At 47.8% G+C, this 68,578-nt stretch overlaps 6 protein-coding genes across 7 annotated transcripts; 3 read left to right on the top strand and 3 right to left on the bottom strand.

Moving 5' to 3' along the window:
• The first annotated feature begins 18,926 nt into the window (after positions 1–18,926).
• On the top strand, positions 18,927–25,281 carry rogdi (rogdi atypical leucine zipper). Its single transcript, XM_030089674.1, has 11 exons — positions 18,927–19,076; positions 20,598–20,669; positions 21,023–21,105; positions 21,732–21,786; positions 22,115–22,195; positions 22,670–22,765; positions 22,862–22,960; positions 23,061–23,174; positions 23,266–23,315; positions 23,470–23,596; positions 23,677–25,281. Exons 1-11 carry the CDS (start codon positions 19,002–19,004, stop codon positions 23,716–23,718), a joined length of 894 nt encoding a protein of 297 aa, XP_029945534.1. The 5' UTR covers positions 18,927–19,001; the 3' UTR covers positions 23,719–25,281.
• Positions 25,282–26,080: 799 nt separating this feature from the next.
• Positions 26,081–28,668, bottom strand: smim22 (small integral membrane protein 22). The gene is made up of 4 exons (XM_030089675.1): positions 28,613–28,668; positions 27,477–27,630; positions 26,984–27,051; positions 26,081–26,342 (listed from the first exon to the last, which is right to left on the bottom strand). Exons 2-4 carry the CDS (start codon positions 27,604–27,606, stop codon positions 26,298–26,300), a joined length of 243 nt encoding a protein of 80 aa, XP_029945535.1. The 5' UTR covers positions 27,607–27,630; positions 28,613–28,668; the 3' UTR covers positions 26,081–26,297.
• Positions 28,669–33,831: 5,163 nt separating this feature from the next.
• Positions 33,832–39,998, top strand: cog1 (component of oligomeric golgi complex 1). Of its 2 annotated transcripts, XM_030089673.1 has the most exons (16): positions 33,832–34,181; positions 34,706–34,953; positions 35,027–35,208; positions 35,279–35,455; positions 35,527–35,683; positions 35,877–36,087; positions 36,163–36,511; positions 36,585–37,039; positions 37,186–37,332; positions 37,408–37,569; positions 37,652–37,776; positions 37,861–37,969; positions 38,073–38,182; positions 38,352–38,433; positions 38,524–38,545; positions 39,388–39,506. In XM_030089673.1, exons 1-15 carry the CDS (start codon positions 33,870–33,872, stop codon positions 38,530–38,532), a joined length of 2,835 nt encoding a protein of 944 aa, XP_029945533.1. In that variant the 5' UTR covers positions 33,832–33,869; the 3' UTR covers positions 38,533–38,545; positions 39,388–39,506. The 2 variants fall into 2 exon arrangements, with proteins under 2 accessions (XP_029945533.1, XP_029945531.1); XM_030089671.1 differs by lacking the exon at positions 38,524–38,545 and having other exon boundaries at positions 39,388–39,998.
• Positions 39,999–40,110: 112 nt separating this feature from the next.
• rgs9a (regulator of G protein signaling 9a) lies at positions 40,111–51,239 on the bottom strand. The gene is made up of 17 exons (XM_030089676.1): positions 51,119–51,239; positions 49,467–49,563; positions 47,308–47,358; positions 47,072–47,178; positions 46,851–46,902; positions 46,671–46,729; positions 46,507–46,583; positions 46,331–46,412; positions 46,155–46,214; positions 45,942–45,971; positions 45,789–45,850; positions 45,395–45,508; positions 45,197–45,312; positions 44,868–44,955; positions 42,210–42,348; positions 42,047–42,129; positions 40,111–40,705 (listed from the first exon to the last, which is right to left on the bottom strand). Exons 1-17 carry the CDS (start codon positions 51,185–51,187, stop codon positions 40,549–40,551), a joined length of 1,443 nt encoding a protein of 480 aa, XP_029945536.1. The 5' UTR covers positions 51,188–51,239; the 3' UTR covers positions 40,111–40,548.
• Positions 51,240–52,706: 1,467 nt separating this feature from the next.
• gps1 (G protein pathway suppressor 1) lies at positions 52,707–56,565 on the top strand. Its single transcript, XM_030090373.1, has 14 exons — positions 52,707–52,851; positions 53,827–53,919; positions 53,996–54,177; positions 54,251–54,415; positions 54,584–54,719; positions 54,801–54,878; positions 54,959–55,019; positions 55,102–55,187; positions 55,258–55,352; positions 55,443–55,548; positions 55,629–55,709; positions 55,844–55,981; positions 56,067–56,201; positions 56,287–56,565. Exons 1-14 carry the CDS (start codon positions 52,819–52,821, stop codon positions 56,359–56,361), a joined length of 1,464 nt encoding a protein of 487 aa, XP_029946233.1. The 5' UTR covers positions 52,707–52,818; the 3' UTR covers positions 56,362–56,565.
• A 1,092-nt stretch (positions 56,566–57,657) lies between these two features.
• On the bottom strand, positions 57,658–60,725 carry LOC115387503 (fructose-bisphosphate aldolase A-like). The gene is made up of 8 exons (XM_030090227.1): positions 60,613–60,725; positions 59,360–59,476; positions 58,987–59,253; positions 58,734–58,894; positions 58,542–58,625; positions 58,278–58,452; positions 58,004–58,203; positions 57,658–57,924 (listed from the first exon to the last, which is right to left on the bottom strand). Exons 2-8 carry the CDS (start codon positions 59,469–59,471, stop codon positions 57,829–57,831), a joined length of 1,095 nt encoding a protein of 364 aa, XP_029946087.1. The 5' UTR covers positions 59,472–59,476; positions 60,613–60,725; the 3' UTR covers positions 57,658–57,828.
• Positions 60,726–68,578: the final 7,853 nt, after the last annotated feature.

The raw sequence follows: 68,578 nt of genomic DNA, 5'->3' as shown, positions 1-68,578 counted from the left end.
CGGCTTTTCTGTCTCTACCGGCTCTTCTGTCTCTACCGGCTCTTCCGTCTCTACCGGCTTTTCTGTCTCCACCGGCTCTTCTGTCTCTACCGGTTCGACTGTCTCTACCGGCTCTTCTGTCTCTACCGGCTCTTCTGTCTCCACCGGCTTTTCTGTCTCTACCGGCTCTTCTGTCTCCACCGGCTCTTCTGTCTCCACCGGCTCTTCTGTCTCCACCGGCTCTTCTGTCTCTACCGGTTCGACTGTCTCCACTGGCTCTTCTGTCTCCACCGGCTTTTCTGTCTCCACCGGCTCTTCTGTCTCCACCGGCTCTTCTGTCTCCACCGGCTTTTCTGTCTCTACCGGCTCTTCTGTCTCTACCGGCTCTTCCGTCTCTACCGGCTTTTCTGTCTCCACCGGCTCTTCTGTCTCTACCGGTTCGACTGTCTCTACCGGCTCTTCTGTCTCTACCGGCTCTTCTGTCTCCACCGGCTTTTCTGTCTCTACCGGCTCTTCTGTCTCCACCGGCTCTTCTGTCTCCACCGGCTCTTCTGTCTCCACCGGCTCTTCTGTCTCTACCGGTTCGACTGTCTCCACTGGCTCTTCTGTCTCCACCGGCTTTTCTGTCTCCACCGGCTCCATAGTCTCTACTGTCTCCACCGGCTCTTCTGTCTCTACCGGTTCGACTGTCTCCACCGGCTCTTCTGTCTCCACCGGCTTTTCTGTCTCCACCGGCTCTTCTGTCTCCACCGGCTCTTCTGTCTCTACCGGTTCGACTGTCTCCACTGGCTCTTCTGTCTCCACCGGCTCTTCTGTCTCCACCGGCTCTTCTGTCTCCACCGGCTTTTCTGTCTCCACCGGCTCTTCTGTCTCCACCGGCTCTTCTGTCTCCACCGGCTTTTCTGTCTCTACCGGCTCTTCTGTCTCTACCGGCTCTTCCGTCTCTACCGGCTTTTCTGTCTCCACCGGCTCTTCTGTCTCTACCGGTTCGACTGTCTCTACCGGCTCTTCTGTCTCTACCGGCTCTTCTGTCTCCACCGGCTTTTCTGTCTCTACCGGCTCTTCTGTCTCCACCGGCTCTTCTGTCTCCACCGGCTCTTCTGTCTCCACCGGCTCTTCTGTCTCCACCGGCTTTTCTGTCTCCACCGGCTCTTCTGTCTCTACCGGTTCGACTGTCTCTACCGGCTCTTCTGTCTCTACCGGCTCTTCTGTCTCTACCGGCTCTTCTGTCTCCACCGGCGGAACCAGCTCTACCGTCTCTACCGGCTCGACTGTCTCCACCGGCTTTTCTGTCTCCACCGGCTCTTCTGTCTCCACCGGCTTTTCTGTCTCCACCGGCTCTTCTGTCTCCACCGGCTTTTCTGTCTCCACCGGCTCTTCTGTCTCTACCGGCTTTTCTGTCTCTACCGGCTCTTCTGTCTCTACCGGCTCTTCTGTCTCTACTGGCTTTTCTGTCTCCACCGGCTCTTCTGTCTCTACCGGTTCGACTGTCTCTACCGGCTCTTCTGTCTCTACCGGCTCTTCTGTCTCCACCGGCTCTTCTGTCTCCACCGGCTCTTCTGTCTCCACCGGCTTTTCTGTCTCCACCGGCTCTTCTGTCTCCACCGGCTTTTCTGTCTCCACCGGCTCGACTGTCTCCACCGGCTCTTCCACCTCTACCGGCTTTTCTGTCTCCACCGGCTCTTCTGTCTCTACCGGCTTTTCTGTCTCCACCGGCTCTTCTGTCTCTACCGGTTCGACTGTCTCTACCGGCTCTTCTGTCTCTACCGGCTCTTCTGTCTCCACCGGCTCTTCTGTCTCCACCGGCTCTTCTGTCTCCACCGGCTTTTCTGTCTCCACCGGCTCTTCTGTCTCCACCGGCTTTTCTGTCTCCACCGGCTCGACTGTCTCCACCGGCTCTTCCACCTCTACCGGCTTTTCTGTCTCCACCGGCTCTTCTGTCTCCACCGGCTCTTCTGTCTCCACCGGCTCTTCTATCTCCACCGGCTTTTCTGTCTCCACCGGCTCTTCTGTCTCCACCGGCTTTTCTGTCTCCACCGGCTCTTCTGTCTCCACCGGCTTTTCTGTCTCCACCAGCTGTTCCGTCTCTACCGGCTTTTCTGTCTCCACCAGCTCTTCCGTCTCTACCGGCTTTTCTGTCTCCACCGGCTCTTCTGTCTCTACCGGTTCGACTGTCTCTACTGGCTCTTCTGTCTCCACCGGCTCTTCTGTCTCCACCGGCTCGTCTGTCTCCACAGGCTCTACCGGTTCCAGTGGCACCACTGCTTCTGCAGGCTCCACCTGTGGTGGTGTTACCAATGGCTGTACTGGTTCCACTGGTGTGACAGGCTCCACCAGTTCCACAAGCTCCACCGGCTGAACCACTTTCCCTGTCAACAGAAAATGTAGAGTCACAGTCGTGAGTTTGGGGGGTTTTACACAGTGCTTTAAATAACAATCTGCAAGTCAAGCTGCTCTGATCTGCTCGGATTTTGAGGAAACAATGAAATTGAAACGTGTGTTTGCGTCACGCAGGTTTGGTATCGAACACCGTCAGCTCACCTGGCTCCACCCTGTGTTGCTCCATTGCTGCTTTTGCTCTGGCCTCTTTTCCTCTCTGCACGTTTTCTGCTTCAACAAAATAAAGAAATCAAGGAAGAAATACGTTTTACATACAATCTGAGACAGAAAAAAAAAAGATTTTTCTTCCATGATGAGTTTCCTTAGCTCAGAAGGAGACCTTACCAGAGTCGCCAGCGAGAGACCACCCACGGCATCCCTGAGCCCAGAGCCCCAGGCCTTGTGGACGCAGGTGGATGATTTCATCCACGGGGTCGGGTTTGGGGACGGCGGCCTGGGAGACTCTTGATTCTGCAAGAGATCAATCGAGGAAAAGCCTCATTATCACCATTCAGATGCAGCAGCACATCACAAAAATAAGACAGAAATTAATTAATTTCACTTAATGCGATTAAAATGACAGCCCTAATTCAACCATGTGTTCTGATTCAACAAAAGACAGAAATCGAGGAGAACACTTTACCAGAGTCGCCAGCCAAAGTCGGTTCGACGGACTCCGCCGGTTCAACCTGCTCCACCAGCTCCAGAGGCACCACTGGTCCTGCAGGCTCCTCTGGCTCCTTTGGCTCCACCAGCTGAGCCACTTTCCCTGTCAACAGAAAATGTAGAGTCACACTCGTGAGTTTGAGGGGTTTTTATACACTGTTTAAAATAACAATCAGCAAATCAAGCTGCTCTGATGTGCTCTGATTTTGAGGAAACAATCAATTTAAAACGTGTGTTTGCGTCATGCAGGTTTGGTAGGAACACCGTCAGCTCACCTGGCTCCACCCTGTGTCGCTCCGTCGCCGATGTCGCTCTGGCCTCTCGTCGTCTCTGCACGTGTTCTGATTCAACAAAAGAGAGAAATCAAGGAAGAAATACATTTTACATACATTTTCAGAGAAAAAAAGGTTGTTTTTTTTCTTCCATGATGAGTTTCCTTAGCTCAGGAGGAGACCTTACCAGAGTCGCCAGCGAGAGACCACCCACGACATCCCTGAGCCCATAACCCCAGACCTTGTGGACGCAGGTGGATGGTTTCATCCACGGGGTCGGGTTTGGGGACGGCGGCCTGGGAGACTCTTGATTCTGCAAGAGATCAATCAAGGAAAAGCCTCATTATCACCATTCAGATGCAGCAGCACATCTCAAAAAAAGACAGAGTCTAATTAATTTCAATTCATGCCATAAAAACTGACAGCCGAGGGCTGGACAAAGTTTCCATCGCAAAATATACCGCGGTATATTTTTATTCAATAACGGTGATATGACTTTTAAACACATTTCCGATATTTCGATATAGTGCAGTCCAGTATGTGTTTCACAATCATTAATTGCTATTCAAGCCGAACAGAAAGCGCCACAAGAGAGTGATCACGCGCTCAGCATTCACACCACAGATGGCCGTCCTCAGCTCATGCTACAAGCTAAGCTCCACCGCGGTAAGTTTGAGCTCCAAAATGAGAACTCGTGATGTAAACGCGACTGAAAAAGCTTCCACAAGCTAGTTTGTGGCCACGAAATAATAAATCATGGCCACGAATTAGGTCATTCACTGAACAGTCCAGTAAAGTTGGCACAATATTGACAGATACAGACTTTCAGTCTCAATAACTCTTTAAAAAAAACGTCAGTAACATACAACGGGCGCCTCCTTCCCACCGTTGTCAGGTGAACTACATGCTACAAGCTTATTTTTATTAAAAGTATCTGTCTTTCAAGCATTGATTTCTATGAGCAGGCGGTAGTGCTGCTGGATTAAGGGACTGTCTCCAATTAACAAGACGCTCTAACAGCGAAGGCAAATTCCACAAAAAAAAAGAAAAAAAAACAGTAGAGGGATTCACTGCAGTGTCACCATAATCACTACAACCTTAAATAATTCTGTACTTCTGAGAACTTTTATTTTTCTTCCTGGTTGAAGAACCTTTCTTTAAATCTATAATGAAACTGTTGTAGTTTAAAATTTAAAGCTATTAATACTGAACAGGTGAGTGTATGGAAGTTAGTTCAATCCCCTGTCCCAGTAATATTTATGTTTGTTGTTGCTCACTCGCTTTTCTGTTTATTGCAGTAATTCTGAGCACTTTTATTTTTCTTCCTGGTTGAAGCACCTTTGTTTGAATCTGTGACAATAACATCACTGTATTTAAGTGTAAAGTTAAAACTATTTATATTGAAAAAGGTTAACCTTACGTTTATTTGACAGTGATTTTATATTTCTGAAATAAAAGGTAAACATTTAATTTACTGTCATTTTTTTTTTAATTTTATACTGGAGGAGCTGCCTGGATAAATAATTTCTAGTTTTACAGGTCGTACATTATGTGCATGATTCTTAACAGTTTTTCTGAGGCTTTTGTATTATTTATATCGATATCGGAATTATATCGTATCGACCGAAATTAAGACCTACATCATGATAAAATTTTTGGCCATATCGTCCAGCCCTATGACAGCCCTAATTAAAGAATGTGTTGTGATTCAACAAAAGAGAGAAATCGATTAGGAGACTTTACCAGAGTCGCCAGCAGGAGTCGGTTCGACGGACTCCGCCGGTTCAACCTGCTCCACCAGCTCCAGAGGCACCACTGGTCCTGCAGGCTCCTCTGGCTCCTCTGGCTCCACCAGCTGAGCCACTTTCCCTGTCAACAGAAAATGTAGAGTCACAGTCGTGAGTTTGAGGGGTTTTTATACACTGTTTAAAATAACAATCAGCAAATCAAGCTGCTCTGATGTGCTCTGATTTTGAGGAAACAATCAATTTAAAACGTGTGTTTGCGTCATGCAGGTTTGGTAGGAACACCGTCAGCTCACCTGGCTCCACCCTGTGTCGCTCCGTCGCTGATGTCGCTCTGGCCTCTCTTCGTCTCTGCACGTGTTCTGATTCAACAAAAGAGAGAAATCAAGGAAGAAATTCATTTTACATACAATTTGAGAGAAAAAAAAAAGGTTTTCTTCCATGATGAGTTTCCTTAGCTCAGGAGGAGACCTTACCAGAGTCGCCAGCGAGAGACCACCCACGACATCCCTGAGCCCATAACCCCAGGCCCTGTGGGCGCAGGTGGATGGTTTCATCCACGGGGTCGGGTTTGGGGACGGCGGCCTGGGAGACTCTTGATTCTGCAAGAGATCAATCAAGGAAAAGCCTCATTTTCACCATTCAGATGCAGCAGCACATCTCAAAAAAAGACAGAAATTAATTAATTTCACTTAATGCGATTAAAATGACAGCCCTAATTAAACCATGTGTTCTGATTCAACAAAAGACAGAAATCGAGGAGAACACTTTACCAGAGTCGCCAGCCAAAGTCCGTTCGACGGACTCCGCCGGTTCAGCCTGCTCGACCAGCTCCAGAGGCACCACTGGTCCTGCAGGCTCCTCTGGCTCCTCTGGCTCCACCAGCTGAGCCACTTTCCCTGTCAACAGGAAATGTAGAGTCACAGTCGTGAGTTTGAGGGGTTTATACACTGTTTAAAATAACAATCAGCAAATCAAGCTGCTCTGATCTGCTCTGATTTTGAGGAAACAATCAATTTAAAACGTGTGTTTGCGTCATGCAGGTTTGGTCGGAACACCGTCAGCTCACCTGGCTCCACCCTGTGTCGCTCCGTCGCTGATGTCGCTCTGGCCTCTCGTCGTCTCTGCACGTGTTCTGATTCAACAAAAGAGAGAAATCAAGGAAGAAATACATTTTACATACAATTTGAGAGAAAAAAAAAAGTTTTCTTCCATGATGAGTTTCCTTAGCTCAGGAGGAGACCTTACCAGAGTCGCCAGCGAGAGACCACCCACGACATCCCTGAGCCCAGAGCCCCAGACCTTGTGGACGCAGGTGGATGGTTTCATCCACATGGTCGGGTTTGGGGACGGCGGCCTGGGAGACTCTTGATTCTGCAAGAGATCAATCGAGAAAAAGCCTCATTATCACCATTCAGATGCAGCAGCACATCTCAAAAAAAGACAGAGTCTAATTAATTTCAATTCGTGCCATAAAAACTGACAGCCGAGGGCTGGACAAAGTTTCCATCGCAAAATATACCGCGGTATATTTTTATTCAATAACGGTGATATGACTTTTAAACACATTTCCGATATTTCGATATAGTGCAGTCCAGTATGCGTTTCACAATCATTAATTGCTATTCAAGCCGAACAGAAAGCGCCACAAGAGAGTGATCACGCGCTCAGCATTCACACCACAGCTGGCCGTCCTCAGCTCATGCTACAAGCTAAGCTCCACCGCCGTAAGTTTGAGCTCCAAAATGAGAACTCGTGATGTAAACGCGACTGAAAAAGCTTCCACAAGCTAGTTTGTGGCCACGAAATAATAAATCGTGGCCACGAATTAGGTCATTCACTGAACAGTCCAGTAAAGTTGGCACAATATTGACAGATACAGACTTTCAGTCTCAATAACTCTTTAACAAAACGTCAGTAACATACAAAGGCGCCTCCTTCCCACCGTTGTCAGGTGAACTACATGCTACAAGCTTATTTTTATTAAAAGTATCTGTCTTTCAAGCATTGATTTCTATGAGCAGGCGGTAGTGCTGCTGGATTAAGGGACTGTCTCCAATTTACAAGACGCTCTAACAGCGAAGGCAAATTCCACAAAAAAAAAGAAAAAAAAACAGTAGAGGGATTCACTGCAGTGTCACCATAATCACTACAACCTTAAATAATTCTGTACTTCTGAGAACTTTTATTTTTCTTCCTGGTTGAAGAACCTTTCTTTAAATCTATAATAAAACTGTGTTGTAGTTTAAAATTTAAAGCTATTAATACTGAACAGGTGAGTGTATGGAAGTTAGTTCAATCCCCTGTCCCAGTAATATTTATGTTTGTTGTTGCTCACTCGCTTTTCTGTTTATTGCAGTAATTCTGAGCACTTTTATTTTTCTTCCTGGTTGAAGCACCTTTGTTTGAATCTGTGACAATAACATCACTGTATTTAAGTGTAAAGTTAAAACTATTTATATTGAAAAAGGTTAACCTTACGTTTATTTGACAGTGATTTCATATTTCTGAAATAAAAGGTAAACATTTAATTTACTGTCATTTTTTTTTAAATTTTATACTGGAGGAGCTGCCTGGATAAATAATTTCTAGTTTTACAGGTCGTACATTATGTGCATGATTCTTAACAGTTTTTCTGAGGCTTTTGTATTATTTCTATCGATATTGGAATTATATCGTATCGACCGAAATTAAGACCTACATCATGATAAAATTTTTGGCCATATCGTCCAGCCCTATGACAGCCCTAATTAAAGAATGTGTTGTGATTCAACAAAAGACAGAAATCGAGGAGAACACTTTACCAGAGTCGCCAGCCAAAGTCCGTTCGACGGACTCCGCCGGTTCAACCTGCTCGACCAGCTCCAGAGGCACCACTGGTCCTGCAGGCTCCTCTGGCTCCTCTGGCTCCACCAGCTGAGCCACTTTCCCTGTCAACAGAAAATGTAGAGTCACAGTCGTGAGTTTGAGGGGTTTTTATACACTGTTTAAAATAACAATCAGCAAATCAAGCTGCTCTGATGTGCTCTGATTTTGAGGAAACAATCAAATTGAAACGTGTGTTTGCGTCATGCAGGTTTGGTAGGAACACCGTCAGCTCACCTGGCTCCACCCTGTGTCGCTCCGTCACTGATGTCGCTCTGGCCTCTCTTCGTCTCTGCACGTGTTCTGATTCAACAAAAGAGAGAAATCAAGGAAGAAATACATTTTACATACAATTTGAGAGAAAAAAAAAGGTTTTCTTCCATGATGAGTTTCCTTAGCTCAGGAGGAGACCTTACCAGAGTCGCCAGCGAGAGACCACCCACGACATCCCTGAGCCCAGAGCGCCAGACCTTGTGGGCGCAAGTGGATGGTTTCATCCACATGGTCGGGTTTGGGGACGGCGGCCTGGGAGACTCTTGATTCTGCAAGAGATCAATCAAGGAAAAGCCTCATTATCACCATTCAGATGCAGCAGCACATCTCACAAAAGACAGAAACTAATTAATTTCAATTAATGCGATTGAAACTGACAGCCCTAATTAAAGCATGTGTTCTATTCACTTATGTATTTATTTATTTGACAAGGACATTACACAATAAATGTATTGCACAGACCAGATATAGCTAGAAGCTAATTTTCATCTTCTGATTCAATAAAAGTGAGAAATCAAGAAGAAAATGGTGGCAACTCGCTGGAAATCTCCCCATGACCTCTCTATCCGCAACTGGACTCTTTCCTTTCTGGACGTCGTATACATGGCACTCTCTACAACTCGTATTAATGGAGCCTCAAAGATGAAAACTTTGGACTCTTGGCTTGGGATCGCTGAATTCTTGAAACGAATATTTCTTTTGCTCTAACTCTCCTCTACCCTGACTCAAAGATGTTCTTCATCATTCATACCTGTACCTCACCGGATGTGTCAACTAGTTGTCTGTCCTTGTGTTTGTTTGTCCTCTGTGTTTTATGTCTACCCCCTCCCGGTATCCTATATCCATGTTTGTTTGTTTGTTTTTTCTTCTCACTCGTTGTTTGTTCATATTTGTGCTCTGTTCATTGGCGTGTTCTGTGTCTTGGGCATTTTGTGACCATGTAATTATATGTATGCAGTTTTTTCTAATAAAATAAAATATTTGATCACAAAAAAAAAGAGAGACATCGAGGAGAGCTTACCAGAGATGCCAGCTGGAGTCCATCCACGGCATCCCTGTGCCCATGATCCCAGTCGCTGAGGTCGAAGTTGGATATCCTCATCCAAACTTTTCTGCAGAGGGAAAACAGAGAGATAAATATGCATTCTGTAGTCTGGAAGAAATGTGACACTCAGAAAAAGAGTGCTGGTCTAGTTTCTTCACAGACTTGATAAAGCAGTTTTAAGTTGTGTTTGTAAGAACTGAATGCTCTTGTCTTACCCGTGGCCTGTCGGCCTGGTCAGCCTGGGTGGAACTCAGGTTCTGGAGAAATGATTTCTCCATAATTGCTGGAGGAAAGTCTCGAAAAGACACGAAAAAACACCAAAACTACGCTGCTCGACTCGCTCGATCGCTAGACGGACAGAATGAACCCTTCGATCAGAGGACCTCAGGAAGCTCTCATCTCCTGATGATGTCAACAGTCTCCTGGTTGTCATCGAGACACCCAGCTGTTCTGCGCATGCTCAGTGCTGGGTAGCACGTGCATAGATTTATACCAATTGTAAAAGTTCTTATATGCGGTCTATTAGTGTGTGCGTGTGTGTGCACGCGCATATCTAAATATGCTTTCACTCACCAAAGCTGCGGACTCACTTTAAAGAAAGGCGCACGGCGGTTCTTTTTTTAAATAACGACCTTCATCCATTTTGACTTCCGATTGTTAGCCTTAGCTTTAGCGTCTCCCTCTATCTGCCAATCACTAATCAGGACTGTATTACTGGCTGAGATCAGGACCCGCCTACATCGGCAGCAGCCAATCAGCTCTCAGTTTGGAAATGACGCTGCAGTCTGAGCCCCACTTGTCAACAAAAAAAAAAAAAAAAATAAATTAAAAAAAATTGCTGTTTGTTGTTGTGGAATTTTTGGTGGAAAGAACCAAAGATGAGGAGTCCAGGTGTTGACGCTGCTCAAGGAGGATTTATTCAGGGTTGTAGAGGAAGCACACACAAACCAGCTGATGAGGAGGAACCACTGAAAGAGCTGTTTTTGTTTTTTTATTTTTCAGTTTACTTTGGAGGGTTTAAAATAAGCTGAAAATTCCTGAACTCTTTCATGTCATTTTAAAACAGATACCATGCAGGTTAACATTAAAAAAAAAAAAATAGATTGCCTTGCAAATACAGGTTGTCTGATTTCTTTAACCCTGAATAATCATCCTCAGGGTTTTCCTCAAACCTGTCAATGGCTCCAGCAGTGACCTCTGACCCTGCACGCAGCTGGCAGTCTTGGGGAAATCAGTTTTCTCACACAGGCCTGAATCACATGCATTGCAGCATTATCCAGGAAACGGTTGACAGGTGGATCTTCTGGCCACTGCTCAACGACTGAAGACAGGAAAATAGAAATTTATTTTGACAAACTTCCAGAGGTGGAAAGAGTTCTGAAAATTTAGTAGTGAAGTACAAATACTGCTACACTGATTAACGTTTCTAGATAAACTGCTCAGAGTATTATTTCTTTTAACCAATGGACGCTTTGCTGTGTTGTCAGTAGCAGCCATCTTATTTGATTCGTCTGACACAATGCTACGTTGAAAGCCTTTTCTCAGATGAACAATGGGAAAACTCTGCCAAGACAGTTTGTCTTGTGACCAAATGTTAATATAATCAGGAATTTATTTTTACTAAATGAATTCCCCCTTTTAAAAACATTCATTGTTTTGCTTTAGTTTGGTTTTAAATTTTTAAATCAATATAATTTCTAGATTATTTAAAGTTTTAGATTGCTGAGTGAAGCCCTCCCAGGGAATCAGTCACATCAAAACCCCTTCTCCTTGGTGAAAAACCTGCTGATTTTTCCTGAACTCCCTGATCTTCCTCCATATGAACAAACTCTTCTCTCGCTCTCTGTCGGCCTCTCTCTCTCTCTCTCTTGCAGTGCATGCTGGGAGTGATTGGTAGACAGTGATGGAGGACACTCATAGTGATTTTAATAATGAGGCTGAGTGGAGGAGGGAGTGGAATTTACTTCATGCCAATAAAACTCTTCTCATCAGGCCAGTTCGTGTCCACCGCTGCTCAAACATTCCACTGCTGTTCCAGCTGAACGCATTTCAGATGGACAGAAGGAGTCTGAAACACTCGGCTTGTATTTGGTTTTATTGAAGAAGAGAGATGTGATCGCCTTTTTTTAAAGCGAACCCCGATTAAAATGTCTATTAGCTCTACAAAGGTTGTCGCTGATGTCTACACTTAAAATACGTTGTTAGAAAAGTATAAACATAATGCATAAGTTATAAAATGCCACTCGTTTATAGGATTATTGCTTACACGGTGGCGGCCATGTTTTGGCCGCGCAATGCATTCTGGGAGTGATGACGTCAGGTAGTTGTCTGTTCACCGAGCAAAGCCACAAATTACTCACAAAGTACTTCTCTCGTCAGCTACAACTGAACAAAATGCCACATTGCGTCACTTTTGGATGTAATTTTGAAAACAATGGAATTAAAAGAAGTGTGGTGAGCATCCACAGCTTTCCTAAGGAGAGAAAATTAAGAAAAGAGTGGGGAGATGCCTGTGGGAGAGTTCAGCTCCCCATACCTGTGCTCAGAAATCACGTTAACTGCATAAAATAATAATATTCTAACATTAATTCACAGAACAACTGTTACTAATTTCAGATTGTTTAATACAATTAAAAGTTAAAAAAATAAGTCATTTAAAAGAGCCGCAGATCTGCTGACGCAGTGAATCAAACCCGCCTCTGACAGAAAGTTGTTGCATCTGAGATTATTCATGAAGAGAGTAAGCAAAGGGCGAATCGAACATGTCTAAAAGACAGTTAAATTTACTGTCATTTTTTAAAAAGAAGGAAGGGGAACGCGATGATGACTCAAAACGAGTCCGAATAACACCAGCAAGTGACACTCAGCTGAAGCAGGGAGGAGGAGGAGAATCCGGACATGGCCGTGATGTGGAGTGTTTTGGACTGTTAAATATGGTAAGAACACTGTCTGTTATTAGGCCGCCGTGCCAGATTTTAAATGATAACAGAAGATTTGTGTGTGCTCTCCCGGCCGTGTGCGTGGCCGCTCTCCGGTATGTTATATACTTGCTCCCGCTCCGCAAACCGAAGTATGACCGCACCTACCCCCCCCCCCCCCCCCCCCCCCCCCCCCCCCGCCCGCTCCTCAGATAAAACGCGTCTCCACACGACGCTCCCGGGCTGAATTTCAGCCCCACCCCAGCCCTGCTGGCCGGGGCCCACAAGACGTCCGGGTTTATGCAGACAGCCTGAAAGTTTGGATGCGCTGTGATACAGGGGAGATCTATGGTAAAGTAGAGAGAGCAACCATCTCCGTTTGTCATTTTTGTGTTAATTATGTTAATCGTGACGATATAAAGTAAATAAGTACCATGAACAGCGACAGAAAGAAAATTGAGCTCTTTGCAGCAGACGCTCTCTCTCGGTCACCACTGAGAGGCAGCATCCACAAAGGCACCAGCGGCTGTGAGCGACTCTCTCTTCCTCTTGATAGCTACCATTTTTATCGTCATCTCCTCTGTTACTTTCATTTTCGTCCTCGCTCTGTATTTGGTTTCGTGTTGGTTCGAATTGAAAGGGTTGAACACTCATGCTTATAAAGCTGTGAACAGATCACTCCTAAAAACACTGCTGAGAGGTGAAACAACTTTGTGACGTCACTACCCAGAATGCTTTGCAACGTGCACAACAATGGCGGCCTCCGTGCGAAATAAACTTTGTTAAAATATAGTTAACTGAATATATATATTTTTTTAAATTATTCATAGATATGTTACTGACAGCAAGCTGAACCACATAGAGCAAATTTATCATTATAGTCGGGGTTCCTTTTAAGGCACCTCCAAAATCTGCAACAAAAGCTGAACCATTTATTTATTCAGAATACAGAAATACACATCTCAGTGACTCCAAATCGTAATAAAAAGTTAACCATGAATTCTAACCATAAAAAGGCACAGAAAACAGTCACTTAGTAGTCATAAAAATGATCAACTACTTTATCAAAAATCATCCAGATAGTAATACAGGTGACGACCGTAACATTACATTCCAAATGTGAGAACACAAAACACGTCATATCATTTAGCCTTTGGCAATAAATATGCAAATATTTGTTTATACCTACATATATATCCTTAAAAATGAAAACTGTGCCATTGTAAACGTAGTGTAAACAAATCAAACTCACTTTTCTCCCATAGTTTCAGGACTACATGCCAGCCGGCCTGTCTTCTTAAAGGTCGTTGCATGGGTTTAGTGTTAATTTTGTCAGCAATTTTCAATTTTTGTTTCAGTCTTAGTCTTTTTCAAGCTTCTTTTTTTATTTATTTTTAGTCTCGTTTTAGTCACATCCATCTGGTTTTTGTTAAGTCCACTTTTAGTCAAATAAAAGTGCAAACATTTTAGTCCTTTTTTAGTCACTATAAACTATAACTATTTTAGTCTACTTTTAGTCGACTACATGTGTGAGCATTTTAGTCTTAGTTCATATTCCAACTATTTTAGTCTAGTTTTATTCAGTGAAGTTTGTACTTTATAAACTTTAGCTCCAGTCGTTCCGCTACCTCAGCACACACACATCAAATGAAAATAAATGGTTATTTTTGTCTCTTAATTTTTTCTATAAAAGACCGAGTTTGTCTTTTCACTTTGAGTCAACACAATCACAACAATTTCTCCCCTGTTTTCATGACAGGAAAAAGCTTTGAAAAACATGTCACTCAAAGTTCAACATTTTACTTTTTCTTAATCTGTGGACACCAAAACTAGACTAATTTTGACCAACAAAACTTGGTTGACATTTTAGTCTAGTTGTAGACTAAAAAGCAGTCAGTGCACATCAACATATTTAACCTCCTAAAAGATTGCATATCAAGACTCACACTTTTGCTTTAAAAAAATAAAATACCAAAAGTACCGTCTAAGTAGCATATTTATTTTTCATCCAAAAATGTGAACATAAATTATATCCAAAAATAAAGGTTTATGTACAAAAGAAAATTGCATACTGACAGTATTACAATCATTAACCAATGACCACGAAAACTTTAATTACTAATAAAATTGGAAAAATCTTTCTGTTTCGCAACAAGCTCCCAATCAGAGCTACAATGTTGGTACACACTTTTTTACATGAGGGAGAGGGTTCTGCTTTGTTTCTCCTTGTTGAGTTTGAGGAAAGCACTTCGGCCAGTTGAGATGTCACCAACAACGCTGCTTGATGCACTGCCCTCCTGACCTGATGTTTGTTGGGTGAAGGATTGGGTTGAGGTGGAAGGACCAGCTCTCTCATCGATCTGGAACAGAAATACAATGTCAGGACAGATGCAGATGAGAAAATCCACATTTTGTATCAAAGGTTAACACACACTAAAGATCTTCTGGAGGGCCGGATCTGGCCCCCAGGCCATATGTTTGACACCCCAGCCATGCGTCAATAGTTCCACACATTTCTGTAGTTCGGGCTGGAGTTACAGCTGACCAGCTCTCTGTCTTTGCCCTCTGACGAGCCGCTTTGTAGACTCCTTGGTCCGTGTTTCCAGACAGGTGGGGCGAGAGCCGACGTGGCCGCGGACCCTCCGCCGCTGTACGGGGGCCGGTCCCCATATACGTGTCTCTCGAACGGGGAGGGAGGGCAGAGGAGCGCAACTATCGCGCCCCGAGGGGAAGGGGGGAGGTCGGGGCGGGAGGTGTAAATCGCGCGGCCCTGAGCCTAAACAAGCCTACTGGGTCGCGGCGCACTGGGCCTCCACTGGCCGCGGAGGAACTGCGCCCAGTGGAGGCCGGTTCATTTGACATATTTATTTATTTATTTTTTGCATCATGATGTAGGCAAAATTCAATTTGTGACATGAAAATAAAAGACCACAATTATGTAAACTATTTATTCTTCCATTGCGACCTGGTAAAAAAAAACCCATGGACCAGTGGTTGGGAACCGATGGTTTAACGTGTTCCAAATAAAAAAAAAAAAAATTCAAAAACAAGAACCCATGAAGTTGAATAAAATAATATAACAGTCATGAATTAACATGAAAAACACAAGTAAGAACAGCGCTTCTATGAATAAAGAACACATATTACTTTATTACGCACTTACCACGGCGGAAGGAAAAGTAGTTCCCAACATCAGCATATGATTTAGATAATATCTCAATAGTTTAGTTACTTTCCACTGTGTTCCTGTTATTATATACATTAACTTAAATGACTGAAGTATCAATAGCATCAATATGTCGATTTGAGAATTGAATTTAGAGCATAAGTTCTGGTATATGTTTTTTTTCCAATATCAATCCGCTCGGCTCATCTCTATTAACGGCAAATTAAACAGGCAACTCACATTAGTTTAATGTTTAGTTGAAACACATATCAATCAATTTTTTTTTTTCAATTAACCCACCTGAAGTTCCTGGTGAATCAACCTGATGTGCCTTTCAGGTTTGTGGTGTTCTTGCCGGCGATCTTGTGCCCACATGGCTCTCCGTCCTTTTTCCTCACCAAACATTCTGTCTTCTTTTCGGTCTCAGAATATTGAAAATGAGCCCAGATGTCTTCCCGTTTCTTCCTGCCAAGTTCTTTTCGAAGCATGGTTGCTCCTTGTCGAGCCCAGCAGGTCTTGTGGCAGCAGCGATGTGGGATTATCTCTATCACGGAAATGGTGCACACGCATGCGCGGGATGCACAGGAAACTGCTCAGATGACTAATAATAATAATAATTTACCCAATTATTTAGTCGTCTCAATTTTTGTCAACCCCCCCAAAAAACATTTTTATTGTAGTCTTTATTTATTAAATACATTTTTGTACCCTCCATTTTCGTCTGCAAAATTTGAATACATATTTTGTTTCAGTTATTGTCAGTGCTGTGAATAATCGTCTCCTTTCGTTTCGTCTCAATAAGGGAAAAAGGGGCGTTGACGAATATATTTCGTCTTTTTTTTTCGTCGACGAAATTAACACTACATGGGTTCTCCCGGGGTTCTGGAGGACCAGGCGGTTTGCAGCATCATGTACAGTCCACTGAAAAGACACGGCGAGGGGGGCAGGCGGCCAAACACACCCAGACGGTTTACACACACACACACACACACACAGTCTTGTATTTCTATCCTTGTGGGGACCGTCCATTGACTCCCATTCATGTCTAGCCCCTAACCCTGACCCTGACCCTTACCCTAACCCTAACCCACACCAAAACAAAGACTAACCCTGAAGAAATGGTTTTGCACTTTTCCTTTTTTCAGTAACAACAACATGGCCAAGAAAACGCTGTTTCTCCTCATTAGGACTGGAAAAAGGTCCCCACAAGGCACATCGTTCCAGGTTTTCCTATCCTTGTGGGGACATTTGGCCCCCACAAGGATAGAAATACGAGTACACACACACACACACACACACACACACACACTGAGGAGCGGCAGCTCGGTCACCGTTCAAGCACAAACCAGCACGAAGAGACGGAGACAGAACCAGAGTCTGAAATGTTCAGTCTGATCTGACGAGAGTAAAACACCTTCAGTCAGGAGCAGCGAATCAGGAAACGTCTTTTGATTGACAGACTGTCCATTTCTGAGAACCAAGAGAGGAAGGTCCCGTTTACACGACGACGATTCAGGTGAAAACGAAAAGTTTTAGCTTATTTGTTTCAGTAAGGTTTGATGTTTACACGGAGACGCTGAAAACGACGTGGTTAGCCGTCAGCATCTCCGCCCAAACGTTGCCACAAAGTGTTGTTTTTCCTCGTTCCCATGCAGACAGACCATTTTTGAAAAGTTGCACTTTGGGAGCAGCTGTCCAAAAAGGTCCGTTGCACCCAGGCGCCAACCTCCGCTCATAAATCATGAAGATAATGCGGAAGTGCAAAAAAACTGTAATTCCAGAGAAATTCCAGCAGGGGGCGATGATGCTGGTTTCAAAAAGAGCCCCGGTCTCATTGGAACCCATTCAAAAATGCCGATTTTCAGAGTGCAAATAAACATATAAAGCGCCCAGTTTCAGAACATATTTTGGTCTCTATCACTAGTTTCTATCACCGTGTTGGCTTCACCACACTCTGATTTTCACATAAATCATCTGTTGATTTTATATTACGAGTTAAAGTTTTGCATAAATCGCTCTATCACAGCGCCTCCTCTGTCCCCGTGATGCCGTCACGTGACGGACTGGACCAATCACATTTACATCCGGTTTCAAATATTCAATGTGGAGACGTCCTGCTGGACTCGCTTGTGGTCTTCAGAACGGCGGTTGAGAACTATATGGGTGACGTCACGAAAGGTCTGTCCATTTATTTACTGTCTATGGTTGCACCGTTGTGGGGAGTTTTGCCTTTTCACTTGAAAATGTTTTCGGTGTAAACGGGGTCTGAAACCGACGTGAGGCCGGAGTTCCAGTCAGGGGTGACTGGATTCTAGACTCTTCCAGCAGGTGTTTACTGACCGACCAGCCGATGGATTTCTTTAAGTTATTCTTTTTATTTTCAATAAAACAGATGTGTGTCTTCATAGTGGAGAATGTGGATCTTGATCAGCTGATCAGTGGTTCCTTCAGGTCTGGGGTCAGAACCGGGACTATATTTTGGGGGATTTAGTTTGAGGGGGCACAACATTTATTTGAGGGGGCCAGGGGGCCTCTTGCCCCTGCGTAGACCCGGCCCTGAGGAAAAGAGTCAGCCAGGGCCTTCAGGGTCAACATGATGGAGGGGTGGACGCTGGTCCATATTCCTGATTACTGCAGTGAAGGTCAGAACAAGACTCAGTTCAGCTGTTTCACCTCAAATACAGTGCTGGAGATTTATTATTGTGACACATCGACTTTCTGGCAGCCTGCAGCCACCACACACTGCTGGGAATGTCCTCACAACCTTCTGGAATTTATGCAACAAAATATGTAGTAGGCATTTGTTACTTTTAAGAACATTTTAATTCATGATGGAATTAACAAATCTAATAAAGAAAAATTTACTCCTAAATTACATTTCAGTGCAAAACCCCAAGCAGACTATATGAATAACCTTAACAGTTTTCAGTTTAAAATCTTCTAATCAGCAAGTGGTGCTCTGTGGATCATTCTGCCACACCATGAAATAAAAACATCTGCTTCAGGACAACATCTGGATTGATCCTGGAAGAAACGTGTTTCAGGAATAAGTTGTGGAGCTGAGGACTTGTATTGATACCGCACGTCTAAAATGAAATATTATTCCAGTAACATGTCAAGTCTCGGTTTGTTTTGATACCGCCATATGCTAAAGAGGCGTGGACCGGAAGTGGGATTACCATATAAGGAGTGGTGGGCCGGTCTACCTTAATAGCGAACGTGTGACCAGTTTAATGCTGCATTCAGGATCTCTCGTAATTATGAGTATCTTTCATTGTGCTGTTTGGATTGGGTTTCTCAAAGCAGCGTTCTAAAATATCAACGATTTCTAATGTTTTAATGATTCACATAGACGTTTTAAGAGTGCTCACAGCTGATGTCCATCGGCAACAAGGAATGGAGTTATTTCTAAGACAAAAAGGCCAATATTGAAGCGTGAAGCACAAACAAAACCCTATAAAATCGACGAAAGTGTATATAGTGAAGATATTCTGAGTACAGTGTATTAATATGTGGTTTAAATCTGTTTTTAATTCGTATTTACGCCATATATCTCGACGTCCGACTGTGCGGTGTAATTTTCCGATGGCCGCGAACGCACCATCTCCGCCGCTAAGCTAGTCGCAGCAGCGGATCCGCAGGACGGAGTCCGGAGCAGCTGTCCCCGCCGCCCGCAGCCCTCCGCCGGCCACCATGCTCAACCCGCAGCGCTCTCTGTCCGAGCTGCCCAAGATGTCTGCAGCCAGCCAGGTGGAGCGAGCGGTGCTGGTGAGTGTGTGTGTGTGTGTGTGTGTGTGTGTGTGTGTGTGTGTAGCCTCCGTGCGGTCCGGTCCGGCCCGCTGGTCCCGGTGGACCGGAGCGGGACGGAGGTGACCGGGCTAGCTGCTGTTAGCTAGCGGGGCTCCGGGGAGCCCGGAGCAGGTCCTGGAGCAGGTCCTGGAGCAGGTCCTGGAGCAGGGCTGGGCCGGTCCTCCGGTAGGGATGTGACGGTCTGAGGCCCAGAGGACCCGGGGCTGGACCCGAGGCGGGGCTGGTCCTGATGCTGGACCCCTGGACTGGACATGGTGCTGGCGCTGATCCTGGACCTGGGACTGGGCCAGTTCTCTGGCAGTCCTGGTTCTGAACCTGGGACTGATCCTGATCCTGGACCTGGGAGTTGAGCAGTTCTAAGGCAGTCCTGGTCCTGGTCCCGGTGCTGGTCCTGCAGGGTGCATAAAGACCATCAGGAGTGTTATTTTGATCTGAATCCATCTGCCATTGATCAGTAAATCAAACCTCTGCTCTAACAGGGGACTGCTCATTTAAGTTCAGACCGTTGAGACCTTTACCTGGTCTCTGCTGTTCTGAAGCCTCATGTGGTTCCAAGTTGTTTTCTGGTCTGAGTCCAGGTCAGGCCGCAGTGAGTCTTCTGACACCGGGGAGTAATCCACAGCAGGAGTCCAGGATGTTCGTGTGTGTTCCTCCAAGCAGAGGAGTGTGTGTTGTTCACATGCTTGAAGACGGTGATCAGGATTCACTTTAAATATTTTGTTAATTATTATTTAATATAATTATTTATTATTATTTCAGTGCTGTGACGGTCCTCCTATATTGTCATTAAACTCATCTCCAGGAGAAGCTTCTGGATCGAGCTCTGAGTGGATTATCTGAAAGATGGGACCTGAGGACGCAGCGCTGTTTTCTCAGAATCAATACCGTGTTCTTCGTGACCTCCTGAACCTTCAGGAACAGAACAGGCCGGCTGCAGACCGCCGGTTGTCATGGAAACGCGGACAAACAGTCCAGTCTGCTGCGGTCATGTGACGGCGGTAATCTCTGGTCATGTGACCCAAGCCGCTCTGCAGCCTTGTGGGTAAACAGGCTTTATGAACATCAGCTGCGTTTTATTTTGAAAGGACGGTGGAGTAACAGTGCTCTTTCTCTCGGCCCTGACTCTCCCCAGCTGAGATGGACTCGGTGTGTTTTCTGTTTTTATCCAGCCTCAGTTTTCAGCAGTGGCGTTTCAGACGTGCAGCAGTTTGTGGATTTCATTCTTTTTAGTCATTTTTCTTGAAAAGCTGCTCACAGTTTCTCCAAACTTCAGCAGTGGTGATATGAAGAGAGCGTGAGGCGGCTGGCCAGTCGCTGCAGCCTCCATGTTTTCACCGACTCTCCACGCCGTGTGGATTATTGCTGATATTTCACAGTAATGAAACACAGTCTCTGTTAGCGGTTAGCAGTTAGCAGTCTGGACGGGCGAGGGGAGGGAAGCGTGGCTGTTTGTTCTCAGCGTTTCTCCTCCTCCTGCAGGAGGAAGAGTTCAACTGGCTGCTGAAGGAGGAGGTGCACGCCGTGCTGAAGCAGCTCCAGGACGTCCTCAAGGTGAAGCCCGGCGGACGCTTCTAGATCCTGTTTGAAATGAGCTCTAATAATCTAGTATTCCACTGGAGCTTCACACACAGCTACAGAAGTGTTTCCACGTGACTCTGTGATGCTGACATGTTTTACTGTTTATGATCCACACTGAGTGAAGCATGGTGGGAAAACACTGCAGGCTTGTTCTTGACCTCGAAGCCTGAACAAGACGAAGTGTCTTTGTTGATGTGGGTTCATTGTGAAGGATTCAGGTTTCGACATGGTTCCACTGCTGAGGGGACGTTACGGTCCAGCTCACTCTGGACCTTCCTTCTGTAATTGAGCACCAGCCTCTCATCGGATGCCTTTGTCCTTTCCAGGAGGCGTCGAGGCGCTTCTCGATGCCGTCACCGGGGATGGAGAGTCAGCTCAAACAGGAGAACTTCATCCTGGGCAGCTCCACGTAAGCATCCCGCCCCGTCCCGTCCCGTTCCATCCCGTCCCGTCTGTCTCACCCTGACCGTCCCGTCCCGCCCCGTCCTGTCTGTCTCACCCTGACCGCCCCGTTCTGTCCCGCCCCGCCCCACCCCGCCCTGTCTGTCTCACCCTGACCGTCCAGTCCCGCCCCGCCCCACACCGTCTGTCTCACCCTGACCGTCCCGTCCCGCCCCGTCCTGTCTGTCTCACCCTGACCGCCCCGTTCTGTCCCGCCCCGCCCCACCCCGCCCTGTCTGTCTCACCCTGACCGTCCAGTCCCGCCCCGCCCCACACCGTCTGTCTCACCCTGACCGTCCCGTCCCGCCCCGTCCTGTCTGTCTCACCCTGACCGCCCCGTTCTGTCCCGCCCCGTCCCACCCCGCCCCGCCCCACACTGTCTGTCTCACCTGACTGTCCCGTTCTGTCCCGCCCCGCCCCGCCCCGCCCCACCCCGCCCCGTCTGTCTCACCCTGACCGTCCCGTCCCGCCCCGCCCCACACCGTCTGTCTCACCCTGACTGTCCCGTTCTGTCCCGCCCCGCCCCGCCCCACCCCGCCCCACCCCGCCCCGCCCTGTCTGTCTCACCCTGACCGTCCCTGTGTGTCTCTGCAGGATGGACCAGGTGAAGGGCGTGCTGACGCTGCAGGGGGAGGCTCTGACTCAGGCTGTGAGTGTCCACCGCTCTGATTGCTGCTCTGAGATTTCTGCTGACTTTGAGAACTCTGAATGCGCTGGTTGCTGCACTTCATCAGGGACGCGGTCAGATCAGGGCTGATCGTATGAAAACGAGACGATCAGGAAGTGAACCTTGTCTTGTACAAAGAAGTGTTAAACTGGTCAGTGACTGGCTGAGAATGATCAATTCATTCCACTGTCAGACGTACTGCGTTCAGTTTGCTATATTTCAGGCTGTTGGTAATATTTTCTGTGGAAATCCCTGATTCTGATCCGACCCTGATCCGACCTTCTTCTAACCGCTGACCTCTGCTCAGCAGGACATCAACCTGAAGGTGGCGAAGAGCAGCCAGGCTCTCCACTTCCAGTTCCGAGAAGACAAGCAGTGGAAGCTGCAGCAGGTACCGAGAGCCGCCAGAAGACTGAGAGTCTTGTAATTTGACCCCAGCATCATCACTTTCCTGGCTGCTCGTCTCAAGCAGATGAATTTAATGTGTTCAGAGTCCTGTGATGCGCGAATGTTGAGCTATGCTTTACCAAAGGTACAAGGAACTGTGGTTCTAGGTACTTCTAACGGAACTCGGAGGTTCCTGGGCTTATTGTTTTCAGTGCAGCCTCAAAATGGAGGCTCAGAAGAACCGAAAAGACCCCAAAGACCCTAAAAACCCAGACAACACTGACCCCAAAGACCCTAAAGGCCCTAAAGGCCCCAACGACGCTGACTGTTTATGCAAACTTAATTTTCAGGTTAAAGATGAATAAATAATTCAGGACGTTGAAGGTTATGTAGCACGCAGACCGGGCCACGCCCCCTGTGACCAGGCCACGCCCCCTCTGACAGGCCACACCCCCTCTGACTGCTGTGTGTTCATCAGATCCAGGACGCCAGGAACCACGTGAACCAGGCCCTGCAGCTGCTGAGCAGCCGTGACGACAGCTACCGCTTCAAGACGGGCGCCGAGGTCAACAAGGTGCGTGTGAGCAGGAGAAACACCCCCCCCCCCCCCCCCCCCCCCCCCCCCAGGGCCCCCCCCCGCCCTAAACTCCCGTCTCTGCTGCCTCTGCAGCTGATGGACGCCGTGATGCTGCAGCTGACGCGAGCGCGAAACCGCCTCACCACGCCGGCCTCCATGACGCTGTCCGAACTCGCCACCAGCGGACTGATGGTAACGCAGGACGGCTTACCCGTGCCTCCATGTGGTCCTGGAGGTCCTGGCCCTCCTCCATTCAGACGCCGTTTCTTCTTCTTCTGTTCGATCGTCTCAGAAAATGTTCTCGCCGCCGATGCCCGGAGACGTCATGGTCAACTTCTACATCAACCTCAGCAAGCTGTGTCTGACGGTGTACCAGCTGCACACGCTGCCTCCCAACACCACCAAGGTCAGGCCGTGACCCCGGGGGGGCGGGGCCTCTGCGGCAGCCTGGCCCCGCCTCCTGCCGCTCACCTCCTCTCCTCTGTGATCGTTTGCAGAACTTCAAGCCAGCTGGGAGCTCGGTGCTGCACAACCCCGGAGCCATGTTGTAAGTCCAGGACCGGACCAAGGGGTCAGAGGTCACAGAACTCTGCAGGCTTCCTGCAGCGTCGGCTCCTGTTAGAGCTGACATGATTCCAGCGTTCTGCCGGGCGTTTGACCCCCGACCCCCCCAGTCTGACCTCGGTCCTCTCCCTCTGCAGCGAACTCAACACCAACCGCTTCGAGGTGAGCCACGTGCACAAGGTGGAGTGTGTGGTGCCCTGGCTCAACGACACGCTGGTGTTCTTCACCATCTCGCTGCAGCTGTGCCAGCAGCTCAAGGACAAGGTGAGCGCCGCTCCGTTCAGCCTTTTCACACACGTCCTCTCCTGGTCGGCTGCTAAACCGTGGCCGCTTCCTCCCTCCAGATCTCCGTCTTCTCCAGTTTCTGGAACTACAGGCCCTTCTGATGCCCCGGCCGGCCGGCCGCTCCGCCCCGGCGCCGCGGCGGAGCCTGTGTTTATGTACATACCGATCAGTCCAGTGTTGCATGTTGAAGGTTTGAGCGCGTTCCCGCTCCGTCAGCGGCTGGAAGTCCTGAGGCACGAGGACGGGTTCCACAGTTTGTCCGTTAAACACTACAGAGAGGAGAAGTGAGGTCCGCTCTCAGCGCGGGGGAAGAAGCTTTTCATGTAGTTTTAGCCTTTGTTTTCCACCGTGGGAGCTTGAACACGAACCGGCTCGCTGCGCAGGGCGGGGTCCACATCCAGATCAGACGTGATGCACTTTGAGTTTTAGCTCGGTTAACTGTCACATATCAGGGATGTTCAGTGTCTCCTGAAGGGAAACAGGTCGGCTGTGAGGAGACGCCAGTGTGTGTGTGTGTGTGTGTGTGTGCGTGCGTGTGTGTGAGCGTGCGTGCGTGTGTGTGCGTGTGTGTGTGCGTGCGTGCGTGCGTGTGTGTGTTTCATCTTTCAGATAGTACTGCAGGACAGGAGGGATGTTCACCTGTATTCACCCGAACAAACACTCTGTTTCACATTCCATTGGCCAAAAGACCAGTTCTGGGCATTCTGGGTATTTACTGCAGCTTCAGCTGCTTCAGAGTTTCATTAAAACCTCGTTCTGCATGTGGAGACCGGGTGTTTTCAGCATTTCATGTATTTTTCTTTGGAAATAGCGACTTATTGAAACTGTAATTTTCATTTTAAGTGTTAATTTAATCGGATTTTGTGGAGAGATGTGAAAGTTCCTGATGTGTTCAGTACTTGATTGCAGTAGAACATTTCCAGCTTGGTGTTTGATTTCTGCTTTAATCCTCTCCCGGTTGTGCGTGTGACATTACTGAAGAAAATCAATCTGCTCCACATCAACGCGGTGGAGAGTTAAAGGCGCTGCGTGTCCGTTAGCTGTAATTCCACCCTGTCCAGCAGGGGGCAGCAGAGAGACTCTGCAGGAAGCAGGTTGTCTTCAGTCCAGGTTTCTACTTTAACTTATTCAATCCTCCGTTCTCTGTGTTTTCTTTTAACTGGACTGAGGTGGATTCATTTGCTGGATTAGCCTGAGCTAGCTGGTTAGCATGCTAACATCAGAACTGACCCAGCTCAAACATCATGACTGGTTTTGTTTTTTAAACAATTCGTTGTGACATTTTGGTCTTTGTTCAGCTTCTTCCCTGAACTTGATGGCCGTGCTGCTCAGCAGGACTTAGAGATTTGAGCTCTTGTGGGTTTTGTCCCTGATGAGCGGTCTCTGGACGGCTGGACGACGAGTTTTGTTTGGTCGCGGTGCAGTTGGGTCCGTCTCTCATTCAGATTTTTCCTTTGTTGATTCGTTGAGTGAATCCGACTCACATTCCTGATGGATAAGCTACTCGTCTCGGTGTTTGTATTTATTCGCTCGGTGTGCGACGGCTCCCTGTGAAGATGATCCATGAACAAACTGCTCCGATCCACTAAGTGTTAGCCTGTTTGAAAACGCTGCCTGTTGTATGAAATGTGATTAAACTGTGCAATAAAACCATGTGAAGTTCAGTCCGATGGCGTCTGGCTTTAAATCATGAATCAGAGCATCATGCGGAAGGCGGCGTTCCCCAGTGGAAGCTTGGAGAAATGAAAAAGCCAGAGGGCCAAGACTGAGTCTTGTGTCACACCACATCGCTTTTAATGGCGTTTCAGAAAATTTACCATGAATGCTCAGTAATGCAGACGACCACAGGAAAGCAAACAGTTGCTGTAGAACAAAACCCTTTTTAAGGAGCCAGTTACACCAAAACAGACTTCCTTTTTTCTTTTTTTAAACCTGTCCTGTCCAGCATGGGGGAAGCAGAGTGGAAGTCTGGCTGCTGTTATGTGCCTGACAGATTTGCTCTTCCAAGAGCAGCTTATATATGTACTCCTCTTGTTAACATGCTTTCTTAATTTATTTTATTTAGAGTACTGACACATGATATTGCTGGACCGACAAGGGGACAGAAAGAGGTAAAAAGACAGGAAAGTGGAAGTCATCCAGCAGTCGCCGATCTCGGAGCTGCTGTGGCGGTGTTAGCATGCTGGCATTAGCAAAACCTTTACTTAGTACTTGAAGCTGTGTTCATTAGAGAAGCTCCTCACAAACCCTGATCTACAACTAGACACTGAAAACTTCATTTTCAGAAAACAGAATAATTCCAATTCTGCCGATTTCCGTGACCATCGCTATTCAGGACTCGAACCCACAGCCTTCTCTCAGTGAGAGGGGAGTATTAACCACTTCCCCAGTGACAGATGAGTGATTTATTAAAATATTCGTTCCAGCAGTTTCTTGTAAAAGATTCTCACATGACAAAATGAACAAAGTACAAACATTTTATTCCAGGTGAAACATTGACAGTAAAACAGTTCAGTCGGTGTGCAGAGCTGCAGAGGAGGGGTGGGGCGGGGTGGAGGGATGGAGGGGGGGTGAGGAGGTGGAGGGGTGGAGGTGGAGGGATGGAGGGGGGGTGAGGAGGTGGAGGGGTCGGCTTCAGGCGTGTTCACGGCGCTCGGGTTCTTCAGAAAGCGTTTTGTTTCTACGCCAGAGCGAAGTTGTCGACGCCGACCTTCATCCTGCGAGGCTGCAGAGGAAACGTCACCGTCAGCACCGACCGAATGGAACTCGACCACCAGACTGCCACACACTTTGACCTTTGACCTCTGTGGACACTTCAGGCTCAGCTTCTCTGATCTTTCCGCATGTGAAGTATTTCAGACACACCGAGCCAGATGTAAACGTGAGGTCAGGACTCAACCGGAACCAGGATCAGCAACATGGAGTTCCATGAGGTCAAAGGTCAAATCAGTCTGTCCAAACACTTTCTCGCATGTCCGAAAAATTACAACAGGAGAGTCAAACTCATGACAAAAATGAACGAACTCGACACACACAGACACACACTGGTGTGACTAACAGAAACAGTGACACCCCGTGGTCAGCTGCGGAACAGCACTATGATCAAAATCTCTGATCTTTGTTAGTTTAAAACGGACGGAAATCAAAGATAACTGAGCAAAAACAACGTCAACCGACGGACGGCCTGCTGTCCTGAGCTGGACCTGCAGTCTGCTGGAGGAGACTAAACCCTGAACCACAGCAGTCCGCTTCATTCCCAATCACACGACGTGAAGGAAAATGAGTGTTGACTGTTGTTCCAGAGACATTCTCCCTCATCCCTCCATCCCTCCATCATCCCTTCATCCCTTCATGAAGTGGTCTCACCTCGTCGTCGCAGCAGCAGCAGCAGAAACAGCGGATGAGCACGAGGATGATCAGCATCAGGATCATACCTGACACACACACACACACACACACACACTTTAAAGATGCCTCTCGTTCTGCTTCACTTCTCATTTGCGGTTTGTCTTTTATTTCTGAAGCAATTTAAAGTTTTTAAATACTGCACATCTGAGTTATGAAACAAAAGACTCTCAGATTTCAGTCTTTAATCAGAGGTACTGACAGAGCAGGATAAGAAGGGAACGGTGCTCTAAACATAACTTTAACGTTGTGCATATGAAGGAACTCTGAACAGAGAAGCGAACGGAGTTGTTTCTGAACTGAACGTTTTCTACTGTTGAATCAAGTGAAAAGACGCAGCAGACGACGGGTTCTGTGGGGATTTGACTGTGATTTGCATGCGGTGTGAAAATGTTTCAATGAGACGAGGAGCGGCGGGAAGGAAAACGTCCTCCAGCGAGAGGCGAGAGCTCACCGACGAAGGTGAAGAAGATGGCGAAGGACGCGATGTCCCAGTCCGACTGGAAGAACTGTTTGGACTGAAGCCTGGAGACCACGTCGTTGAACTGGTCCTCCAGGTCCTGCTGGACGTCTCTGGGAGACATGGCTGGAACACACACTGAAACACACTGAAACACAGAGGAACACAAACACATTCACACACAGTGACACTTTCTGAAACACTCTGATACACTGTAAACAATACCGAAACACACCAGAACTTTCCTTAAACATTTTTTCAGATCTCCACTGGACCTGGACCTGGACCTGACCTGGACCTGACCTGGACCTGGACCTGGACCTGACCTGGACCTGGACCTGGACCTTACCTGGACCTGACCTGGACCTGGACCTGGACCTTACCTAGACCTGACCTGGACCTGACCTGGACCCTCTCCAGACAAATACTTCTTCTTCCATGCAGACCTGGGCTCTTCCTGACTTGGCCTGGGGTCTGAAACCCAGACCAGGAAACAATCGGAGCCTGGAGTCTATCTGAAGGCTCTGTTCAGGACTCCGGATTCTCCAGCTGAGACTTTAAAGCATCAAGCCACACCTGGACCTGGAAATAAACCTGACTTAGATTTATTTACACCAGACGTGAGTGAACTCTGCTCACATGAGGGAAACAGCTAAAGTCTTCAAACTCTCCTCATATTCTTCAAATTCAAGCAGATTTTTTTAAAGAAGAAAAGCAAAATTTTTAAAGAAGTGAGATTCTGAAATGCTCTCTCGCTCTCTCTCTCTCTCTCTCTCTCTCTCTCTCTCTCTCTCTCTCTCTCTCTCCCTCTCTAACGTCCATTTATTCAGAAATACTGGAGATGAAGTACTAAAGAAACCTTCTCTATCTGAAGCAGAAACTCACTGCTGATAAAAATCCTCAACAAATGATAAAAGATTCTGTAGAGTCAGTAAAGAATTGACATTTGGAGGAACCTACATGAGATGGATTATTTGAAAACAGGTGATCACAGAAACACATCAACACCAGAGCAGATTTTTCAAGTAGAAAGAAGAAGAAAAAACACGACCATGAAACATTTCAACACTTTTCACTGAAAACAGCAGAAACCGGGACGTTTGTCTCTCGGTGGATCAACAGCTTCCTACCTGGAAACGGAGCCGCTTGCTTTGATTTCTCTCCCTCTTTGTTCCGGGTGCAAAGTCTCACCTGACGCACCGGAGCGCGCCTCACGTACCTGACGCACCGGAGCGCGCCTCACTGACGCACCTGAGCGCTGCACCAGAGCGCGCCTGACGCACCGGAGCGCGCCATTTGAGCGCGCGGGCTGCCGCGCACACGCGGTTCCCACGCACTGAAATACTGAAACACTCCGAAATGTGAACGCACATGGGACCCGCACGGGGCCGTGCACACGGTCACGCGCAGGAACGTTTAGAACAAAAGGTGAACCGGATGCTGGATACAGCAAATACAAACAACAAGAGCTCGAATAAATAAATCAATACAGTCCATTCAGCAGCTTCAACTGACTGACTGATCAGTAAAACTTTTCAAAAACTTTACTGCCACAGTTCATATTATATTTGTGCACGAAGAATGAAAAAAAAGAAAGTTCATTAGTATCCAACAGTGGCGGACCGTGCATTTCACACTAAGGCCTTCAGAACAGATCCGCCTGAACCAATCCACCTCTCAATAACTATATTATGTCTATAAAAAAAATCTTATTATGCAGATATGCACATAAAGAGTTGTTGCACAGCAGATAGACACTTGTGCAGCCAGAATAAATGCCTTTGCTGAAGTGCACAATTCTCCTACTTAGATCTGTGCACATACAGTGAGCATCAACAACTTAATAAAACAGCAATATTATTTAGGAAAAGAGGAACATTTTACTCACCAAAATCCCGATTATTTGAAAACAAAATACATCCTCCTTTCCTTCCTCAAAAAGAGTTCAACTGCTCTGTCATATAGATTATCCGTGCGTTTCAGTTCCATAAAGTCAGGGCTGAAAGTCCAGCTGCCCTGTGGTATTTCTGGAGTAAGTTTTATTTCTCTTCAGGTCTTCTTCTTCTTCTTCTTCTTTGGAATAATTGAGGTAGGCGACCAACAACTTAGGTGCATACCGCCCCCTACTGTATCTCTTGGTGAATGTAAATCAGAAGGCCTGGATCTGCTGTTGCGCTGCGCTGAGTCGCCAACTCGAAATCTGATTGGTTGAAGCAACTGTCTGTTTGACGCTTCACTTTACTTTACTGGGCCATCAGAACGGACAGTGAAGGCCTCAGGCAGATTTCTTTGACCCTGGCAAAAGATGATGCCTGAAATCCAGAGGCGGAGCGTGGGTCTCAGTACAGAGGGGGTGGAGCATTCTCGACGGGCCCTTACGATAGTAATTTTACCATTCAAACAATCCCTCATGCTACCATCAAACAACACACTAATGCTCACTTTTATTGAGCCCAGCAAACCTATATGCTTCAGAAAGCAGAATAAAGTCACAAACCAGTTCACAAACTTGTTCTGAAGAACGAATACACATATGCACGCAGATTGACGCCTGTCAATCTCAGAGCGTCCGCTGTCCATGGTGCTGAAAAATCAGATTAAAAACTCACAGGCTAAATCTGTACCATCTTTGATACAGCTTAAATATAAAATGAACACAACTGGTCAAAAATTACACAATCTAGTCAGATAGATATAGACACAGCTATCTATAGCTTTTGGAATTCACGTATATTAGAAAAAAAAAATAGACTCGGTGGTCTCTTATAGTTGAGAGCCACACAAGGCACATTCAAATAGGCAGGTGTTTCAGACCACAGCATTCTGATAAAGATAATATTTTTGAAGGTTTCACTGACTCACCAGTGGCTCTGATGTTAGGTTTTGGGCAGTACCGCTAGCAGCTAGCTTAGTGTTTAGCAGACTGCTTAACTTCCCTCCAAAGAGTTGCCGCTCTTGTGATCTTGCAGATTGCCGCACAGCCAACCAGCGCTGGCTTCCAGCTCTGATGCATTCATGGACAGTCGTAATGTAAGAATTGACAAATTGGAGCCCACAGTCATATGCTTATACCTTCTCGCACACACTGCACATTTTATTATAATAATTTATTTACGAGTAAATGTGAACACATCACACGAAACGGGGCCCTATGACATTGTGGGCCCTGGGGCGACCTTGCCCCCACTCTGGCTCCGCTACAGCTGAAATCTGATTGGTTAAATGGTTTAATATGAAAAAAAAAAACATGTCTGGAAACCACGGGAAAACTATAATAATAAGAATGCATTGCATTTTATATAGTGCTTTTCAGGACACGCAAAGACACTTCACATTGCATGATTCATTCTCTCCATACTGGGTGGTGGTAAACTGCTGCTGTAGCCACAGCTGTCCTGGGGCAGATTGACGGAACTGCACCATCGGCCCCTCCCAACCACCACCAACCATTCACTCTCACAACTTCCATACTAGGCAAGGTGGGTGAAGTGTCTTGCCCAAGGACACAACAACAATTTTACGCCTGACCTGCAGGAGCGAGGATTGAACCGCCAACCTTCCGGTTATAAGACTACGACATGCTCTACCAACTGAGCTACTGTCGCCCCACTATGAAAGAAACCGGAACATACCGTTTGGAATCATTTATTAATTATTTATGGACAAAATATAATTTACATCAGTCTGTAATTCAGATACTTTTTAGGCCAGCAGGGAAGGCTTTGCAGGCCCTGACGGCCCACCTCTGGTATCCAATAAGCAGGACACTCAGCTCATAAACATGAGCTTGCTCTACATAAGGCTTGGGTTGTGTCATGTTTTTGTGTTTAACTTAAAAATTAAGATTTCATCAGGATTTCTGTCTCCATCTGTGTCTGATCTATAACTCGTCTATTGCATTTTATATATGGATGTATATTATAAAGCATTCATATTAGATATATTGTTTCTACATTTTTCCAACTTATTAAAATTGCTGAATATAGTGCACAATCTGTTCCTGCTTCTTGATCTCTCTCTCACACACACACACACACACACACACACACACACACACACACACACACACACACACACACACACACACACACAGAGAGTCACTGAATGCATCCTCACACTCATTTCATATCATTAAAGGTCACGTTAACCGTGGTACAGTGTAGTATCTCCACAGACAGTTAACCTACAGTTTTATAAAAGTTTTTCAAAAAATTCTGTAAATGTCTTGAACTCTGGGTACTGCAGCACTTTGACAATGGAAAATATAAAGTGCTTTACTAATAAAGTGTATTAATTATTATTATTATTAAATGCGGATCATAAGTTAGCAATAATGAATCTTACACAGCAAAAGTTTTTACTTCTGCTATTTAAAATGATTCATATTTTATATACTCATGCCTTCAGAACACATCATGTAATCTTGGGATTTGTCTCATACCAGATCCTCACTCTGCTGCTTCCATGGACAGGACAAATAAAAAGGAATATTTTGACAGCCTGAATAATCACTACGTATTTTTATCATGGAAACCCAATTTAAGCTTAGCATACAGTCATGCACAGATTAAATGAGATAATTGCTATTTTATTGAGTTCTGTTGGGCTTTTATCTGTAAAAGTCTCTAGAAATAACTGTGTTACTATGTTGCTTTAAAACCAGTACATCGCTGCAGCTCCTCAGTCAGGCACATTCTAAATGACATCATCATCTAATTTGCATAACGCCTCATTTGCATATCTAGGTCAAATTAGATGAAGATGTCAGTTAAAAGGATACATTGTTGCAACATCTCAGTCATGAACGTTCTGAATGACGTCATCACCTAATTTGCATAGCATAGCATTGCATAGAGGTGAAAAATGACACCATGGAGCTCTGATCATTACAGCAGATGGTTTTGGTGAATTGACACCTGGAATTTCACTACGTGTGTGTGTGTGTGTGTGTGTGTGTGTGTGTGTGTGTGTGTGTGTGTGTGTGTGTGTGTGTGTGTGTGTGTGTGTGTGTGTGTGTGTGAATGAATGAATTGACACAATGGCTTCAGTGAATGTGATTCTTTTCACAAAAAGCGGTGGACTCATACTCTCGTGAGATTTCCAGATGTTCGGCTGCAAAGCACGCTGTTGGATTTGGCGTCGGATTGGCAGTCCTCACCATACGTCAAACCTTTTTTTTTGTAAGGATTTTTATTGGGACAAAGATTATATACAAACAACATGGCATACATCTTTTTAAACATTTTAAGGAACAGGTGCATAGAAAACAGTAGAAAACATCTTTCTAGGGAAGTAAAGTCATCTTTAAAAAAATAAAGAAAATATAGTTATTATTAGGGCTGGATCAAATTTTTCAACTAAATTGGATTTTCAGTTTTCATTAAATTAAGGGCTTTGGTGTGGGAAATAAAACCGTTATGGTATAATCCAGGTGTCACATTCATATAACTGCATTTGTTTAAACTTTCCCCAGAATCAGTACAGTGTTTACCACAAAGTCCCATTCAAGGGTCTGGAGGTGGATCTTTGAGTGTAGCCAGTAATGGATATCAGTCTAAAGAGCGGCAGAAAAAATACATCGATAAAACAAGTGAGCAGAGGTTTCAATATCATCAGAAAAATACACAATCCAAATCTCTGCCGCAGTAGTTCACCAGATGGATGCACTATTTTTAAAATTTGGAAATGCATTTCTTTTGCTTTCAAATTTATGAATAATTTTTTGAGAGAGTTTCAGAAAAATAAAGTTGTGCAGCTTCACTTAATGTCTTCCTAATTCTTTTATTTGGTGTTTTAATACTATCAAAGTCACAACTTCCAACTAGATGTGGACAAATATTTGTGATACGAGTCAAATTTGAAATGATTTCTTCTGTTGAATTTAGCAAATTGAGGAGTAGGGATGCCTTTCAATACGGATACAAAGTAACTCTGATTGACAACTCTGTCATATTTGAGACAAAAATCTCCAGCTGTCATCACATGGCCTTCATTATTAACCAGATGGATTATGGATTACATTATTCGATCCATTTCTTGTTAGATAACGATTTATTTATTTTTAATTTTGAGTTATCTGTTATTTCAGATCGGTGTGCTATGTGGGGTAAAATTAAAACTGTAAAAGTTTCCAGAGGTCAAACCGTAACCAAACCTTTAAAAACCGGAAAAACAGGAGCACGCTCCTTACAGCTTCTCAACTCCTGATTGGTTTATAAGCACAGGTGGGCGGAACCCAATTAGCGGAAATGATTGCTGACTGACAGCAGCAGTGACCAATGACCTGGCTGTGCTGCGGTGACGTCATGTTTTCGCTGACGTGGAGGCCGGAAGAGTCGGTCCCGCTCTTCCTGGTTGGACGCCCGAGCCGGAGTGTTGTTTTGGGGGATGATGGCGGAGGACCCGGCGCTGTCACTCCGGGTGTCGGAGATCAAGGACCCGGCGGCTCTGTTCGAGCGCTACAACACCGAGGAGATCCGCCGCATCGAGCGCAGGGTCCGCGGCGAGATCGAGCAGAAGAAGGAGGAGCTGCGGCAGATGGTGGGGGAGCGCTACCGGGACCTGATCGACGCCGCGGACACCATCGGGGAGATGAGGCAGAGCTCCGAGAGCGTGGTCCTCTCCATCCAGGACATGCAGCAGTACTGCCAGCGGCTGAAGCAGGAGGGCCGGGCCGCGGGGAGCGGCGGCAGGCCGGAGGTGAGCGTCCGAGCTCCGGAGGAAGAGCTCCACACTGACCGCTTCAGCCACCTGCACCAGACTCCACTCACAAACCCAGTGATTTATCTCCAAATCAAAGAGAAGAGGCAAGACTCAGCTGAAACCTCACATTACTGCTCAGTTAAAGCTTCTTAACAGAATTCTGATCAGTTCTGCTGAATGAACCTGCAGCTCAGAGTCAGGTTAATTCTTCTGTCATACCAAAAACACAATAAAACTGAAGTTATACAGGATGGACTTAAACCATCACTGCACTTAACAATTTTTAAATCAAAAACTCTGAGGTAATGTGGAAAAACTACAGGAGTCTGACTATCCAGTGAATAACCTGAATATCCAGGGAAGTGCATCAGGTCTTGTAATGTGAGGTTTATGAAGAGTAAAGTTGTATTGATAGTGGGAATGAAGCTGTCCCCGCCACTTCTGTTCAGACTCCGTCCTGAGGTGCTGCAGACTGACCCTCTGTCTCGTGGTGTGTGTGTGTGTGTGTGTGTGTGTTGCAGGCCTCCAGGCAGTGGCAGGAGAAGTTCTACGTCATGGCCTCCCAGATTAAGCTCCTTCTGGACATCCCGGAGCGGATCTGGAGCGCCATGGAGGCGTGCCAGTACCTCCAGGCCACGCAGCTCTACCTGCTCTGCTGCCACCTGCACAGCCTGCTGCAGCTGGAGGCCGCCACCGGGGGGCACTACAGCCCCGTCCTCGCCCGCTTCCCCATCCTGGTGCGCCAGGTGGCGACCACCGGACACTTCAGGTAGGGGGCGGCGTGCGTCCCGGTCCCTGCGCGGCGGCGGGAGGTGAGTGACCCTCCTGTTCTGTGCCTGCAGGTCCACCATCCTGCTGGACAGCCGCTCCCTGCTGCGGGGCCGGGCCGTGTCGGACCAGGCCATCGCCGAGGCCCTGGTGTCCACCATGCTGCTGGAGGACAGCTCGCCGCGGCAGGCCCTTGCTGACTTCCTGCTGGCTCGAAAATCCTCCATCCACCAGCTGCTGAACCAGCCGCAGCACGGTACGAGCGCTCAGAGCGTGACGGGAGTCGCGTGCAGAGCCCAGAGACAGGAGTGTTTCCGTGTTTCCAGGCGCGGGGATCAAGGCCCAGGTGTGCAGCCTGGTGGAGCTGCTGGTCACCACGCTGTTCCAGGCCTACGCCGTCTTCTACCTGCCCCCCGAGGGCGGCTCCAGGACCGGGGAGGGCGCTCTGAGCTGCGGCATGCTCTTCTCCATCCTGGAGAACGTCACCTCCACGGCGCCTGCAGGTAAACGGCTGGAATCACCCGCTGTGGACGGTGGACGGCTGATCCTGACCCCCCCCCCCCCGTGTCTCCAGCTAAAGGCAGGAAGGTGCTGCAGGAGGAGTCGAGCACGGGCAGCTGGTTCGGGTATCTCCCTCCGTCCATCACCGAGTTCCAGCCCGCCCTGCGGACGCTGGCTCAGCCCATCCAGACGGAGCAGCTGAGAGACACGCTGCAGCAGTGGATCGCCACGTAAGGCCCCCCGCCGCCGAGCAGCGCCTCATCCGACACAAAGCGGCCAGCGAGCATTGAAGCTTTCAGTCAGCGAACTGCTGCACTCCTCAAACATGTGATCGAAACATAAACACAAACACGGTGCAGTCTGACCTCTGACCTCTGAGTGAATGGGCTCCTCCCTGACGGCGCGGCGTGTTTTCTCCCTCAGCTGTAAGGAGGACATCTGCCGCGGCGTCGGCAGCCTGCTGGTGTACGTGAAGAGCCTGAAGGGGCTGGCGGCCATCAGGGACGCCGTGTGGGACCTGCTGTCCTCCGACTCCATCAGCCAGCACTGGAGCACCGTGTGCCAGCGCCTGTTAGAGCGCCCCCTGGCGGTCTGGGACGACTTCCTGCAGCAGCTCTTCCTCCAGCGCCTGCAGGTGGGGGCTCGCTGAGACTTGCAGAGCCTCAGGGGGGGGTTCTCATGTTAATCGCTCCTCCTCCGATGTGTCCAGGCCATCACCAAAGAAGAGACGGAAGCCATCTCTGTGAGCTCGGAGCAGCTGCTGTCCTCGGCGCTGAGAGACCTGGAGGGACAGAGCGGCGCCGGGTCCGGCCCGGGCCGCCTGGCGCAGTACGAGGCGGACGTGGCGTCCTTCGTGTGGTCGGAGTCGCCCGGGGACCTGCTGAGCGACGCGGCCTGGGTGAGCGTGGGCCAGAGGCAGCAGCAGCAGCAGCGCAGCGGCCTGGCCATGAAGACCCAGGCGCTCACGCCCTGCGTCCAGAACTTCTGCTCCTCCATGGACGCCAAGCTGAAGACCCGGCTGGACGACCTGCAGCACTACCTGCCCTCGCAGGACGCAGGTACGACTCCCTCCGCGGGAAACCAGCAGCCTTTCCAGCCTCCACTCAGATCCTGATTCTGTGTTCTCTGCAGGGCCCGCCTCTTCCTCCTCCTCCTCCTCCTCCTCCTCTTCCTCCTCCTCCTCCTTTAACCGCTTCACCGACTCCCCGGCGGTGGAGGAGGCGCTGCGAGCCGGCAGTGTGGACTGCGTTCGCCACATCCTGAGCCGCGTGCGCTCGGAGCTGGCCGCGGCGGCGCCGGACCCCGGCTCCGCCCCCCTCTGCTCCGTCCTGTTCATGGCCAGGCTGTGTCAGTCCATCAGTGAGCTCTGCCCCAACCTGAAGCACTGCATCCTGGGTAAACAGAGCGGGCCCGAGGCGGCGGCGGCGGCGGCCGGGACCCACAGGCCGGCCAAGAAGCTGGGCAGAGCCCGGGCGGCGGCGGCGGCGGAGGTAAGCCCCGCCCAGGCCAAGTGGGCGGAGCTGAAGGAGGAGCTGCTCACCTGCAGCATGGAGGCCTACCGCATCTGGAGCTCCGCCCTCTCCAAGGTGTGTGTGTGTGTGTGTGTGTGTGTGTGTGTGTGTGTGTGTGTGTGTGTGTGGTGATCAGATGGTGGTATTTGTTCCATAAAGGGTGAAATAAGGAGTAACTGTGTGCGCGTGCGCGTGCGCGTGCGTGTGCGTGTGCGTGGCAGGCGCTGCTGGAGGACTTCAGGTCGGCGCTGCATGCTGACTCGGTGGGGGCCATCCTCGCCTCCGCAACCAACTGGGAGGATTTAGAAATCCAGGAGGAGTCGGAGTCCGGGACCAGCGTCACGTCCAAGATCCGCCTCCCGGTGCAGGTGGGCCAATCAGAACCTCCCGGCGGCCCCCGCTCCGTCCCCGCCCTCATGTGTGTGTGTGTGTGTGTCCTGCAGCCGTCCTGGTTCGTGCAGACGCTGCTGTTCCAGCTGTGTGTGGAGGTGAACAGGGTGGGGGGCCACGCCCTGCCCCGCCCCACCCTGCAGGAGCTGCTGCACGCCTGCCTGGACCAGGCCCTGCAGCACTACCACAGCCTGAGCCAGCGGGACCACAGCAGGGTAACACACACACACACACACACACACACACACACACACACACACACCTGCAGCTCAGCCGGGCGTCTGCTTCCTGCTGCAGGACGGCGTTTTCCCCATGACTCAGAACCGAGCCCTGCAGCTGCTCTTTGACCTCCGCTACCTCAACTCCACCCTGAGCAGCCGGCCGGAGGAGGCCAAGAGCTCCAGAGCGCAGCAGGACCCGCGGTAGGCGGGGCGGGGCGGGGCGGGGCCTGTCTGCGGACGCTCACGGCTCGTTAACCGGGAATAAAGCGGTCTCTCTGGGTTCAGGTTCCACGAGGTGTGTGACTGGCTGGAGAGCTTCATCGACCCCTTCGACCTGGACGTCTTCACTCCTCCGCTCAACGTCAACCTGAACCGGATGTCCCAGAGGACGTCGGTGCGTCCGCCGGCTCCCGGCGTGCCTCTGGGGTCGTGTGGGCTCGTGTTGGGGGGTCGGGCCGCTCGCCACCGCTGACGGTTGGGTTCCGGTTGTGTCCCAGGTGCTGCTGGGCCTGCTGACCGGCTCGGAGAAGAGCTTCGTCCCGCGGAGCAGCAGCGTCAACGCCCAGGAGCCGCACAACGTCCTGCCGCTGGCCAGCAGCCAGATCAGGTCGGAGGAGACCCTCAGCCCGGGAAAACCAAGTTGTCACCGGATTCACAGAGCATTAAAAACTGTTTTCAGAAATCGTCCCTGCAGCCATCGTCTTCCTCCGTTCCCCTGCTCGCTGCCTCAGACGTCGGTCTGGTCCTGGTCTCTCTAACCGTCCGTCTCCCTCCAGGTTCGGCCTGCTGCCGCTCAGCATGTCCGGCGCCAGGAAGTCCAAGTCGTCCTCGAAGGGGCCGGACGCCGCCCTGCAGCTGGTGAGTGACGGACGCCTCGTCCTCTCAGCCTCACCCGTCTCTCCCTGCTTCACTGTGTCTCTCTGTCTGACCTGTCCTCTGCCGTCCCAGCACCTCTGACCCGGAGAGACAGGCAAGTTCCTGTGTGTGTGTGTGTGTGTGTGTGTGTGTGTGTGTGTGTGTGTGTGTGTGTGTGTGTGTGTGTGTGTGTGTGTGTTAGCTGGACTGTAGCAGTGTTTGCAGTGGGTTGCGGTGCTTCTTTAGAAGAGAGATGTAGAAAACAAGCCTTTATTTACTGAAGTAGTTTATCTTCTGTGTGTGTGTGTGTTTGTTTGTTTGTGTGTGTGTGTGTGTGTGTGGGGGGGGTGTTCTCTAGAAGCCTGTCCGTCACTCCTACTCCTCATGTGATTGAATCCTGGCTCCATTCAGGTGGCGGGTTTGATTCCCGCCTCTCTTCACGGCCGTATGAACAGATTCATGTAGATTAACAGTAAACGTTTGTGTCGCTCTGAGTCAATGCTCTGTGAACTCAAAATAACAGAATTCTGAATAAATAAATAAATGAAAGAAAAGTGGGAATTTTCAGGATTATTTCACAAAGAATAGCTGAATAATAGTTTTTTTTAATGAATATTAAACATTTTCTAAAAGATTCTGACAAAAAACAAAAACGTCGATATATTTTTATCAAGTTTAATTTAATTTACAGCTTCATTTTAACGGGGACAGAAGCATCAGACTCAAATGAGATGAAAAACAAAGTGAATAAATGTCTGAAACAGGAAGAAACCCGCAGAGCCAGAGACTTTCAGAGGTGACAGGATGAATGAGGGGACGGAGACGGACGCTGCAGGCTTGGTGGAGTCTCAGATCATGAACTTCTCCCGTCAGAGGATTTGCTGGGAGCTCCGGAGAGAGGACAGTCTCTTCCTCTCTTCCTCTGTGACCTGACTGGTGTCCCCCCTCCCCCTCCAGGCCCCCGCCTCCTCCTCGGGCAGCGGCGAGGACTCGTTCCGGCCGGGCAGCGTCTTCAGGCAGCTGGTGGATCAGGACGAGGAGTCGGCCGCTCCGTCCCTCTTCAAGCTGAGCTGGCTGTCCGGCATGGCCAAATGACGTTTCACCGCGCCGCTCTTTTTAGTTGCCTTTGTAGAAACTTTGTAAAAAACACTGTACAGTAAACATCAGATGCTCTTTTGAAGTCTTCTGGTCCTCATTGATATGTGGGAACAGTCTCAAACTCAGGAAGGAGGTGAAAAGTTTCACCAGTCTGGTTTATAGTTTTACACTTAACTTACTGGAATGAATGAAGATTAAATCAGTCTGAGATTCCAAACCCAAGCTGTGCTGCCATGGCTCAACAGCTTCAAAGATGTGTTCTGCACACAGTTTGAGTCCAAGCATCATCTCCGACCTTAGTTTGCTGCTGGTTTGTGTTCAGGAAGTGAATAGACGACATAAACAAAGCTATTTCTTCACACTTCAGTGAAACTGAATGAAACTGACCACAGGGAAGCCTTCATCCTCATAATATTGCACTGTAGTGTTAAGTCATTAAATTGAAACTGCAGATATTCTGGTGCTAAAAGAAACAAACGATTCTGCTTCATCTGGTTCTTCTTTATTCATTACGATCAACAGAATACAAACTTTACATAAAGAAAACATCTTTGCTGAGTTTCACTGCTACTCCTGCACTCGTTACTTCTACTGCCGTCGGTACGTTCATGTCTTCCAGAGATGATTCAGTGAAAATCGAGGTGAAATGTGTGTCTCGCAGACTGCTACAGTGACATTTACACACACACACTCACACACACACACACACACACTCACACACACACACTCCAGCAGTGAATAATCTCCACTATGAGAGCAGTTAGCCCGTCCTAAAGCGGCGTGGCCAGTCGGGTAAAATGAGATCAATCATGAATTCCTGTCGGCTGAAACAGCGAGGAACTCTACGCTTTAAAGTTTATTTACTGATGATACGATGGGATCAATCAATATGACAGCGACTCAAACACACTGCTGAAGTCAGCTTGCTGGGAAATGAGCTGAAACAACCTGAAGTCTCTCTCTCTCTCTCTCTCTCTCTCACACACACACACACACGCGCGGGCGCTGCGCGGCGTGGCTCTACTTCTTGCGGTCGATCTTGTTCATCATGGCCTTGACGTCGACGGGCGCGGCGGCGGCGGCGGCCTTGGCCTTCTCCTCCTCCTCCTGCTGCCACAGCAGGATGGGGTGGATGCCCGGGTTGCGGTTCTTGGCGTTCTGCTCCAGCTGAGCGGGACTGCGGAGGGAGACGGGGACAGACAGGGCAGGTGAAGCAGGCGGGACGTGGAACACTCAGTGGTATGAAAAAGTTTGGGCACCCCTGATCACCCCTGGTTGTTCAGATAGGCAATTTCAGTTAAAAACATCATTTTTAAGCTGCCAGTTTCCACTGTGAGGGACGTGGTGAGGACATGGAACACCACAGGACAGCTGCAGTTAAGGCCCGGAGGGGCAGGCCAAGACCAGTCTCTGATCAGCAGAGGCGAAGGACTCACCCCACAGACCGGCTCCAGAGACCTACAACACGAAACACGATCCTGCTGCAGATGGCGTCACTGAGCATCGTTCAGCTCTTCAACGCACCGTGCATAAGGAGAGGCTGTCTGGGAGAGGAATGCGGCGGAAGCCTTTTCTACGCTCACGCCGCAAACGGAGTGGCTCGCTGCTGAAGCACATTTGGACGAGCTAGCTTCATTTAGGAATCAGCTGCTGTGGACTGATGAGTGTAAAACTGAGTTATTTGGACATAACAAGGGGCGATATGCATGGAGGAAGAAGTACACAGCATTCCAAGACCAACACTTCTACCCACACTTCTACCCACAGTAACATGTGGTGGCGGTCCCATCATGCTCTGGGGCTGTGTGGCCAGTGCAGGGGCTGGCAATCTTGTGAAAGCTGAAGATGCCATGGATTCCAGTCAGTATCAACAAATTCTAGCGAACAATGTTCCAGACTCAGAGACAAAGTTGAAGTTGCGCCGGGGCTGGATACTTCAACACGACAACGACCCGAAGCACTGCTCAGGCTCTACTGAGGCGTTCAGCAGAGGAACAACTAGAACATTCTGGAACGGCGTCTCCGTCCCCAGACCTGAATACTACTGAAAATCCGTGGTGTGATTTAAAGCAGGATGTCCTGCTGGAAACCATCAACCCTGACTGAACTGGAGACGTTCTGTAAAGAAGAACAGTCAAAAATACCTTCAACCAGAATCCAGACCCTCATTGGAAGCTACAGGAAGCTTTTAGAGGCTGTTATTTCTGCAAAAGGAGGATCTACTAAATATTGATGAAATCTTTCTATTCTGGAGCCCAAATTTCTGCACCTGCCTACTTCTGTTTAAGTAATTATTGCACACTTTCTGTTAATCCTATAAACTTCATTTCACTTCTCAAACATCGCTGTGTTTTTCTGCTGTATGATGTTTAACTGAAACTGCTGATCCGAACAACCAGTGATTTATAAAGGAAAATCTTGAAAATGATCAGGGGTGCCCAAACTTGTTCATACCACTGTACCACCGTCTGTCCCAACGCTCCGGCTGGAAGCAGAGCTCTCTGGATGCCAAACCAACCTGAAGTTATGAGGCTCGGGGTTCAGCGCCTTCTTCTGGATGTCTTTGTACACAGGTGACTTCAAATAGCGAAAGAAAGTGTCCTGCAGCGGAGAAAGATCAGGAATCCGTCACCTACAAGCATTCAGGCCTGCCGCCGGGCCGTCCGGCAGCGAGGACCCACCTTCTTCATCAGCAGGAAGACGTGAGTCTGAGCCGCCTCCAGCACGTAGCGGTGAGGATGGTCCAGACCTTTCACCGTCAAGCCCATCGTCCTGCCGTCAATGTTGATCCAGCGGGGGGCGCCGGGGGCCAGGAAGGTCCTGATCACAGAGGAGCCAATGGGGTCTCAGTATGCTCAGTGCCAGTATGTGTTCCTGAACTGATTTCCTGTTCTGTGCTGGACTTCGTCCTGTTCTTCTTCCTTCTTCTATTTCTGCTCTTGTTTTGACCTGTTCTCATTGACTGACTGGCCACTGAAGGTCAGATTAAGTTACATCAGTCAGTAGGAGGAAGGTGCTCTATAATCTGGATGTTAGAGGAAGGAAGATGCTCTATAAACTGGAAGTTAGAGCGGGAAGGTGCTCTATAATCTGGATGTTATGAGGAAGATGCTGTATAATCAGGATGTTAGAGGCGGAAGATGCTCTATAATCTGATGGTAGAGGAGGAAGATGCTCGATAAACTGGAAGTTAGAGGGGGAAGATGCTCTATAATCTGGATGTTCGAGGAGGAAGATGCTCTATAATCTGGAAGTTAGAGGGGGAAGATGCTCTATAATCTGGATGTTCGAGGAGGAAGATGCTCTATAATCTGGAAGTTAGTGGGGGAAGATGCTCTATAATCTGGATGTTAGAGGGGGAAGATGCTCTATAATCTGATGGTAGAGGAGGAAGATGCTCTATAATCTGGAAGTTAGAGGGGGAAGATGCTCTATAATCTGGATGTTCGAGGAGGAAGATGCTCTATAATCTGATGGTAGAGGAGGAAGATGCTCGATAAACTGGAAGTTAGAGGGGGAAGATGCTCTATAATCTGGATGTTAGAGGGGGAAGATGCTCTATAATCTGGATGTTAGAGGGGGAAGATGCTCTATAATCTGATGGTAGAGGAGGAAGATGCTCGATAAACTGGAAGTTAGAGGGGGAAGATGCTCTATAATCTGGATGTTAGAGGGGGAAGATGCTCTATAATCTGGATGTTAGAGGGGGAAGATACTCTATAATTTGGAAGTTAGAGGGGGAAGATGCTCTATAATCTGATGGTAGAGGAGGAAGATGCTCGATAAACTGGAAGTTAGAGGGGGAAGATGCTCTATAATCTGGATGTTAGAGGGGGAAGATGCTCTATAATCTGATGGTAGAGGAGGAAGATGCTCTATAATCTGGAAGTTAGAGGGGGAAGATGCTCTATAATCTGGATGTTCGAGGAGGAAGATGCTCTATAATCTGATGGTAGAGGAGGAAGATGCTCGATAAACTGGAAGTTAGAGGGGGAAGATGCTCTATAATCTGGATGTTAGAGGGGGAAGATGCTCTATAATCTGGATGTTAGAGGGGGAAGATGCTCTATAATCTGATGGTAGACGAGGAAGATGCTCGATAAACTGGAAGTTAGAGGGGGAAGATGCTCTATAATCTGGATGTTAGAGGGGGAAGATGCTCTATAATCTGATGGTAGAGGAGGAAGATGCTCGATAAACTGGAAGTTAGAGGGGGAAGATGCTCTATAATCTGGATGTTAGAGGAGGAAGATGCTCTATAATCTGGAAATTAGAGGGGGAAGATGCTCTATAATCTGGATGTTCGAGGAGGAAGATGCTCTATAATCTGGAAGTTAGAGGGGGAAGATGTTCTATAATCTGGATGTTAGAGGGGGAAGATACTCTATAATTTGGAAGTTAGAGGGGGAAGATGCTCTATAATCTGATGGTAGAGGAGGAAGATGCTCGATAAACTGGAAGTTAGAGGGGGAAGATGCTCTATAATCTGATGGTAGAGGAGGAAGATGCTCGATAAACTGGAAGTTAGAGGGGGAAGATGCTCTATAATCTGGATGTTCGAGGAGGAAGATGCTCTATAATCTGGAAGTTAGAGGGGGAAGATGTTCTATAATCTGGATGTTCGAGGAGGAAGATGCTCTATAATCTGGAAGTTAGAGGGGGAAGATGTTCTATAATCTGGATGTTAGAGGGGGAAGATACTCTATAATTTGGAAGTTAGAGGGGGAAGATGCTCTATAATCTGATGGTAGAGGAGGAAGATGCTCGATAAACTGGAAGTTAGAGGGGGAAGATGCTCTATAATCTGATGGTAGAGGAGGAAGATGCTCGATAAACTGGAAGTTAGAGGGGGAAGATGCTCTATAATCTGGATGTTCGAGGAGGAAGATGCTCTATAATCTGGAAGTTAGAGGGGGAAGATGCTCTATAATCTGGATGTTCGAGGAGGAAGATGCTCTATAATCTGGAAGTTAGAGGGGGAAGATGCTCTATAATCTGGATGTTAGAGGAGGAAGATGCTCTATAATCTGGAAGTTAGAGGGGGAAGATGCTCTATAATCTGGATGTTCGAGGAGGAAGATGCTCTATAATCTGGAAGTTAGAGGGGGAAGATGCTCTATAATCTGGAAGTTAGAGGGGGAAGATGATCTATAATCTGGATGTTAGAGGGGGAAGATACTCTATAATCTGGAAGTTAGAGGGGGAAGATGTTCTATAATCTGGATGTTCGAGGAGAAAGATGCTCTATAATCTGGAAGTTAGAGGGGGAAGATGCTCTACTTAGAAGACTGAGTCGACTGAAACACTGGCGAATCAAAAGGGTAATTTTTCAGGCTCACTTGAAGATGGTCTCAGCTTTGGTGGACATGGAGGACGCAGTTCCCCACTTCAGCTCTTCAGCCGCTTCCCAGAAAGCCAAGTTCTCACCTGGAAACACACGTTATGTGTTCATTAAACCACTGCTTTCCTGCGGACTTGCTCTAAAAAACTGAAAACTCAGAGCTGACATGGTGCTTTGCTCATTGAAATCCCGGCACTGTGACGATAACAGTATCAGCAGTTCCTCATACAGCCACATGGGGGCAGCACACTGCGCTCTAACCACAGGGACATCATGGGAATGGTTTCAAACGTGAGTCCCCCCGCCCCCCCCGCCCGGCCGCCTTACCGCTGAACTCCTTCTTGAGGAAGATCTTGAAGTCGTCCCGACCCCTCAGGTCACTGAGCAGCTCGAACAGGCTGAAGGACCAGCGCTCCACCCGCATCTTGGTGGGAAGATCCACTCTGAGCACACACAGGGGGACAGGCGTCCTCTGAGACTCTGCTTCCAGAACCCCCGCCCCCCGTTAAAGACGCGCCCGCCCACCTTCTCATGTTCAGCGTCCAGTAGGAGTCGTCGTCCGTTTGCCAGGGGTTGCTGGGAGCGCAGGGAGCCAGGAAGGGGTCGTGGTTTTTATACGTAGTGATGTATTTGACCAACCTGCAGACACACGAGTCCCATCAGAACCTCAGCAGGACCGGAGAAGACAGACCAGCAGGGTCCAGCTGGCCAGGGGTTAGTCCAGGTTACTGTGTAGTTCTTGTGTCATTTGGTGTTAATGTGTGTATTATTTGGTCTTATTTTGTATTATTGTGTGTTTATTGTGCTATTTTCTACACAACTCCTTTAACAGATTAGACTCTCTGTTTCTGTTTCTATATATTGCATTATATATTCAGTATATTTCATTCAGGTCGGATCGCACAATAAATGAACTTACGCTCCCAGAGACACACTCGATTTGACCTTTGACCTCATGATGGCTTGCTGATAAAACATGTTCTGAAAATAAAAACCAAGACAAATATTTAATGTCATGTTTTTCATGTTCCTTCCGAAAAGGTTTGTGGCAGCGAAGAAGAGAAGGACTCACTCTGCGTCTGTACTGGTCAAAGGTCACTTTCTGAGAGAGAAGAAGAGCGAGATTAATTCAGTTTCATTCAGTCTGAGACGACACGGCTGGACGTTACTGAACTCACTAAAAACACATCAAGAGACACCGATCTGCCTGATAAACTGAAGCAAAGGATAAGGGACGTCGAGGTTTTGGACATTCGTCATTAAATGAGAGGAAAAGCTCTGATACCTCTGTGATGGGATCAATGAGTCGATCTGGCCCGGAGTCCAGAGCGCTGTGAGTGCGGCGCTGAAAACCATCAAAAACACAGTTTGATCAGAAATGAACCTCAGACAACAGTCCCGACTTGATCCATCAATAAAGAAGAAACGGGTGGAGAATGAAGGGAAGGCGGACCGACTGACCGGAGGCCGGTTGACGATCCAGTAGGCTCGCTCCTGACAGTCAAACACCACCCGGTCCGGCTTCTTCCTCTCCTTCCCCGCCCTGACACACACACACACGCACACGCACACACGCGCAGGTTTCAGGGAGCTGTGATGGAACCCAGAGGGACGGAGGCGGCGGTGGCTCCACCCACTTGTACTGCTCGCTGGCCTGCATCACGATGAAGTCCCACTTGTGGTTGAGCCACTCGTGGAGGTGGTTGTAGTGAGCCTGTGGGACACACAGCCACAGTCCAGCGGTCAGTCTGAACACAGGAAGCAGGAAGTGACCGGGCGAAGGGGTGTGGCCTGCTCGTACCTGCTCGTACGCCTCCAGCATGCCTTTCTTTCGGATGTTCCTCTTCGCCAGGTAGATCGCTAAAGTCACACAATTCAAACAGCCCAAACATCACAAGGTGCAGTGACTGTACCGAGAACCCTGATTTTGGCCCTCGGACCCTGTGTTGGACACCCTGGTCTCCAGTCGTACTGTACTCACCATAGTCCGAATCCTCCGCCACCCATTTCTCTGTGGGCCAGAAGTATGGAGTCTGGAACAGACAGGACGAGTTCAGAGTGCTGAAAACATCTTTCCAAACCAGAAATGCGCTGCGAGCTGTTTTCCTGCGGCTGCCTCGCCGTCCTGACGTCACCTCGCCGTCCTGACCGGCGGCTCTTCTATCTTTAGAGGCCTTCTGTCGGACTCTGATTTGGATTTACCTGGAAGCGGTACAGCGTGGCGTCGTTGCACATGACCAGCTTCTTGTGGTTCTGCAGAGGGTAGACGTATCCGTACGCCACCAGCATGGTGCCGAACGCCTCGGCCTCTGGAGCCCACAGACACACACACACACACACACACACACACACACACACACACACACACACACACAGAGTGGGAAAGCCGTCACACTCAGCTCCTGCTGCTGCTGATCAGCTCTGTCTCAAGACGTTACCTTCGGCCGTGGTCTTCATCTTGTTGGTGATCCAGGAAATGATGTCTTTCCCTGAGAGAGGACAAATGGACACATTTACTGGAGAGAAACCTGAGAGACATTACGTCCAGATCAAACTAATACCTCCATTGGTTCTGGGTTGAGTTCTGAACTCACTCCAAATTTATGAGTTGATTAAAATAAGTCAAAGCAACCGATCACTGAAAAAGCAGGGAACGCTGTAAAGCGTTGAATCCACATTCAGTGATTCCCTGAACGAGCTGCAGGTTAATTACACGTCCAAACACTCCCAGTTTCCGTCCTCATCAGGATCGCTTCCTCAGATTATTGCAGACCTGTCAGTCCACATGGTGGTCCTGGCCGGCGTGACCTGCTGACCCCCCTCGCTGCTCTTACCGCAGATTAAAAGTCCACTTTGGATCCAAGAGAAGTGTTCAAATCTCATCCAATTGTGCACTGCCTGATTTAGCCGTGGCCAGCAGCTTAGGCAGCGAGGCCGCCTGTCAGCGTCTCGGCGTGAGCTTCGCTTCAGGACTTTAACCACAGGAAAGTCTGTGAGACTCCCTGTGAGACTCTCTGGACCACATCAGGTCCAACCAGCCAGACAGCCTGAGGCGACGGGGAACTGTCTTTCGGTTTTAGCCTCCGCTAGTCACATTTTAGCTGGTTAGCTAAAACCTGCAGTGAGGCGCTTCCAATGAACAGAAACATTTGTTTGTGCCATTTGATAATTATAGGGGAAAGTTTACATGGAGCTGACTAATGAGAGGGTTATTTGAAATTCAAGCTGCTTGTTGGATGAGAGAGAGACTTCCTCAAAACGACGTACGTTGGAGTCTCTTCCTGAACACAACACACACGACGCAGAGCCAAACACAAACCGTCACCAAGAGTACGGCCATGTTCACAATATCCACAAAGAACGTACACCCAAAGAGGTCTGTGTAGCGACTCAGTGCTAACATGTAGCCACCAGCTAATGCTAAGCATGTAGTCACCAGCTAATGCTAAACATGTAGCCGCCCAGCTAATGCTAAACATGTAGCCACCAGCTAATGCTAAACATGTAGCCATCAGCTAATCCTAAACATGTAGCACTTGCTAATGCTAAACATGTAGCCACCAGCTAATGCTAAACATGTAGCCACCCAGCTAATGCTCATCATGTATCCACTAGCTAATGCTACACCCCATGTAGCAACTGAAAAATAGTTAAAATCAATTTTTTTTTATTCTTTGGGGCGTTAGCTGGTTGAGGATGGGTTGTGTTCAGGGATGCTTTTATTTGTTTAATCATTATTCTTGTAAAATACTGGGTGGATTGAAAATAATTTGAGAAATGTGTAAATATGGTATTTAATTTGGGTTCTAAAAGACTTGGCGGTAGTTGCTTGTATATGTATATTTGGTTGTAAACTGATTTAAGAAAATGTTTAATTTATTATCTGACAAGTAAGAAAGGGGAAGGGTCGTAAATTTAACTTCTTCCTGCTCCCTTTTCTGGCACTGTTCTTTTTTATTTGTTTTAATCATTGTTCTTTGTTTGTTTGTTTTAAATTTGTTTAAAATTTCATTTTTCTTTTTCATGTCCAAACTAAATAAATTCCTTTATTCAAATGATGCTAAATATGTAGCCACCAGCTAGCTTTAATTAAGTTTTTTTTTTTTAATGAAATCCCACCTCTATTTAAAATATTCTCCTTCTTATATTTGTTTGTGTGTGCAAGCTGCACGCCTTTATTTCTATATAAAGAAGTAAATTCTGAGTATTTAGCCTGTAACTGTCTCGGCTGTAACAGAAATGGTATCTGATGAAAAGTTAATCTATAATATTAAACCTTCCACTTCACATTTAAAAGTACATATTCACACAAACATGTTTAATGAAGGGAATATTATTTTCATCCTAAACTTTTAGTTTTTCTCCTCATATAAGGTGCAGGAACCACGTTACCACTGTGTTGTGGTTTTATTCTATGTTTGCTTCATGTCTTAGGGATTCATCCACTGACTGATCATTACTGGCCCCCCTGAAGCCGTCAGACTCTTCACCTGAAATATTTAAACACACATTTGTCCTGCTGATGCTTGGTCACACTGCTTTTTATCTGCTTTCCTACAGAGAGAAAGGAAGCATACAGTGTGTCTGAACATCTGACCTGCGATGACATGGGGGATGGTGGTGACGTTCAGTTTCTGCTCCGAGCCTTTAATCCCATTTTTGGGATCCTGCATCTCCACTACGAAGGCCTCCATCTGGAAGGAGAATGACAGCCATCATCATTCACTCAGAGAATATTCTCTCACGTCGCTGCACTTTGGAAAGACGAGTCCCGTCCTGGTCCCGTCCTGGTCCAGTCCTGGTCCCGTCCTGGTCCCATGTGGTAGAAACGTGACTCTGGTTAAATCTGACTGTTCCTCTGATCTGATGTTTTCACAGTGAAAGACATGGAGTGATTACACCAATCTGAACAGGCGGTTCAATAAAATGTGTTTCCTGCACACGGACTTTCCCTTCAGCGGAGAAATGTTGAGTTTCCAAAGTCTCCCGTTGGTAAGAAAACCAGGATTAAATCCAAATTAAAGAAAATTTCAGAGGAAAAAAGAGACTTTTGGCTCATTTACCTTCACTGAAAACCTGCCGAGATTTGTTTAGAAACTACAAACAAAAAGCAAATCAAACTGTCAAAACCAATGGAAACAGAAACAGCTAAACAAACAAAAACAGATGAAACAAGCGAAACAACTGTGAAACCACGAGAGGAGCAAAATACAACAGAATTAGCTGGAAAAAATATAACTACTAAAACCAGTCTAATGAAAACAGCTGGAATGAAAAAAACCACTATCTTCCAACATCTGGATTATAGAGCATCTTGTAAAGTGGCTACACTACTTTTAAAAGAAGTAACTGATAGCTGTAATAAAGTAAGTAACGCTAAGTTTTTTTGTCACTTCCACAGTAAACATCTCTATTATAAATAATATTCTCTACAGGCTCTCAGTTACTGGGAAATGCATTTTTTTCAGAAACCGTAAAAAAAGATCTGATATCATACTTCAGTAATTTGCTCATCTTGTAAACCCTGATTTGTTGGTGTTTCATGCTCATACATGACATGTTGTGTTTATACCAGAGAGAGAGGAACAAGCCGCTCACTGTGACACCCTGACACGCTGCAGAACGGCGGGTCTGTTTGGTTCAAACTTGACTTCAGGGGAACACTGGGTTCAGTGTGACCTGAGCAGGACGCAAAGGTCAGTTACAACCAGTAAGAATCCTGCGGGAGTTTCAGTGTTTCCACACAGAGAGCAGCAGATTGTCACACAGGAACAGTTTATGTGTTGCACAGCTGTCATTTATCCCATCTGTACTGTACACCTGGCTCTTAAAGGGACAGAGACATGGCACCCTCAACTGTTTTTCACATCCAAAACATAGCTTTTGACATATTCCTCCTCCTCCTCATGGCTGCAGAGTGTCCATCTCCACCTGTATAAGGTCAGGCCACACCGCTGAACACTTTCCACCTCAGTGACGCTGAAAGCTAATTGGCTTTAAGGTGGAATTAGAGATTAACTTCACTGAGCTTCAGCTCCGCTGCTGGTAAACAGATCATGTTCGAATCCCATACTAATACACGTGTGATCAGTCAGCACATCAGACTTCATCATCTGCATAAAAACGGAGTTTACGATTCGGCTAGTATTCAGACTTTTAAAGCTTGGTTCACATGTAGGTTCTTTAAGTTCCAGGTGTGAGGGTGGGGTTGCAGTGAAGCTCTGGACCAGGAAGAGGTTCTGCTCTCACCTTCTTCAGGCAGTGGATCCGGGGCCTGACATGCTGGGTCCGGTCCGGACGGGCGGTTCTGATGGTCATCTCTGCTGCAGGACCGGGACCAGATCACTGTGTGAAGCACTGGATGGGGATGAGACAGGTGGAGCGGACCGACCTGTGTGTTTCCACGGCGACAGGATTCCACTGTATGGAAGCCTGGAAGACAGGAGGGGAGGGATGGAGTCAGCATCCACCAATCAGCTGAGGGAAGATTCTCCCACAGAGAAAATCCCCACGGGGGAGACACACAAGAGAGGAAGGCACCACAGGACAGAGCAGATAACTGTGTTGGCGACATTCCCAGGAAACATCCTTCCTTAGAGTTCTCAAAATATTCTCAGAATTCTGACATGTTTTGGAAGGATGATGGTTTAATTGCAAGAATTCCAATTTCATATCCAATTTTCTAAATATAGAAAGTTGCTTCTGATTTCATTCAGTTCTTTTTTAATTACAGGTCTGCTCTGCTTGCAGCAGGTAGATCAATAACAGACTGGTTCCACATGGCAGGAGCCTGAGATTAGGTTTAGGACAGAGGATAATGTTAAGCTTAGAGTAAGGATTAAGGCTAGTGTTTCACATGTCAGTGTTGTCAGTTTTTGCAGGGACATGTTTATGTGGAGTCAAGTGACCGGAGGTTTTCATTTTATTCCCAACTGTTCAGATTAAACAGAGACTGCCTCCGAAGCAACCGTCGTAAGAGTGGTTCCATACACAAAACACAACACAGTCGAAAGATACCGCTCACATATAATTCATATTTAATATGATCATATAAGTAACAAGTAACAGTAAGCAGCAGTAACCTTCTTATGTTCAGGTCAGCCATGATGGTGGTACTCAGAGGTGGATATTTTCTCAGGTGGTTCACACTGAAAACTTTTCAACCACGGTGTTACAAGTTTTCCATGTTTGTGTGCAATCCCAGTGACTGTGAAAGCAGCAGAGTCATTTTCGGTGGATCATGTGGATTGTGAGGGTCATGGATTTACCTCTCGGGCTGGCACTACTGGGTGGGTTTACACGGGACAGTTAATCCTCTGTGATTCTAGATAACATTTCATTCTGCTTTAACATGACATGCAAATGTCTGATTCTGAATTAAACCTTTATTCGGAATTAAGTTTAATTCAGAATAAAGTGGCTGGTTTATTCTCATTCCAAAGCAGAATGATATGTAAATTTGACATTTAAATGTTCTATTCCGCCTTAACTTTATTCTGGTTGTTCGGCATGTAACCGGATAGACAAACATAGAGATAGACTGATGAATGGATGAATCCATTGATCCACAGATGGATGGATGGACAGAGAGCTGGACAGATCCATCAACGGATTGATCCATCGATGAATGGATGGATGTTAAACACACAACAATTAATGACGTCATACAATTGATGAAGCTTACAAAGATTATATGAACATAATTTCAAGTCAGATGTATTCCTCCTAAACGAACCCACGGCACGATGTGCAGAACGACACCTGAATACTCTTAACTAGCCAGTAACTAACCCTTTCCACTGCGCCGCAGTGACGTCATGACGCACCGATTCTAGACTCCGCCCACTGAGCGTCCGCCGCTGCAGTGTGTCTTCTCTTCTCAACACCATAACACCCATCTTTCTGCTCCGTCTGCAGGACGACACCGACAAACCAGCGGACAGCAGAGCATGCCTTTACCTGTGCAGGTGTTTAACTTCCAGGTAAGTCCTCAGCGACACCCCGGAGTCACCGAGCGCGAGCCCACTGCGGAGCGACCGAACCGGGGCTAAGCTAGGCTAGCATGCTAAGTGGAGGAGCAGACGTGGAGTTCAGTTTGTCATCTTTAAATAAACAATCTGATCATCTGTTGCATTGTTTTCTTCATCGCGCACAAGTAACATTTACCATGAATGTTTCTAAGAATCTCGATAATAATAAATTACTGATAAACGAGCTAGATTTTAAAGCTTCTCCTTGCTAACAACATTAGCACTGATGCTAACGCCGCTTCACATTAAACACCCACTTTAAATGGAAAGGTGTTTAAATTCTCCTACGGCTCATTCTTTAAACAACCTTAATTGTGACGAAAGTGACAAATCTCTTCTGTTATCAGTGCAGCCGGTTGCCAAAGACCCGGAATCCTGTGTCTACAGTTAACTTCCTGCTAGCAGTTTGTCAGCTTGCTCAGCTGTCAGCAGCAGTTAGCGCTGCTCTCTGTTCATCTCTGCTTCAGAGGTTTGTTTCTCTCACCTCACAGTGATGCTGAGGAATAGTGTCACTCCGTTCTGTGACTGTCAAGTTTGAATAACTTAACAGAAATGTAAATGAACGGTTTGTAGAAACATTTCTGGAATCCTGAACTGATGACAGACTGGTGGAAATAGACACGGGAGAACACATTAATTCACCAGTGAGGAGGTTAAAACGGTGGAGTGTGTCTGGTTCCCCAGGTTATTAATGTAGATTTTAGTATTTGAGAGTAAATGTTTTGTAAATCTTTTTCTGTTCATATTTATTGTCCTTGTGGTTTTTATACTTTTATCCTTCTGCCTTCTATATTTCTCCTTTACATTTGTGTCCTTTAACTTTCTGCTGTCCTTCCCGAGGGGTCCAGGACCGCAGCTTGGACTCCTCTTTGTCCTGAAATGTTTCCCTGCTGAAGCTTAACGTGTTTGAGCCCTGCGTTTCTTCAGGGGTCTGTGGAGCCAATGCAGATCGACGCAGACCCCCAGGAGGACCAGCAGAATGCTCCGGACACCAACTACATTGTGGAGAACCCGACACTGGTGCTGACCCCGCCCGCCCCTCTCACCAGACTGTTGCGGCTCCTCGCAGGGATTTAACACGGCCGTGTCCCTGCAGGACCTGGAACAGTACGCCACCAGCTACAGCGGCCTGATGCGCATCGAGAGGCTGCAGTTCATCGCCGAGCACTGCCCTCAGCTGCGGGTGGAGGCGCTGAAGATGGCCCTCACCTTCGTCCAGAGGACCTTCAACGTGGACACCTATGAGGAGATCCACCGCAAACTCACAGAGGCCACCAGGTACCGTGTGTGTATCAGTGTATCTGTGTGTGTGTGTGTGTGTGCCTCTGAAGGCCTCTCCCCTCCCCTGCAGGGAGGTGCAGGGTGTGCCCGACACGGTGCCTGAGGGCGGCGTGGTCCCTCCCCCTCTGGACTCGGCCTGGGCCGAATCCACCAGGAAGAAGGCTCTGCTCAAGCTGGAGAAGCTGGACACCGATCTGAAAAACTACAAAGGCAACTCCATCAAAGAGAGCATCAGGTACGAACACACACACACCTGTCTTCACTCTGCACCATGCCTGTGTGCCACGCAGGTAAATCAATATATTTAAGGGCATCGTCATCTTTATTCACTGCAAAGAGAAGGTTGAGGAGTTATTGGCACGTTGACAGTACTTCCTGACGCTGAGAACTGTGTCCCCCTCAGGAGAGGCCATGACGACCTGGGAGACCACTACCTGGACTGTGGAGACCTCAGCAACGCCCTCAAGTGCTACTCCCGCGCCCGAGATTACTGCACCAGTGCCAAGCACGTCATCAACATGTGTCTGAACGTCATCAAGGTACGGTGGGGCCCGAACCTCGCAGGAAGAGGCTTCAGTAGAGCCGGGCTGCGGGTCTGAATCTGTCCTCCGGGCCCACAGGTCAGCGTCTACCTCCAGAACTGGTCACACGTGCTGAGCTACGTCAACAAGGCGGAATCCACTCCAGAAATAGCAGAGGTGAGCGGACGGTGAAGTCGCTGCGCCGCGTCGTTCGTCTTCCTCCAGCTGACTGTTTCTCTCTGCTGTGTTTCCTCCAGCAAAGAGGAGAGCGGGACAGCCAGAACCAAGCCGTCCTCACCAAGTTAAAGTGTGCTGCAGGCAGGTGGCGCTCCGCGTCGTTCCCGTGCTCAGCAGCAGCTCCCGCCGCTCACCGGGGGCGGGGTGTCGCTCTGTGTTTCAGGTCTGGCAGAGCTGGCCTCCAGAAAATACAAACCCGCTGCCAAGTGCTTCCTGCAGGCGTCCTTCGACCACTGCGACTGTCCAGAGGTGAGGACGTCCGGCGGCTGCCCCGCAGCGGCGTCGGCTTCACCGCGTGACTGTCTCCGTCTCTCCGCAGCTGCTGTCTCCCAGCAACGTGGCCGTGTACGGCGGCCTGTGCGCTCTGGCCACGTTCGACAGGCAGGAGCTCCAGAGGAACGTCATCTCCAGCAGGTAGGGGCGGCAGGCCGAACACGCCCCCCCCGCCGCCGCCCGTCCCGCTCACGTCCTGAACGCCGGGCTCCTCTGGCTTCTTCTCCGCAGCTCCTTCAAGTTGTTTCTAGAGTTGGAACCTCAGATCCGAGACATCATCTTCAAGTTCTACGAGTCCAAGTACGCGTCGTGCCTCAAGCTGCTGGACGAGATGAAGGTGGGAACGAACACACACACACACACACACACACACACACACACGCACGGCAGACGCTGACGTCTGTGCTCCTGCTGCAGGATAACCTCCTGTTGGACATGTACCTGGCGCCGCACGTCAAGACCCTGTACAGCCAGATCAGGAACCGAGCGCTCATTCAGGTGAACTTTGACCTCTGCCCCAGTGGAGATTAAAACTAAAGTCATGCACATCTCACTGTTTTCTGTTGAAAAAGTTTTAGCTGGATGGAGGAACGTGTAAACTGACGTGTGTGTGTGTGTGTGTGTGTGTTCAGTATTTCAGCCCCTACGTGTCGGCGGACATGACGAAGATGGCTCAGGCCTTCAACACCACGGTGGCGGCTCTGGAGGACGAACTGACCCAGCTCATCCTGGAAGGACTCATCAACGCACGCATCGACTCCCACAGCAAGGTGTGTGTGTCTCCCTCCCCCCCCCCACACACACACACACACACACGGTTCCCCTGTGGCGCGCTCACTGCCCGTCCTCCTGCAGATCCTGTACGCCCGGGACGTGGACCAGCGCAGCACCACCTTCGAGAAGTCGCTGCACATGGGCAAAGAGTTCCAGAGACGAGCCAAAGCCATGATCCTCCGGGCCGCCGTGCTGCGCAACCAGATTCACGTCAAGGTGGGCGGGGAACAGCCCGGCGGCGCTCGCGCTGATTGGCTGTGGGGTTCAGACGGGCAGTGTGACTGACGCTCTCTCTCCTCAGTCTCCACCCAGGGAAGGCAGCCAGGGCGAGCTGACGCCCGCCAACAGCCAGACCAGGATGAGCACCAACATGTGAGGAGAGCTCCACCACGCCCCCACCACACACACACACACACACACACACACACACCATGTACAGGACTGCATCGTGCCGGGAACCCTCAGCGTGAGGACGCCAGAGCTCAGCAGCTGAGCTGCAGTTACTGTCCGGATGCTGATTGGTTGACGCTACTTTCACTCACAGGAGGGTTTCAGTAATAAAATCAAAACCTCAACAGCAGCGTGTGTGTTCCTTTTTGATGTGTGTGTCAGAGCAGGGAAAGCTCGAAGCTGTCATGTTTTCTTGTTTTAATCTGAATCTGGGCGTCGGGGAGAATCTTCAGCATGAACCCAAACAGATGACCTTCATGTGACCTTCTCTCAGGTGTTTCAGGACTTTTTGCTCGACAGTCTGTTCTCTAACAACGAGCGGAACAGAAACGCTCCCAGCAGCTGTTTGATGAAATGAACGGATCAATAAATGTCCCGATCTACAAGAACTGGTATTGACACAGTCGCCATGAGACCAAACAGGACGGAGTGTCTCAGCAGCTGGACAGAGGTCCAGAGAGACAGACCACGTCCTCTGAGCAGGCCTCATGGTCTCCATGACCCAGGTGTGTCTGTACCACCCAGCTGGCGACCAAAGTGAGAACCCCTGAAGTGTAAATCGGTTTTCCCTCGCTGGTGTCACGTGACCCGTCAGTGTCGGAGGGCGTCATCACTTCCTCTCGGCGCTCTCTGAAGGTCGACATGGTGACCTCTGACGGCAGCTGGCCCAAATCAGTGTAACTGGAGCCAAAACATTTAACCTTTTATAGACGTGAGTGCAATTTCTGACCTCATGCTGCATTTCAGTGCATTTCCAGCTCCTTTTGTCCCTGATTTCAGCCATTTTGACCTTTAATGAAGACATTTTCTGTTAACCTTTGGGGCTTTTTTTTTTTTTAACACATGATCTTCTTTCCCATCTTTAAGCCGTTTGAACCTTTTGTTCTCTTTCAGAAAGCTAGTCATTTCTTCTCTCATTTCTAAAACCCTTTTCTGAGTTGAGTCCTTCAGAAAGTGACTGCTGTTTATTTAAGAACAGCTCATCGAGGCGCAGTTCAGTGAAATCCAGTAAAGGCGGCTCAGTTATTTAAGGTGATGCTGTCATTTCTTCAGCTTTGACCCGTGAAAACAGAGAAAAGCGATTTATCACTGCAGCATCAACTTCCTTTATTTCCATCAGAAAAGCCGAGCGTCCTGAACTTCCCGTGTCTTCGGTCCCCGACTGGACGAGCCCAGTTAAAAATGAGAAACTACAAAAACGACAATCACAGAAGAAACCGGATCCGTGTGTTTGATCGTTTATTAGATCTTCAGAATCTCTGGTCCAGTGTTTCCACTCCTACTTTGTGCATGCTAACGTGCCTGAAACACACACACACCGATTCAGGTGCTGCAGTGAGGCTGGAATGGGGTGAAGTGTGTGTGTGTGTGTGTGTGTGTGTGGGGGGGGCGCTCAGTAAGCGTGGTTGGCCACGAACAGGGACTCCTGCGCTGCGGCTCCGCTGCCTCCGGAGGACAGGTACTTCCCCTGCGCCGCCTGGCTGTTGTTCTGTGGACACAGGAGAACCGTCAGCCCGGGCCTCCCCTGACCCCCCCCTCCAGCTCCGCCCCCCCCTCCACCGCCGTACCAGCGCTCTCTTGATGTACTCCTCCTGGCAGGCCTTGCCGTTCTCCGCCTTGCCCGCCCAGGCCTTGAGGGCGGAGGCCTGCAGCGCGCGGCCGTAGGAGAAGGTGAGCGCCCAGGGCCGGTGCAGCGGACACTGGTTGATGGCGTTGAGGTTGACGGTGGCCTCCTCCTCGCTCTGACCCCCGGACAGGAAGGTCACGCCTGCGAGGGGACGGGACGCCGTCAGACCGGAGACGACAGAAGGACGGAGGAGCCGGGCGTGCGGCGGGACTGACCGGGCACGGCGGGCGGCACGGTGCGCCGCAGGGCGCTGACGGTGGCCAGGGCCACCTCCTGGGGGCTGTACTTCCTGGGGCAGGAGTGTCCGGCGGTCACCATGTTGGGCTTGAGCAGCGTGCCCTCCAGGTACACGTGGTGGTCCGACAGCGCCTTGTAGACGGCCGCCAGCACCTTCGGGGAGCCGGGGGTCAGAGTTCACGGAAGCGAGCGCGCCCGTCACGACCGCCCCGCCCCCTGCAGAAGCCCCGCCCCCTCCTCACCTTCTCAGTGATGTACTGGCAGCGCTGCAGGTCGTGGTCTCCGTCCGGGAGGATCTCTGGCTCCACGATGGGCACGATGCCGTGCTGGGGGGGTCAGGGGTCACACGACTGCTTCAGAACCAACACCTGCTGATGTTTTCATTTGGCTGGCTAAACCAGTTACGTGTGTGTGTGTGTGTGTGAGAATCGAACCATCTGGCAGATGCTGGCGTAGCGAGCCAGCACGTTGGCGTTCTCCATGATGGCGAGCGAGGACGGGGTGGTGGGCGTGATCTTCAGCATGCAGCGCCACTTGGCGAAGTCGGCGCCGTCCTTCTTGTACTGAGCGCAGCGCTCGTAGAGGCCGTCCAGACCTGAGGGACACACACACACACACACACACACACAGGCCTCAGTGTGTGAGGAGAAGCCGAGGCGGCAGCAGCAGGCCCCCCAGGACCCTCACCCTGGGTGGTGGTCTCTCCGTTGGTCCCGGCCAGGGGGACGACGCCCTTGTCCACCTTGATGCCCACCACCATGCCCCTCTCCTTCACCAGCTGGGGGAAGGGCTTGCCGCCGTCCGTCTTCTGGTAGAGCGTCTCGTGGAAGAAGATGACCCCCCCGATGCAGGGGTCCACCCTCTGGTCGGCGGTGAAGAGGAGCTGGCGGTACAGCCGCCGGTTCTCCTCCGTGTTCTCCGTGTTGATGCCCTGGAAGCGCTTGGCCATGCTGCCTGAAGGGACACACACACACACACACACACACACACACACACACGATGCAGGTGAGCGGTGCGGCGGCACCGGGGTCGGTTCGGAGACCGTACCGAGGGTCTGTACCTGTGGACTCGTCGGCCGCCAGGATGCCTTTCCCGGCCGCCACGATCCTCTGAGCGATGTCGCTCAGCTCCTTCTTCTGCTCGGTGCTCAGGAAGGGATAGGCGTGAGTCATGGTGGCTGAGGGGGGACAGACGCCGGGTCGGGGGTCAGCAACAGGAAATCACACCACTAAGACGCCACCTGCGGTTCAGTCCGCTTTGAAGACGGGATTCAGAAACATTAACGAGGAGAACACTGACTGGAGCTGTTCTTCCTCATAAAGTGTTGCACAAAGCGGTTACAGCCGATCGGCCGTGTTACAATGTTTCCTGAGAGCCATCGGAAGCCCCGGCACTTGAGCCCGGCTGGTAGAGTGGGTTGTAGGTTCAATTCTCCACGTCTCAAAGTATCTTAGAGCAAGACGCTGAAGTCCAAGCTGCTCCCTGGGAAAGCACTCTGCTCTCCTCTGGCTCCAGAGAGCCAACAGCTTTGATTTATTTGGATTTTAAAACACTAAGAGGTTCTAAGAGGGGCTTTCCTCCCTCCTGACAGGGAGATGAGTCAGCAGAGAGGGGATGACTGGTGTGTGTGTGTGTGTGTGTCGGAGTGTGTGTGTGTCCACCACTATAATCCCACCCAGCATACAGGTAACCAACAGTAAGACCTGGGGGGATTCAAAGGACACAATAAAAAACAAAAGAAATAACTGAATAAGTTGACCTTTTAACTAATCTCACAGTTGATTTAACAGATTTATTGTCACGTTACTTTTATTAAGTAGATTTAAATATTACCTTCACATGGTGTGAGGAAATAGAATGATGAAATCTGACATTTCACTTCCTAACGGTCCCTCCGATGGAGTTTTTATCAGTTCAGCCCTCTGAGAAGCGATGCTCTAGTTTAATTACAGGACATCAGGATGCTACAGAATAAAATAACGTTTTTCAAAGAATACATTTTTAATTAAAAAAAACGCTAAAACTGCCAGGAAGTCCTCTGACGTCACGATCACGTTTCACAAATAACTGCGTCGAATTTTAGGAAAGTTTTCACAACTTTTCCACATTTATTTCACAAAAAACAGAATAAAGGATAAAAAGCTATAACTTAAAATCTAAAGTTTGAGGAAACAGGAAATGAAGAAAACCTGAAGAAGCAACACTTCCGTGTCAGCGACTTTCCCCTAAACTGAGTTATTTGGAGCGTAAAAAAGTAGAGTAAACGGTTTCTGTCCTCGCTGTAGTTTCTTTGCTCTTTTCCCAGAGACTTACCGAGAGTATTGTGCTCGGAGCAGATGCGGGAAGCTGCGGGAGGCTGCGGGGAGCTGCTGCGGGGCGGATGACCGGGGAGAGACGGATGGAGACGGAGAAGGTCGAGGAGTACATCCAGCAGGGAGGGGGCGGGGCCAGACATCACGCTGTCCAATCACAGTGCAGCTTCCGCACTGACTGGCGCAGAGAGCCGTCCAATAGGAGAAGGAGGCGGGGCTTATTGAGCGGCGATGCTGAGGTAACGGTGACTAAACCCTCACCTCTGTCTGACAGGCGGCTAACTCAAATAAAAGAAGGTATTCACAGCTTTGTCCTTTATCTGTGAGCAGGATTTGCAATATCTGGTATTGCTTCAGTCATATGAGCTCATCCGAGCTGGCGCCATGGCCGTGGCAAACAGTGTCATGACCTCCGATCTGTATTCTCCTGGTCCTGATTTCATTCTACTTAGAAACAACCGATCGGGCTGAAACTCCACATTCTATCTGAGGATTGTTGCTGACCATGTCCATCCTTTGTTCTTTGGATAAAATACACGTAAAGATAATTTTTCCCTACTTTTCGGTGCATATATGTGGAAAAATATCAAAAAGCTTGGCATAGAAGTTAGACTATAACATAAATATACAGTTTATGGAAGAATCAGTAATTCTTATTTCAGAAATGTTCAGTTTTTATACATGTCTGATAAACACAGGATATGGGTGTGTTGTAACTGAGTTCATGTTCATGGTTTTAGGAAAATGACTAAAAGCTAATTTGCATTGGCAGTCAGTGGGCTCCCTGGTTTTATTCCATGAGTGAATCCATAATCCATCATTCATAATCTATAATCCATAATCCATAATCTATAATCCATAATGGAGAAGAGTTAGTGGGAAGATGGCTGGTTGGTGTATGAAGCTCCCTCAGCCCCTGAGCATGGCAGCCAGCGTGTCTGTAAGACATTCCTGAGGGTGAAAAACTCTCCATGTCCAGCTGGAGGCCTACGTGAGGATCCTCACGAGTGATGAGGCCAGAGCATCAGCAGCAGTGTGGAAACAGCAACAGCCCTAAAGCAGCAGGATATCTACAGCAGCCCTGAAACAGCAACCCTAAAGGAACAGGTTCACCGCAACACCAGCCCTGAAACATCAACCCCAGAGCAACAGTTCCAATTCAACAGGCTCACCGCAACATTCCTAAAACAACAGGTTCACTGCAACAACAGCGCTAAAGCAACAGCCCCAATTCAACAGGCTCACTACAACAGCTCTAAAGCAACGACCCTAAAGTAACAGGCTCACTGAAACAACCCTAAAACAACAGACTCACTACAACAGCCCTAAAACAACGACCCTAAAGCAACAGGATCAGAACAACAGCCCCACTACAACAGCCCCACGGCAACAGCCCCACGGCAACAGGAGGAGTGAAAAAGGAGAATACAACAAACATCAGGCAGTTATCAGAGACAGGCGTCACTCCTCTGGTCTGACTGGTTTACACACAACATGATAAAAGATATATTTTTGTCCTGAACCATTCAGAGCTTGGTAGTAACACACACACACACACACACACACACACACACACACACACACACACACACACACGCACAGTCTCGTATTTCTATCCTTGTGGGGACCTTCCATTGACTCCCATTCATGTCTAGCCCCTAACCCTGACCCTTACCCTAACCCTAACCCACACCACAATAAAGCCTAACCCTAAAGAAATGTTTTTGCACTTTTACTTTTTTCAGTAACAACAACATGGTCAAGAAAACACTGTTTCTCCTACTTAGGACCAGAAAAAGGTCCTCACAAGGCACGTCGTTCCACGTTTTGCTATCCTTGTGGGGACATTTGGCCCCAACAAGGATAGAAATACGAGAACACACACACACACACACACACACACACACACGCACACACACAGATGTTGATATGTTTTTTCCACTGAATGTATAAATGTTGAGATGTGAGTTTCCGTCCATCGGGTGACTGTCACAGTGAAGTTTTCTTGGATCTCACGCTCTATCTTCAGACTTCCTCTTTCACTCTCTCATCTCTCATTAACTCCTGGATTAAACACCTTTAAAGCGATACTTCAACATTTTGGCAAATTGGCCCATTTATTCCTTAGTCATTTGGAACAGCATACTTACTGTTTTTGTGAGGGCGAGCTGTTGTTTATTCAGAGGTGAGTCGGGGAAGGTTTTCAGGACGGACACAATGGAAGTGGATGGTATTTTTGTTCCCCCTCGTCAAACTGATCAAATACACAATCCAACAACCCCAAAACACTTTGGTGGACACGTTATAATCCGCAAATTCACTATGCTGTGAAATATTAATGCAAAATTACGAGATTGAGTTATTTATGCGAAGATTGCTAAGACGGAACTACTTACTAAACATGGCGTCTGGGCGTAGTGATCTCAAAAGAAAAAGTAGTTCCCAGTATTTGCTACAATATTATTTGTTGGTGTTCCACAGCATAGTGAATGTGCGGATTATAACGTGTCCACCAAAGTGTTTTGGGGTTGTTGGATTGTGTATTTGATGAGTTTGACGAGGGGGAACAAAAATACCATCCACTTCCATTGTGTCCGTCCCGAAAACCTTCCCCGACTCGCCTCTGAAAAAACAACAGCTCGTCCTCACAAAAACAGTAAGTATGCTGTTCGAAATGACTAAGGAATTCCGCTAAATGGGCCAATTTGCCAAAATGTTGAAGTATCGCTTTAAACACTCTCAGTATGAAGAAGCAGCAGACTGTTTTCTAGGTGTGTCTCCAGATTTTTAGAAAGTGACTTTCCTTCGTGTTAGCCTGAATCGCTGTGTTAAACATGAAAACCATGTGGAATTTCTGGAAAATGTTAAAATGATGACCAATGCTTCACGTTTCTGTTAATATCAGAAACCAGGTATATTTAGCTCCTTTTGACAAAACACCTCCTTTAACTGATTATATGAGATGTAAATGTTTTTTTTTAATACAGAAATGCTCTTCAAGGTTGAAATGTATCCCCAATCATCCAGAAAATCCATGTAAATGCACAGGGAGAACATGCAAACTGCACAGAGAAAGTCCCCCAAGGTCTCCAGCATGAGAGTGCTAACCACTGCACCACCGTGCACGAGCCTGGAGTCCCCTCGCCGCCTCCAGCACTCGGTTCATCACGGCGGGTCTCAGGAACCCGATCCGGGCCGTGACTCGGAGAGCTCCTGCAGCGCCGCACAGATGGGATCAGATAGCAGTCTGAATGAGTCCCATGTCTGGGCCTGATAGCACACGGCTGCCAACAACACACACACACACACACACACACACACACACACACTTTTTTTCTTTCTCTGTCTGCAAGATTGAACACGAAGTGTTTGCTCGGCGCCCGCCTTTGTTTTGGCTGTTTGGCAGCTCGGCCCCGCCGTGTGATACTCAGTCATTGTGCAGCTCGTTCATTCAGTCCTGAGAGTGAAGCCCAGGAAACGACTGCTTCACACAGGAAAACACACTGCGAGCAGCCGGGAAGGGGAGCAGGGTCACGGAGCGGGGCGGGGAAGTCCTGGAGCATGGGGTGACCTCCAGCAACCACATTTAAAAAAAAACCTAATTAGAACATCAAGCTGACTGCAGGTGTGAAGGGGTGGATTAGTCCTTCATGTATACAGTCAGTCGGACTGGAACTGGACTGGATGTTCTGAGCTGAAGTCAAACCTAAACACTCACTACTGACGTTCTGTCATTATTCTTACTGGTCGGACGGCCTCTGAAGCGTTCCATCAACACAGATCAATTAAATCCACACATCCGTTTCTCCACATGTTTTGACTCCAAACAACTGAAGCCCAGCCAGATTCTTAAATAAATCTATTTTTATATGTCACGTTTCTTGCTCGGCTCGCCCGAGGGGAGGTTTGATAGACTTCCTGATCTTCACAGTGACAGAAAACACAGGTCAGCAGGTGGAGGTGATGTTTGTCTGGACTTGTTGGAGAAACGCATGCAGGAACATCAAGCTGTTGTTCAAAGCCGACACTAATGAGAACTTTCACTGGCAGCTTATTACTCAGTGTTTGCACGTCTGGAAGACTTGTCTGGACTTAGATCATGGAAAAAACTTCCTGTAATGTTTGGAAATTCTTCAAAAGTGGATTATTAGGACCAAAACGAGGCTGTTCTGAAGACGACTGTGCAGCACCAGAGTCAATAGTCACATTCACTGAGGTGAAAATAGCTGAAAACTGCTAAGAGAGCTCAAATAAATTAAATAATACAAAAAAGAAAAACAGGTAAAATAACTCAAACGGTTGAAATAACGCTTAAATAGCTTCATAAAATCGACCTAATTCTTTAATGTGTATCAGAACTTGAAATATAACTTCATGAAACTAATTCGATGTTTACATGGTCATTTTAAAGTGGAATTAACTTTTATTTGGAATTAAAGAGGAATTAAAAGTCTCATGTCAACCCACCCACCATGAGCGAAAACATGTAAAAACAGAAGATGCCTTTATGATATTTATTGATAAAAATGTTCAAATTGTTCCTTTTTTATATATTTGTCTAGGTTTTTTTAAAATAAAAATATAACATTAATTGAAAACTCATTCATCCCTTTTTCACAGATCTTTGTTCTGAAACAAAGGAAAACTCTTGGATTTGACCCAGAAACAGTGTTTAGAGGGATTTTGTGCTGAGCTGGTCCTGACGGGACCCCTGCAGAGCAGAGTCCGCAGGGCTGCTGCAGGATGTGGCCACTAGGTGGCAGTGTTGAAGCAGCACCAGCATCACTTTCCCTCCTGGACTGGCAGAGGATCAGGACCACATCCTGCAGATAAACCAGACGCTGAGTGAAAGAGAAGCTTTAAACTCTGAACTGAGTGAGAAAAACAAACTGCGATGGAGAAAATAAATCAGAGCTGAAAAATCAGCTTCAGATCAAAACACTCCAGGAGAGCTGTGCTGGTTAGTTAAATCCTCTGAACCCCATCATTCTTACATTGGAGACAGGTGTGTAAATACAGCATGACTAACAGTCAGACCTCCTCTGAATCGAGCTCAATACGCCCTCTGGTGGTGAGAGCTGGTTCTGTTGGTTAGTCTGATTTCCGGAAGTACATAGTTTTTTAAATTAAAAATTTCAATTTGTTTCTAGAATTTAGCATTATCGACACTGTCGACATATTTCACATTGACTGCTAGTTATGGAAGAAATTTAATTTCAGTTTGAATAAAAAATTTCAGGCCAACAGGCCGAATGTAGAAGGAGAGAATCCTGACAGGTCATTAATATGGATTGTTTTCAATGTTTTGATTTTCAATTGACTAAAAATATATACAGACACATCTATTCCAATGATCTTAAATATATATACTGTATGTATATAATTGGATAATTTGTTTTTCAATCTGTTCTTTATTAGGCTATTCTTTTCCCTTGACTCTAGTTTCCCATTGGAGGGAGATGGTGTTCTGCCATGTGTTTGTGACTCTGGACTCTCTAAACACTCAGACCGACATCCAGCTGTGACTGATTCCTATGACAACATCAGGGTTTTGTTGGAAGACGTGCAGGTGAAATTTTGTTCGTCTATTAATATGCACTTTATAAACGATGCTGCTGAAGAGAAATTCGCCGAAGATTTCATGATTTGGAGTGTCACCGTCCACCGGCTGCAGCGAAACGTCACCCGCCAGCTGACATTCGACGTAAAGAAAGCTGTGATTGCAGTCGTATGGAGACCTGCTGCCTTGACGGAGTCGACTGTCGCTGCACAAACACGGAGGAGATGAATGAATTAAAAGATGAAATATGTTTATTGTGGGGAGAAGACGGCCTGAGACGCTTCGGGTTCAGTCACACCTCCAGGAAGCTGCTTCCTGTGAATCTCTTTCCAAGCAGGAGGGTTTTTCTTCACTTATTCGATTACTCTTGAGATGAATATTGGCTGGCACGACTTGCTTTTCTCTTGACCCGGCTGCCAGTGTGTGGCGTCCCAGTTCTCTGGGTATATTTAGTTTGCTGGTGTGACAGGTCAGAGTCTGAGGACTGCTGCCAGTGTTTATTTATGAGAGCGCAGACTAAACCCTCCCATCAGCTCAGTGATTCAGCTGAGTCGGTGGAGGCTGCAGACTCATGGGAGTTTCCTCACCGAAGTCACCGGTGTGCCAAACATCTGGCCAAGGGCCCAAAACTGGCCCAGTGGACGACCTTCAACTGAAACTAATCAACAAAGAACAGCATGAGCTTTTCATGGAGCGCTGCTGAAATGTTTGGAAGCTGGGAAGTTTGACCTTGTTCTAGAATATTCTGTTATTGCAGAATATTTCTTTGTTTTTTAAATACTTAATTGGCTTTTTGAAGTCTGAAAAAATAACTCAATTATACAACAATAATCAAAGCTCATCAATCAAATCGTAAAGTTTTCTCTACATGAGTAAAGAAATCTCCACATTTCTCAGTGTTTGATATTTTCTACACAGAGTGATAAATACATGCGGCATGTCTTTATCTAGCGTGTTAGCTTAGCATGGCTAGACGGAAGGTTTCAGGAAGGAAAGCAGATCTGAATGACTCGATTAAAGGTTGATTCCATTTGTTCCATTAAACAGAGAAAATGATCTGACAGTGAAAAGTCGCTTCCTAAAGAATGGGGAGAGTTTAGATCAGGGCTGGACCGCTGATCAGTTTCCAGCCGAACCTTTGACTCCGCCCCATTGATGGCTGACGCTCACAGCGGCAGAAGCAATTTTATAGACTGATTTATAACTTCATAACTTTCTAAAGCTTTGAGAACCTAATGTTTTGAAGAATGGTTTGAATATGCTGTTTGAAAGAAAGTTTAATCGTACTGGAGATTCAAGGTCATTCAAAGTGCTTCACCAAAGCCGAGAAATACATCAAACAACAAGAAAATCATACAAATGAAAGGAGATCTTAAGAAAATAAAAGAACAGTTAAAAGACAAAAAGTAATAAAAACAGGACAATAAAAAGTCACGACACTTAAATTGAAGAAAATAAAAATGCATTTGGAATAATGTGTTTAGTGTCAGGAATCACCCACAAATATCCCGCCTGTCTCATCCCGCTGTTCCGGGAACCCTGAAAAACGACGCTCGCTCTGTTAACATGTTGCTGTCGAAACTGAAAAAAAGAAAAGTTGATTTAGAAAATCACCAGTTTAATACCGAGTGGACCGACAAATATGGTACACTGAAACTCCCGAGGCAGACCGATGTGTTGCTCTGTAACCAAGTCGCAAAAGAAGACAACCTCCGGAAGCACTTCATCACAACCCAGCCAACCCCCCGGTTCAGATGAAAAAGCTCACTGAAAACTATGATAAAACACGCCGTAACTTCCCACACAGTCCGGGAGAGAGCTGCAGCTTCTCTCCGTGTTGCATGGAACCTTGGCAAGAAGAAAAACACGTTCACAGACGTGGCGACGATAAAGGAATGCATGCTTGCTGCTCTCGAGGAGGTTTGGATATATTTCGTTTCCCATTTACCTCCACTATGAATGAATTGTAAAGTACATTCATGCTGTTAATAAAAATGGCATTCATTCATTCATTCATTCATTTGTTCATCCATTCAGACTACCCACTAATAGGGAACGTGAGCTGGGTTTAGACCGTCGTGAGACAGGTTAGTTTTACCCTACTGATGATGTGTTGTTGCAATAGTAGTTACAGCGCTGTTCCTTCACAGGAAAAATTTTTATTAAAAAAATTTTTTGTTTGTCTATTTAAAGAAATGAAAACCTGTTTCCTTGTTTTAGAGCGGCTCCTCCAGATATTTTCATGAAATGATAGCTTGTTCGGTTTCAGCACCGAACACTTACATGTACCTGTAATTTGACATCAGCCTCGTAGTTGCTGCTGCATTAAATCCAAAAAGCCTGCAATGTCTTTATTTCTTTCACAACTTTATATGTACATAGAAAACATAAAAATATCCAGACGGCT

This window comes from Salarias fasciatus, chromosome 4 (assembly GCF_902148845.1).
Source record: "Salarias fasciatus chromosome 4, fSalaFa1.1, whole genome shotgun sequence".
Lineage (NCBI taxonomy): Eukaryota > Metazoa > Chordata > Actinopteri > Blenniiformes > Blenniidae > Salarias > Salarias fasciatus.
The sequence above is the reverse complement of the archived record's forward strand: the minus strand, read 5'-3'. Positions and strand labels throughout refer to the sequence as shown.

Bases quoted from the DNA above. Each gene is read 5' to 3' on its own strand.
- rogdi (XM_030089674.1), top strand. From the start codon at position 19,002: ATGCTCAACCCGCAGCGCTCTCTGTCCGAGCTGCCCAAGATGTCTGCA. The intron at 21,106-21,731 runs GTAAGCATCCCG...GTGTCTCTGCAG, and splicing joins TTCATCCTGGGCAGCTCCAC to GATGGACCAGGTGAAGGGCG. The intron at 21,787-22,114 runs GTGAGTGTCCAC...TCTGCTCAGCAG, and splicing joins GGGAGGCTCTGACTCAGGCT to GACATCAACCTGAAGGTGGC.
- smim22 (XM_030089675.1), bottom strand. From the start codon at position 27,606: ATGTCTCCCAGAGACGTCCAGCAGGACCTGGAGGACCAGTTCAACGAC. The intron at 27,052-27,476 runs GTGAGCTCTCGC...TGTGTGTGTCAG, and splicing joins CATCTTCTTCACCTTCGTCG to GTATGATCCTGATGCTGATC. The intron at 26,343-26,983 runs GTGAGACCACTT...TTTCCTCTGCAG, and splicing joins GCTGCTGCTGCGACGACGAG to CCTCGCAGGATGAAGGTCGG.
- cog1 (XM_030089671.1), top strand. From the start codon at position 33,870: ATGATGGCGGAGGACCCGGCGCTGTCACTCCGGGTGTCGGAGATCAAG. The intron at 35,684-35,876 runs GTAAGGCCCCCC...TTTCTCCCTCAG, and splicing joins CTGCAGCAGTGGATCGCCAC to CTGTAAGGAGGACATCTGCC. The intron at 37,040-37,185 runs GTGTGTGTGTGT...TGTGCGTGGCAG, and splicing joins GGAGCTCCGCCCTCTCCAAG to GCGCTGCTGGAGGACTTCAG.
- rgs9a (XM_030089676.1), bottom strand. From the start codon at position 51,187: ATGACCATCAGAACCGCCCGTCCGGACCGGACCCAGCATGTCAGGCCC. The intron at 45,972-46,154 runs GTATCAGAGCTT...CTTCTCTCTCAG, and splicing joins TCATTGATCCCATCACAGAG to AAAGTGACCTTTGACCAGTA. The intron at 40,706-42,046 runs GTTGGTTTGGCA...CTCCCTCCGCAG, and splicing joins CCCGAGCCTCATAACTTCAG to TCCCGCTCAGCTGGAGCAGA.
- gps1 (XM_030090373.1), top strand. From the start codon at position 52,819: ATGCCTTTACCTGTGCAGGTGTTTAACTTCCAG. The intron at 54,720-54,800 runs GTACGGTGGGGC...CCGGGCCCACAG, and splicing joins TGTGTCTGAACGTCATCAAG to GTCAGCGTCTACCTCCAGAA. The intron at 55,020-55,101 runs GCAGGTGGCGCT...TCTGTGTTTCAG, and splicing joins CAAGTTAAAGTGTGCTGCAG to GTCTGGCAGAGCTGGCCTCC.
- LOC115387503 (XM_030090227.1), bottom strand. From the start codon at position 59,471: ATGACTCACGCCTATCCCTTCCTGAGCACCGAGCAGAAGAAGGAGCTG. The intron at 58,895-58,986 runs GTGAGGGTCCTG...TGTGTCCCTCAG, and splicing joins CGGAGAGACCACCACCCAGG to GTCTGGACGGCCTCTACGAG. The intron at 58,626-58,733 runs GTTCGATTCTCA...TGACCCCCCCAG, and splicing joins ACGCCAGCATCTGCCAGATG to CACGGCATCGTGCCCATCGT.